General features: G+C 33.0%; 7 protein-coding genes across 7 annotated transcripts; 3 read left to right on the plus strand and 4 right to left on the minus strand.

Annotated features, from left to right (window-relative positions):
* Positions 1 to 15,616: 15,616 nt before the first annotated feature.
* Positions 15,617 to 17,260, minus strand: LOC111622431. Its single transcript, XM_023364807.1, has 2 exons — positions 16,119 to 17,260; positions 15,617 to 15,998 (listed from the first exon to the last, which is right to left on the minus strand). Exons 1-2 carry the CDS (start codon positions 17,258 to 17,260, stop codon positions 15,617 to 15,619), a joined length of 1,524 nt encoding a protein of 507 aa, XP_023220575.1.
* A 2,141-nt stretch (positions 17,261 to 19,401) lies between these two features.
* On the plus strand, positions 19,402 to 24,091 carry LOC111622417 (mediator of RNA polymerase II transcription subunit 8-like). Its single transcript, XM_023364796.1, has 7 exons — positions 19,402 to 19,556; positions 19,623 to 19,741; positions 19,810 to 19,954; positions 21,333 to 21,473; positions 21,613 to 21,697; positions 21,762 to 21,917; positions 23,957 to 24,091. The coding sequence occupies exons 1-7, from the start codon at positions 19,551 to 19,553 to the stop codon at positions 24,031 to 24,033; spliced, it is 729 nt and encodes a 242-aa protein (XP_023220564.1). The 5' UTR covers positions 19,402 to 19,550; the 3' UTR covers positions 24,034 to 24,091.
* Positions 24,092 to 24,441: 350 nt separating this feature from the next.
* LOC111622416 (leucine-rich repeat-containing protein 42-like) lies at positions 24,442 to 30,424 on the minus strand. Its single transcript, XM_023364795.1, has 5 exons — positions 29,608 to 30,424; positions 26,053 to 26,171; positions 25,897 to 25,985; positions 24,651 to 24,819; positions 24,442 to 24,582 (listed from the first exon to the last, which is right to left on the minus strand). The coding sequence occupies exons 1-5, from the start codon at positions 30,174 to 30,176 to the stop codon at positions 24,485 to 24,487; spliced, it is 1,044 nt and encodes a 347-aa protein (XP_023220563.1). The 5' UTR covers positions 30,177 to 30,424; the 3' UTR covers positions 24,442 to 24,484.
* A 271-nt stretch (positions 30,425 to 30,695) lies between these two features.
* LOC111622432 (intraflagellar transport protein 25 homolog) lies at positions 30,696 to 40,114 on the plus strand. The gene is made up of 4 exons (XM_023364808.1): positions 30,696 to 31,086; positions 34,696 to 34,802; positions 34,878 to 34,946; positions 39,888 to 40,114. Exons 1-4 carry the CDS (start codon positions 30,917 to 30,919, stop codon positions 40,112 to 40,114), a joined length of 573 nt encoding a protein of 190 aa, XP_023220576.1. The 5' UTR covers positions 30,696 to 30,916.
* Positions 40,115 to 42,205: 2,091 nt separating this feature from the next.
* LOC111622405 (phenylalanine--tRNA ligase alpha subunit-like) lies at positions 42,206 to 49,035 on the minus strand. Its single transcript, XM_023364781.1, has 8 exons — positions 48,960 to 49,035; positions 48,667 to 48,842; positions 44,532 to 44,669; positions 44,368 to 44,469; positions 44,002 to 44,120; positions 42,960 to 43,052; positions 42,763 to 42,891; positions 42,206 to 42,691 (listed from the first exon to the last, which is right to left on the minus strand). Exons 2-8 carry the CDS (start codon positions 48,802 to 48,804, stop codon positions 42,502 to 42,504), a joined length of 909 nt encoding a protein of 302 aa, XP_023220549.1. The 5' UTR covers positions 48,805 to 48,842; positions 48,960 to 49,035; the 3' UTR covers positions 42,206 to 42,501.
* Positions 49,036 to 49,210: 175 nt separating this feature from the next.
* On the plus strand, positions 49,211 to 59,575 carry LOC111622418 (aminopeptidase O-like). The gene is made up of 16 exons (XM_023364798.1): positions 49,211 to 49,886; positions 49,958 to 50,124; positions 50,210 to 50,306; positions 50,409 to 50,463; positions 50,993 to 51,114; positions 51,174 to 51,360; positions 53,445 to 53,551; positions 53,621 to 53,729; positions 53,802 to 53,909; positions 54,882 to 54,922; positions 55,000 to 55,060; positions 55,199 to 55,258; positions 55,328 to 55,414; positions 56,172 to 56,288; positions 58,816 to 58,902; positions 58,976 to 59,575. Exons 1-16 carry the CDS (start codon positions 49,351 to 49,353, stop codon positions 59,126 to 59,128), a joined length of 2,094 nt encoding a protein of 697 aa, XP_023220566.1. The 5' UTR covers positions 49,211 to 49,350; the 3' UTR covers positions 59,129 to 59,575.
* Positions 59,576 to 62,109: 2,534 nt separating this feature from the next.
* LOC111622419 (alpha-ketoglutarate-dependent taurine dioxygenase-like) lies at positions 62,110 to 70,794 on the minus strand. The gene is made up of 6 exons (XM_023364799.1): positions 70,638 to 70,794; positions 67,139 to 67,268; positions 66,901 to 67,067; positions 66,288 to 66,427; positions 62,958 to 63,113; positions 62,110 to 62,489 (listed from the first exon to the last, which is right to left on the minus strand). Exons 1-6 carry the CDS (start codon positions 70,762 to 70,764, stop codon positions 62,301 to 62,303), a joined length of 909 nt encoding a protein of 302 aa, XP_023220567.1. The 5' UTR covers positions 70,765 to 70,794; the 3' UTR covers positions 62,110 to 62,300.
* Between the last annotated feature and the right edge of the window lie 1,295 nt (positions 70,795 to 72,089).

Below are 72,089 nucleotides of genomic sequence, written 5' to 3' on the forward strand. Positions count from 1 at the left end.
TTGTTATAATATTCAATTATGGTTTATTAAGTATAAAAACATAAAAATAAGGTGTAAATGCTTTCACTGTATGTCCACTGTATGATAAACAGACAGTGAAAGCATTCACAACTTTTTTACCATATTTATGTAAAGTGAAGTCGACACAAGAATTCTCCAATGGTTCCATCCATTTCTGGCGGCAAAATGAAAGGTTATTTAATTATTATAGATTTATTGTACTGGAAACTCTGCAGCAGCCATTCTACATACTAACACTAAATAAATTAATATAAAAAAAGAAGAATTAAATATATTTTTTCTGAAATTAAATGCATATACTAGTCCATGCATGCATTGCTTAAGAGAATTTTTGCTGGAAATATTATAAACTGTACCTCTTGAGTAATTAATATAGATTTTAATAACTTTATTCAGAGTTTCTGAGATCAAGAAACATCGGTAAATGGGTATACGATATGTAGCATACATCTTCAACTTAATTAGAGAGGCTTGCAATGTTTTTTTTTTTTTCAAAATATTGTGGAAAAATGTGCGTCTTTTGAAATAAAATGTTTTCCAGTATAAATTACAAATTCATCTCACTTTACAGAACAGTGGTTGCACCTAATCAGTCGAGTAGCAGCCGGGTGATTTTCAGCTTTGAATGAATTCAGACCCTTACAAATCGAACTAAACCATTGTTTTCATTTTGTTCCTGCAACCAATCCAAAGTCATGTTTTTTCCTAACGATTTCTGCTGTGCAGTTATTAAGAACGAAAGCAACTCCTTCACATATAATATTAATTATTAATCTTGAACAATCGGAACAATAAATATCATGTTAATTGTACTGTATATATCTTTATACATACTGTAGTGTCAAGAAAATTATTCTTTTTACGCTAAAAAGTTATGTAATAACATAGTATGAATTTCAATCTTCGTTAAAACTTAATAATATATTACTTTTTAATGGGCAAAAAATTGCATTAAAAGTAATGCGCAACTATACACATAAGTATATGCATATTAAGTGTAATTCACATTAAGTAAACACAATAATTAATTTTGATTTTGCTTCACTCATTTTGTCGTTTTCCTCTCCGGCTGACATGCTGTATGCCATTAAAAATTGCTTGGCATGCCACGCTTGCTAGGCGTGCCATACATAATTGGGAATGCCTAACTATGATCTATAGGAATAAATAACTTTTAATTACTACATTTTCCAAATTATTTGCTTATATATTTATTTATTAGTTATCATTTTATACTTTTTGTATCGATTTATTCAATTTCTACAATTTACCAATCTGATATCAATGAACAGAAACATTTGAGCATTGTTACACGAACATTTATAGAGAAATTTTTCAAGTATTCATTTACAGTTGCGACAGTAAAGAATAACGAAACGAAAACCTGTAAAGATTTCATATGCAGTATTTAATTGCGAAAAAATATATAACACAATTGTCAATATAATTACAACAGAAATAAAACTACTTGAAATATGATAATTGCATTTTTTTATGAAATTTTAAGCTAAACTTTCCATCAAGATTTGTTGAATTACATTCTGGAATGTAAGATCTTAAAATATATAATTTGTTCTAATACATTTCAAGTATTTTGTGTGTCTACCACAATGCATTCTATTGCTGTCGATATATTGAATCTGCAATTGTTAGTGAATCATTAGACGTCGTGTTGTTTATTAAATAATTCGTATTAAAATAATCAAAATTCCGCGTTTTTCTGTGGTAAAACGTTTCGAATGAATTAATAGTTCTTGAAAGTAAGTTTATTTAATATTTATTATTGTATTTTAAGTTAACTTTTAAATAAATGAAAAAATATCTTTATTCTAATAATTTATCTTTCTATCAATTTCAGATATTTGTAAATTAAATACAGAAATGATACGCCATTCCGAAAATCACTCTGAAACATGTTGTTGTCTCTTATGAAGAATCAAACAGAACAGATTCATTTATTTGCTATTTGGTGTTCATCATTCTTTTAAAATTCCGAAAAGAAAGCTTGCTGGTTCACTTTATACAGTATTTTTGTAAGTTTGTTGTTCCTATTACTTAATGTTGTTGATATTTTATTATTCATGGTTCTACCAGAAGAAGAAGTAAATCGATATACAGGAGGAATCAACAAACTATTTGGCAAAGATTTCATTCTTTACTGTTTAATGGTTCTGTCATTTTTTATTTTTACCATATGTTGTAATCCAAAGCGAAAATTTTACTTATTATTTTAACCGTGTTGTTGAACAATGCGGTAATTACATAGATATCTGCAATGGGCGACCTTGCACATTTGCGTAATAGCTTAAGTAAAATTGCTCTATATGGTTACCTGCTTTTAACAATTGTTTTTGATATCGTTATTACATCCTGGTTCTTTTTGTTATTATGCATAGACATTGGCTATGCTGTGCAAAGTCAGTTATTACTTCTATGAAAACATGTAGTGGAAGCTATCGAAGATAATCAAGATGTAAGCATTAATAGTGTAATAAGAAAGCATGCCCAAATCTATGACATCGTTCTGGATATTGACAATATAATCAATTGCCATATTGAATTAGCTTATATATTACAATTATTACTTTTACAATAAGTTTCTATGTTGAACTATTCGAAGAAGTGATGTTCATGAAATATGTAATGATACTTCTTGGTATATATTGTAATGCTCTTTTCTTTTTTTGCAACTGTTTTAACAACGACGTTGCCAAAGACAGTAAGTATATTCAATTCTTTGTTCTTACCTATTTCCATCCAAACTACTATTAAATATATCTAATTTTATACATGCCAAAATATTTAAAGCAATATTAGAGTTTTAAAAATATTCCATTCGTAAAGTAATCAAATTTCTTCATACTTTATACATGTATTATTTGAGTTTAACAGTTATAGAAACTAATTGAAAACTAAACAGAAAGATAGTATATTTTTACGCATATTCTGTGGTTTCAATTTGGTGAATTTGCATCCATGTCTGCACCATCTCAGAAGCCATAGAGGGATGTCCTGTAATTACTATCATAATTCTTTGCAATTCAGCCTACGATCAGTCATTTTCATAGTAGAAGACAAACTTGCCAGTCATGGACAAACGGGTGACTTGAGCGACTATGAGTGTAGACAGATCATTGGGGTTCACAGAGGTGCCACTATTTCCGTAACAGCTGCACTCGTTTGTTGTTCTCGTAACACCATATTCAGAGTGTACCATGAGTGGATGAATCACGTACAAAACATTCACCAGATCACACAGCGGCTGGCCACGTGTAATTGATCGCAGAGGTAACATCGTATATCAGGACTGGTATCAGAAGAAAGATGTACCACAGCGGAACCGCTTACCTACCAGTACAACAATAAACAAAACAGACTTGTTTTGACAATGACCAGATGATGTGCCTTACATCGACTGGGGTTCAATAGCAGTCGACCTCTACTTCCTATTCCTATTGACCACGCGTCATCGCAAACGACGCTTCGCATGGGTGACAGAAAGGCATCATTGGACCTTGAACATGAGGAAGAAAATTGAATTTAAAGCGACGAATCCTGTTTCATGCTGAACCACACTGATGGCAGGGTACGAGTATGATATAAACAATATGAAGCCGCATCCACTGGTTGCACAATTGGGCGGTGGCGGTGTGACGATCTATGGAGCATTCTCTTGGCAAGTTTTAGGGTCATTGGTTATCATCCCACAATCCTCTAATGGTAAAAAATACAGGACCTTTTAGGTAATTATTCGCACCCGTATCACCAGGCTATGTTTTCTGAAAATAATACTATATTTCAATATAATAATTCACCGTGTCACCGGACGAAGCTCACTCAGGAAAAATACAATAATGCACTCCACAAACAGCTTTGGTTCCTAAACTCGCCAGAAAGCAACCCCATTGAACATGTTTGGGATTTACTGGAAGGTATGGTGAGGTGGTCACATATTGCTGTGCGAAATGTCAACCAACTCACAAAACTGCTCGAGATGTGTTCGACACTTCTCGAGCAGTTCAAACTTGCAAATGCCGAGGCATAGACTCGGCATTTGCAAGCTTTCATCTTCCAGAAAGATGGACCAACCCATTATTAAGCAGGTGTTCCTAATGGAATGATCGTTCAGTGTAAAACTAACAATAAAGTAAAAAATATGATATACAGTAAAACGTGTCAACAACGGCATCTGAATTAAGCGGAAATCTGTCTAAACATAAAAAAGTTTTTCAGAACTTTTTTGTTTTTTATGTTACTGTCCACAACAAAAAAACTTGAAAAATCAGAAAAAGTATTTTGTACCGTGCGATTCCTTTTTACACAAGTTTCATTGTATTTTGTAATATCAAACACTGATTTTCTGATAAGAAATACGAAATTACAAATATTACTACTGTAATTTTTACTTTTGTTTTTATACTTTCATGGAAAATAAGTAATATACATATTTAAGCAATGGAACTAATATTTATAAATAATATAAGTGATAAGATTTTCATAAATAAATACTAAAATTTTATAAAAGTTTGGCTGAATGGTAATATCCAAAATTAATTTATCGCAGATCTATGGATTTCATCCCTTCTGGAAAGACTTTCTTTTGACCAAACAAATATAAACCAACAGCGTATAGAAGCTAACTATGTAACCATCGACGCTTCTTACAACGCCGGCTGGGGACACATTCAGTGCCCACGTCCTACATCCAATAAGGCACTCAACCGGCCATCGCAAGCCCCGGCAAGGCGTAATATATACAAACAGTTGAAGTATAAACCAACAGTTGAAAATATCTCTCTCAGAAACAATTCTATTGTCTTTGCTCCTGTTCTTTAGTTTATAATTACTTGTATTTATGCCAACTTACAGGCCCGCCGTAAGCGGGAGTGCAGGGTGTGCACCACACGCGGGCGGCACGTCCAGGGGGGCGGCAAATCGAGCGATCGGTCACGTAATATTCAAAGTCATTGTCATAATACCCACCCTACTTATACCATAAGAAATGTCTTCGCATGGAGAAAAAAATCCGACCGGCGCGCAATTACTATACTGTATTCTTATTTATATTATAGCGTTAACAGCGTCTCTATTGGCATTTATCAGAATTAAGATGCAATGCGAAACGTCTGTCGGCAGATTGAACCATCCGGCGGCGCCCGAAAGCCAAGTACCCATAGTCATGCTCTATGACAGAAGTGACAAGACTGGCGAAAATAGGAAATCCCCACAGAGCTTCTTTCTCAATTTGTACTTGTACGCATTCGAACAGTTCTATCGCATATCAAATTGCAATTATTTTGTTAATAATTCTTCTGATATGAGTCTAAGTATAATTAATGATATTTTAAGTTGGTTAGGATTTAAATCTGAAGGTTAAAGACGATTCAAGTAGTGAAACAGACATTGACGGCATTGATTTGTTTAATAAAATCAATACTTTAAAGTTGCATTTTCCAGAAAACCAGTCTAATGATCCACAAACCCTATTACAATATCTTTTTACTAATGACTTAATTTCAACATTTCCGAATACAGCAATAGCACTAAGAATATTACTTACATTGCCGGTTTCAGTTGCATTTGTTGAAAGGTCCTTTTCAAAGTTAAAAATTATAAAAAACTATTTAAGATCAACAACGCACCAGCAAAGGCTAAGTAATTTAGCTATAGTTTCAATTGAACATGAAATCTTAGACAGCTTGGGTACAACAAAATTGATAGCAGATTTCGCAAACATAAAGGCAAGAAGAGTTCAATTTCTGTAGATAAATATTTATATGGTTTTTACACTTAAGTAAACAAAAATAACTTAGTAATAATAAATAGTTTTTCTTTGTAAAGTACAGTATTTATTTTTTCACACCCTTATGAGACAACACTAAAGAGCCTTTCTGGTAAGCTCAGCGTAGGTAGTCGTAGTTAAACAGGGAGCAAAATAATCGGTATTGCATACGGGCGTTCAAACAGCTAGCGGCGCCCCTGATAACTTACAAAAACATTCTGAATTTACAACTATTTCCATGCATTTTACAAATTATTTCATATAGAAAAAGACTAAGAAAATTACACTTAGGCGTAGGTGTTGCGAAGATAGTTGTATCAAGAAGAAGCATACCTAAGGTTATGTTTTTAGTTTTTTCGTTAGTTAAATGGTTGAAGAGTTTGTAAATATTATTGCAATATTTCTATTAAATTCCAAATGAAATTATTACTTATTTTTCAGATTCTTCAATCGATGTATTCGTATTTTTCCAACTTAAAGAACATCAAGAACAGAATTGATGCATGCAAATGGTTGTTAAAAACATGGGAATATAGCAGGTAATGTGCGTTGTGAAATTTAGTGAAGTTATATTTCAAATGAGTGTATAAATATTATCATTTATGCAAGAATTATTAAGATATGCAAATATATTTTACTACTTATTCACATACTATACATCTCATCTCATCGACGATAGTGGAGTGTTATTGCTCTTCGCTTATCACTCCGGAAGGAACAGGATGGTTGGTCGCACAGCGACCGAAGACGTGGTCTTATCGAAGACGACCAATCCGAGGAAGATAGAAGAGAGGTCACAAAGTACCAAATCTGGCCTTATAGGAGACGACCCCCGCGAGAAAGGGAGACAGAATGCCTTCCGGGAGGACTTGGAGGGGAAGCTGGCCACTATTCAGGCGTCATTGGCAAGGAGGAAAACCTGGAAAAACTCCTGCTGCCAGCTCGTTCGAGTGAGGCGCGAACCGCCGATCGAACTCCGGTGTTTAGGGTCTGGTCACCACTATCAAGCGGAGACGTACTATACATATTTTATTTTCGCCGATATTACAGTCACCATGACGCAATAGATACATGTGTGTTAATTAAATGATTGTTTATGTTCTTATTAAGCATGTTTATGTCAAAAAGTGCACAGAATACAATTGCGACAGTTGGCATTTCAAAAACACATAATAAAAAATTAAAAATATACTGCAATTTGATAAATATATATTTCGTACGTTTTGCTGTTTCTTCTTCTGTTCCTATGGTCTATATTTACCGGAGACTCCGTACAGCTGTGCTACCACTAACACCGAATAATTAAAATACAAAGAAAACGAAATAAGTAGCGCTAAACTGAAATTAAATATATGTATGTATAGTAGATGCTTTGTTAAACTAAAGTCTCTTTGAAAGTATTTTTTTATCTTCAGTAATTATTGTACTGTAAATTGTAGTAATTATATTGTATTCATAGTTTCTGCAGCCGAAGAACTTGTGGCAATCACAGTTAATGGTTACAATATGTGAAAGCCTGAACTAAATTAGAAATGTTGTCAGGAAGTCCTTATGTGTTTTCGAAAATGATTTGATTAAAAAAATTTACATTTTTTCCAATGTAATATACAGTAGACCCCTATAACGCGAGTTCCTATAACGTAGATTCCTATAACACGGCGAAAAAATTGCGACAATATTCGTATAAAGACGCTAAAATGGACGCGTAAAACGTCATCGCTAACTCGTGATCGCAGACGAGCAGCCGAACTACTTTCCGCCGTCTAGCGCCACGCTATGGAGAGTTTAGGCGAGTAAGTTGTTTACTATCGTCTTTACAGTATGTAAATTATGTACCGTAAGTCTGATACAGTACTGTAATTTTATACATTTCTTGTGAAAGAAACATTTCTTATTCAATGACCATAAAAATTATTTATATTAATGATGTCTCCAAAGTTCAACGAAGTTTTCGCAGAAAAATAACATCAGAAATCGCGGCCGCAGTTTGGTACGCTGGTCCGCGACGAAAACAAGCTTAAGTAATGGCGACGTCGAACGGTGCACACTCGGTAAGTAATCCTACAATTTTTTGTTTATAGCATAGTTTATACGGATTATTCCCAAAATATTATACGTGTTTTGGAAATGTTAAGTCGAATTAGTCTAGAATCGATTAATTTTATGGAAGAAAACCTTTCAAACAGCCGTAGTCCGTAAACTTCACACGTGTTGTTTGGACTGTGATTGGCTCACGTATTTAAGGATCCCTACAACGCGAAATTCGTATAACGAGGAACGTATCTCCGCGTTATAGGGGGTCTACTGTACAAACTCAGTTCCCTTCACAGAGCGGTGGTTGTACCTAAAATTCCATCAGCAGATGAGTATTTTTCAGCTTTGAATGAAACTAATCCTTACAAAACCAAGATCTCGAACAAAAACCATATTTTCTGCTTTTAATTAATAGCGATTGAACTGTGAATATCAATTAATCAATCGATTAGAAATTCTTATCAGTTAGTTTTTATATAATGTGCAATTTGTAAAAGGAAAATTTTTTGTGCTAAAGTTAGAACTGTATTATATTAATATGCATCTGCACCTGATCAAATGCCATGTTCCCTCTTATCGATTGTTCGGTAATCAAACAATAATTACAGTATATGAAACCTCTGTCGGCATGTTTTAGAGATTTGTCAAAATATCTCTACAGAGAACTCATTTTTGATTTAACTGAAACATCACAGTCTAATTTCCACAGAGAATTTGATCGAATAGAACGTGGATTAAATATTTTAGCTTAATTAATAAACTATCCACTGTTTCTGCCATTTACTAATAAGCACTAATGTTTTCAACTATAGACGTGTCTAATACTTAAATAAAAGACAATTTCGCAGAGAATGTCAAATCGCCATTTTGTTGCATGCCGTATTCTACCAAATGAAAACATTGGATACACTTCATTGCGATGTGAGGAAAATTAATTTGCACAATATTTTCTCTAGTTTATTGTTTTTCATTTAGTACTTTCGAAGAAAGCAAGGTTTAAATAAATTCAGAAATTAAATAAAATAATATAGTTCATTATACGAGTATGATACAAAATATTACTTATCGATATATATAACTTTTAAAATTTAATATGAATTGAAACACTATAAAAATATCAATAAAAAATTTATGCAGTGAATGTATTTCATGTATAATAATAATAATAATAATAATAAATTTTTATTTTCGTAATATGGGATATTCCCGTTACAAGGGGGAACATAAATTAACACATTTGATGGTTAACATTAATAACAGTATTTATCTTGAATTACAAAAAGATATTTTTAATTAAGTCTCATTATCAGATTTGTTACTGGCCTTCCCGGACAATTTAACATATTTAGTAAAAAAATTGTATAATCTTGTTATTATAGTTGGGCTCATTTGAAACAACTTTTTATAAAATTCACTAGTTGATTTACTCTCAGATAAAGTAGAAATACCGTATTTTTGCCTAATCTCTGTACAACCTCTACATGTACATATTATATGGAAGATCGAAATTTGCTCCTGACATAATTTACATGTTTCTCTGCTGATCCTTATATAATTCTGATCCACTAATATATAAAAACTGTTTAGTCGGAGCTGCATATAAAATTTTTTAATTATAAACGGTAGGTGAAAATTGATGTATTCGTTTGAAGGAGGAAAGTTTAAATTCTCCATATACCAGGGATGGAATTTTGAACTCTGTAATTTAAGTATTTCTTGATGAATAGAATTGTTAAACACATTTTCTATTAACGTACGGTTACCAAATTGCCAGTCTTCTTCTGTATTTCCAAATAAAATAGGAGAAATTCCATATTTAGCCAGCATTTGACTATATTTAGTAAACCAATTGTTGACATAATTTTTCTTTGTTTCTGTTAGACTTTTCAGATTATTTAATATGGTCTTAATCCAAGGATGATCACTGTTAATCATTCTTTTATAAAATTTTTGTATTCTTGATACCAAATAGGGCTCCAATTGTAGTCGGTTTGTGTCATGTCGTATGGCATATCCAGGGACTGTTCTATCTATCCCATATATTTTCCTTATATATTGTAATTGTATTATTTCAAATCGAGTAATCCATTCAATTCCCCATATTGGGAAAGCATAACATATCGAGTTCATCACTATTGCCGAAAAAAGTTGCATTTGTTTTTGAATTGAACTAATTTTTATTTTGACCAATAGATATATAAGGTTATTAATTAGTTTATTAGCTTTATTTCTCATATTTTTAAAGTGGGCTTCGAAAGATAAAGTTGAAGTTATATTAAGCCCCAAGTAAGAGGTCTCCTCTGTAAGCTTCAATTTCACATTTAAAAGGTAAAAATTATGGTCTTGTTTCGCCAGTCTTCCTCCTCTCCTGAAAATTTGAATATATGTTTTGCTTGGATTAATTTTCATCCCAAGTTGTGTAAAGTACTTCTGCATTAAATTAATTTTTCTCTGTAGACCAATTTTTGTATTTGAAAGTAAAACAATATCATCTGCATATTGTATTGAGTGGATTACACAATTTCCAATTCTTATTCCATCCTCTGCTTTATCAAATTGTTTATTTATATCAAATATGAAAAAGTTAAACAAAAATGGCGATAATGGGTCACCTTGTAACAGACCCCCAAAAATATCTATGGGGGAGAAGACAGTTTTGCCAGATTTTATAGTAACATGATAATGACCAAATAAAAATTTTATGGCATTTATGAATAAGATATCTGCTCCATTTTTTCCTAGTTTTTCACTTATTAATTCTATTGAAACTGAGTCAAAGGCCTTCTCCAGATCTAAAAAAGCAGCGTAAACTTTATGCCTTTTCCTAGATAACTGAATTTGAATAATTGATACCAATATAAAAATGGCTATTTCTGTACCACCGTTTTTAGCGAAAGCAAATTGAGTATCGGACGTCAACTGTTTTTCTTCTAGCCATTGATTAAATCTTTTTGCGAGAATAGCTGTAAAAACCTTCCTTAAAGTTGATAGTATTGCAATGGGTCTATAATTGCTTGGGTCTGTGCAGTCTCCTTTTTTATATATCATTCTAAAGTATGCTGAACGCCATGAATCTGGATATTTATTATTTTCATACATGTAATTAAAGCTAAGCGCTATTAAGTCAATTGCTTCAGGTGGTAGTCTTTTTAATAAACAATTGGGAATTGAGTCAGGACCTGTGGCCGTGGTTTCTTTTAGTTTGTTAATAGTTTTTATTATTTCTGAGGCCAGAATTGGTATATTTATTATCCTCTCCTCCCTGTACAAACCTATCTGTTCTTGATCTGGGTAAAAATTAATATTAGTTAATTGTCTTTTTCCAAAAAACTTGATCCATTTATCAAATCCAATAGGGTCTTGTTTTTCGTTACCTTTCCTCAAACGGTATTTTTTCACAGTCAACCAAAAAAATTTGTTGCTTTTGTCAGTCAATAGTTTTTGATTGATTAAATTGAAGTATTTCTTTTTCTTCGCTTTAATAAGATTTATATAGCTCTTCTTGGTATTTATATATTCAATTAATTGATCTCTTGTTCTAAACCTGCGAAAAGTTGCTAATTTAGTTTCCTTTCTTCTCTTTGCTCTGTAGCATTCCATATCAAACCAGTCTTGCTTAAATTTGGATTTTATTTTATCTAAATATCTATTCTTATGATGATTTGGTTCTATCTTATATTCATTAAATATTTTTATTAAACTATCATATAGTTCATTAGTCTCCATTTTTTCAATTAACTTAATTCTTCCTCCTATTTCAGTTTCAAACTTTCTTAATTTGAATCTGTCTCTCGCAACCTGCTCTTTCTCTTTAATTCTTGCCTTTTCATATTTTGATTTGATTGAATCATCTCTAATAATCAAGTGTACAGGGAAATGGTCAGATAGGTCGTGGTCTAATACTTTAAATTCTTCACAATAATCTAGTATGGCTTCAGAGCACATTATGTAATCAATTACCGATGCTCCTCTTGATGACATAAAAGTATGCCTACCGGGATAGTCTTCTTTTGTACGACCATTAAGAATGTATAAATCATAATTTTTAACAAAATTTAATAATAGATTCCCTTTAGGATTACTACCAGTGTCATGACTATTTCTTAAGTTATAAATTGTTTGATTATTACCCTTATAATAGGAGTCATTATTGTTACCAATTCTTGCATTAAAATCACCCATGATTATCCAATAAGAGGTAAAATGCATCCAATCCATCAAAACCTTCTCCATTTCTTGATATAGATTTTGTAATGTTTGGTAAGGTGGAAAATAACTTACTATTATTGCCAAAATATTATCTGATTGATTATTAAATTTAGGAGACTCCAATTTAATTAATGAGAATATAAAGTAAGTTGTTGAAAAACTATAAATCATTTCACCCAGAGATTTTTTTATTATTAACATTATTCCTCCTTTTGGTCGACCTACACCTATATTTTTTTCTGCTGGAACTTGTAAATATTCAAAGGCCTGGAGAAGATATTCCTCATTTGTATTTAGTTTATTGACCCACGTTTCCTCCAATCCTATAATATCATACTTCGTTAAGATTTTATCAAAATAGCAGGGGGGAAACTTATTTCTAAGACCTTGTACGTTCCAAGATAAAATTCTAATATCCGAATCTTTAAATTCCTCTATATTAACTTTGTCAGTTTCTCTATTTAGATTACTCAACATCTTAATACCATTATTATTAGAGGAGCTTTAATATTGATAGTTAACTCTAAAAAAGTTTTAGTATCAACTAAACAATTATTTACGAAACTATATGTTATTTGCTTATTCTTATATATTAGATAGTCATTTCTAAGAAATATCTGTTCACCTTTTTTCTTGACTTCTTTATAGTATGGGAGGATTTTTGCTCTACGGTTTCTGGATTCCTGTGTCAGGTCGGATGACATACGTATATTTTTAAATGGCTCTTCTAAGGATACTTCTTTATTTTTATAAAAATTTGAAAGTATTTGATTTTTTCTCTGGACCTTGTTCAGTGTAACTTTCAATATTGATGGATCTTCTTTTTTTATTATGTGAATGTCCAGAATTTCCTCTTTTTTGAATTCTGTTATCTTAATATTCTCTCGGAATAATTGTGTAAGACATTCTTTCAAGTTTGTATTTTCTGTTATCGCTAATCCAAATAACATTAGATTACATTGATTAGTTATATTTAAAATGGTATTTACCAAGTATTGTTGGGCTTCTATTTTTCTATCTAAGTCTGGCACTTTTGTTTCCAATAGGTTAAAATTTTGCTCTAACATACCAAGTTTAGCTTTAAATTCGCTTATTTCCTGGTGAATTAAATTTATTTCGGCTTTAAGATCTAATATTTGTGCTGTGATAGAGTTATGAGAATCTTGTATCAACTTTGAAAGTTGTTGTAGAGTAGTACATGACGAACTGTCTTCTGTCTCTACCAATTCAAAAAAATTTTCTAACCTTGTTTCTTCATCCTTCTCCCTCTCTATTTCAGTTATTTTCCTCAGCTTTTCCGTCTCCTTAAGTATAGTTGGTTGACGATGGAGCATTGTATCTATACATACATCTTTGGACACCTTAACGGCACTTGAACTTCGTGTCATTGGAGGTCGTCCTCTCCTTGTCGGTGAATGAGATAACGGCCCTGGATTTTGTTCTACTCCTGCCATTATTAATTTTAATCTAATTACTAACCATAAACAGTTCAACAATAACCACCAAGTTAACAATTGATTTAATTTTTTGACAGACCAAAGATACTCCAACGCAATTTGCGCCATCTTGGTCGAAGGTCTGAAGCGCCCCCCCGAATGTATTTCATGTATTTATAGACAGTTAATTTATAATATGCACAGTAGAAAATAATAAAATCAGTAATGAGTTGTGTAACTATTCTGGCAAAAAGTTTCAAGTTGCATTTTCCATTTCCCCAACTAACTATGTGGCTGCGGCTAAATAAGCAGTTTGGAAAAACATGGCGACGCTTATCTGTATCACAGAGTAAAGAATCTGTATGACCACTCTTTCATTAAAGTCTCTCTAGGCCTGACTTGCTAGCAGTGCTGCATGGTGGCAAAATTTGACTCTAGACGCATTTTCAATTAATTAATTAAAATGAAGTTTGTGCAAAGCTATAAAAAAGTTAATTACTGTCAATAAAATCTGCTTTATTAATTATTATAATCTATATCTATCTATATCTATATCTATATATAAAAATGGACATGTATGTTCCTATATTTCACTTTTCCGCCAAAACTACACATCGCACGTGAATGGTGTTTGTATGTGGTGGTAGCCCCAAATCTCCATTCGTGNTTTAGTCGGAGCTGCATATAAAATTTTTTGATTATAAACGGTAGATGAAAATTGATGTATTCGTTTGAAGGAGGAAAGTTTAAATTTTCCATATACCAGGGATGGAATTTTGAACTCTGTAATTTAAGTATTTCTTGATGAATAGAATTGTTAAACATATTTTCTATTAACGTATGGTTACCAAATTGCCAGTCTTCTTCTGTATTTCCAAATAAAATAGGAGAAATTCCATATTTAGCCAGCATTTGACTATATTTAGTGAACCAATTGTTGATATAATTTTTCTTTGTTTCTGTTAGACTTTTCAGATTATTTAATATGGTCTTAATCCAAGGATGATCACTGTTAATCATTCTTTTATAAAATTTTTGTATTCTTGATACCAAATATGGCTCCAATTGTAGTCGGTTTGTGTCATGTCGTATAGCGTATCCAGGGACTGTTCGATCTATCCCATATATTTTCCTTATATATTGTAATTGTATTATTTCAAATCGAGTAATCCATTCAATTCCCCATATTGGGAAAGCATAACATATCGAGTTCATCACTATTGCCGAAAAAAGTTGCATTTGTTTTTGAATTGAACTAATTTTTATTTTAACCAATAGATATATAAGGTTATTAATTAGTTTATTAGCTTTATTTCTCATATTTTTAAAGTGGGCTTCGAAAGATAAAGTTGAAGTTATATTAAGCCCCAAGTAAGAGGTCTCCTCTGTAAGCTTCAATTTCTCGTTTAAAAGGTAAAAATTATGGTCTTGTTTCGCCAGTCTTCCTCCTCTCCTGAAAATTTGAATATAAGTTTTGCTTGGGTTGATTTTCATCGCAAGATGTGTAAAGTACTTCTGCATTAAATTAATTTTTCTCTGTAGACCAATTTTTGTATTTGAAAGTAAAACAATATCATCAGCATATTGAATTGAGTGGATTACACAAGTTCCAATTCTTATTCCATCCTCTACTTTATCAAATTGTTTGTTTATATCGAATATGAAAAAGTTAAACAAATATGGCGATAGTGGGTCACCTTGTAACAGAGCCCCATAAATATCTATGGGGGAGAAGACAGTTTTGCCAGATTTTATAATAACATGATAATGACCAAATAAAAATTTTATGGCATTTATGAATAAGCTATCTGCTCCATTTTTTCCTAGTTTTTCACTTATTAATTCTATTGAAACTGAGTCAAAGGCCTTCTCCAGATCTAAAAAAGCAGCGTAAACTTTATGCCTTTTCCTAGATAACTGAATTTGAATAATTGATACCAATATAAAAATGGCTATTTCTGTCCCACCGTTTTTAGCGAAAGCAAATTGAGTGTCGGACGTCAACTGTTTTTCTTCTAGCCATTGATTAAATCTTTTTGCGAGAATAGCTGTAAAAACCTTCCTTAAAGTTGATAGTATTGCAATGGGTCTATAATTACTTGGATCTGTGCGGTCTCCTTTTTTATATATCATTTTAAAGTATGCGTTCAGCATACTTCCATGAATCTGGATATTTATTATTTTCATACATGTAATTAAAGCTAAGCGCTATTAAGTCAATTGCTTCAGGTGGTAGTCTTTTTAATAAACAATTGGGAATTGAGTCAGGACCTGTGGCCGTGGTTTCTTTTAGTTTGTTAATAGTTTTTATCATTTCTGAGGCCTGAATTGGTATATTTATTATCCTCTCCTCCCTGTCCAAACCTATCTGTTCTTGATCTGTATAAAAATTAATATTAGTTAATTGTCTTTTTCCAAAAAACTTGATCCATTTATCAAACCCAATAGTATCTTGTTTTTCATAACCTTTCCTCAAACGGTAGTTTTTCACAGTCAACCAAAAAAATTTGTTGCTTCTGTCAGTCAATAGTTTTTGATTAATTAAATTGAAGTATTTCTTTTTCTTCGCTTTAATAAGATTTATATAACTCATCTTGGTATTTATATAATCAATTAATTGATCTCTTGTTCTAAACCTGCGGAAAGTTGTTAATTTAGTTTCCTTTCTTCTCTTTGCTCTGTAGCATTCCATATCAAACCAATCCTGCTTAAATTTGGATTTTATTTTATTTGAATATCTATTCTTATAATGATTTGGTTCTATCTTATATTCATTAAATATTTTTATTAAACTATCATATAGTTCATTAGTCTCCATTTTTTCAATTAACTTGATTCTTCCTCCTATTTCAGTTTCAAACTTTCTTAATTTAAATCTGTCTTTCGCAACCTGCTCTTTCTCTTTAATTCTTGCCTTTTCATATTTTGATTTGATTGAATCATCTCTAATAATCAAGTGTACAGGGAAATGGTCAGATAGGTCGTGGTCTAATACTTTAAATTCTTCACAATAATCTAGTATGGCTTCAGAGCACATTATGTAATCAATTACCGATGCTCCTCTTGATGACATAAAAGTATGCCTACCGGGATAGTCTTCTTTTGTACGACCATTAAGAATGTATAAATCATAATTTTTAACGAAATTTAATAATAGATTCCCTTTAGGATTACTACCAGAGTCATGACTATTTCTTAAGTTATAAATTGTTTGATTATTACCCTTATAATAGGAATCATTATAGTTACCAATTCTTGCATTAAAATCACCCATGATTATCCAACAAGAGGTAAAATGCATCCAATCCATTATAACCTTTTCCATTTCTTGATATAGATTTTGTAGCGTTTGATAAGGTGGAAAATAACTTACTATTATTGCCAGAATATTATCTGATTGATTATTAAATTTAGGAGACTCCAATTTAATTAATGAGAATATAAAGTAAGTTGTTGAAAAACTATAAATCATTTCACCCAGAGATTTTTTCATTATTAACATTATTCCTCCTTTTGGTCGACCTACACCTAGATTTTTTTCTGCTGGAACTTGTAAATATTCAAAGGCCTGGAGAAGATATTCCTCATTTGTATTTAGTTTATTGACCCACGTTTCCTCCAATCCTATAATATCATACTTCGTTAAGATTTTATCAAAATAGCAGGCGGAAAACTTATTTCTAAGTCCTTGAACGTTCCAAGATAAAATTCTAATATCCGAATCTTTAAATTCCTCTATATTAACTTTGTCAGGTTCTCTATTTAGATTACTCAACATCTTAATACCATTATTATTAGAGGAGCTTAAATATTGATAGTTAACTCTAAAAAAGTTTTAGTATCAACTAAACAATTATTTATGAAACTATATGTTATTTGCTTATTCTTATATATTAGATAGTCATTTCTAAGAAATATCTGTTCACCTTTTTTCTTGACTTCTTTATAGTATGGGAGGATTTTTGCTCTACGGTTTCTGGATTCCTGTGTCAGGTCGGATGACATACGTATATTTTTAAATGGCTCTTCTAAGGATACTTCTTTATTTTTATAAAAATTTGAAAGTATTTGATTTTTTCTCTGGACCTTGTTCAGTGTAACTTTCAATATTGATGGATCTTCTTTTTTTATTATGTGAATGTCCAGAATTTCCTCTTTTTTGAATTCTGTTATCTTAATATTCTCTCGGAATAATTGTGTAAGACATTCTTTCAAGTTTGTATTTTCTGTTATCGCTAATCCAAATAACATTAGATTACATTGGTTAGTTATATTTAAAATGGTATTTACCAAGTATTGTTGGGCTTCTATTTTTCTATCTAAGTCTGGCACTTTTGTTTCCAATAGGTTTAAATTATGCTCTAACGTACCAAGTTTAGCTTTAAATTCGCTTATTTCCTGGTGAATTAAATTTATTTCGGCTTTAAGGTCCAATATTTGTACTGTGATAGAGTTATGAGAGTCTTGTATCAACTTTGAAAGTTGTTGTAGAGTAGTACATGACGAACTGTCTTCTGTCTCTACCAATTCGGAAAAATTTTCTAACCTTGTTTCTTCATCCTTCTCCCTCTCTATTTCAGCTATTTTCCTCAGCTTTTCCGTCTCCTTAAGTGTAGTTGGTTGACGACGGAGCATTGTATCTACACATGCATCCTTGGACACCTTAACGGCACTTGAACTTCGTGTCAATGGAGGTCGTCCTCTCTTTGTCGGTGAATGAGATAACGGCCCTGGATTTTGTTCTACTCCTGCCATTATTAATTTTAATCTAATTACTAACCATAAACAGTTCAACAATAACCACCAAGTTAACAATTGATTTAATTTTTTGGCACACCAAAGATACTCCAACGCAATTTGCGCCATCTTGGTCGAAGGTCTGAAGCGCCCCCCCATATGTATTTCATGTATTTATAGACAGTTAATTTATAATATGCACAGTAGAAAATAATAAAATCAGTAATGAGTTGTGTAACTATTCTGGCAAAAAGTTTCAAGTTGCATTTTCCATTTCCCCAACTAACTATGTGGCTGCGGCTAAATAAGCAGTTTGGAAAAACATGGCGACGCTTATCTGTATCACAGAGTAAAGAATCTGTATGACCACTCTTTCATTAAAGTCTCTCTAGGCCTGACTTGCTAGCAGTGCTGCATGGTGGCAAAATTTGACTCTAGACGCATTTTCAATTAATTAATTAAAATGAAGTTTGTGCAAAGCTATAAAAAAGTTAATTACTGTCAATAAAATCTGCTTTATTAATTATTATAATCTATATCTATCTATATCTATATCTATATATAAAAATGGACATGTATGTTCCTATATTTCACTTTTCCGCCAAAACTACACATCGCACGTGAATGGTGTTTGTATGTGGTGGTAGCCCCAAATCTCCATTCGTGCATAGGGGTGGTTGCGTCTCGATAGCTATAAGGGTGCGGGAGATATGAGGCTGAAAGTGGTTGAAAGTGGCTTTCTATTTCGAATGTTTTGTTCGAATTTGTTCGAATTAAATTCGAACATAAAATTCGAATATTGGTTCGATTATAGAACGATTGTAAACGTTCCAGAAACGTTGAAAATAGTTCGTTTGACTTGACGTGAACAAGAGACGTTCAGAAATAGAATCGGGACCAGATCTCTAATCAGAAACGGGGGACCTAATTCTTGCATTCTGTGAAAACGAGTAAGATTGGCTATAATGTTATTTTCTTAATCTTCACTATCGTTACTTTTTAAAAACCCAGCGAAGCGGGTCCTTGCAGCTAGTATTACTATAAATTTACTAAAAATGAAAATATTATCAATGTTTAAAATGTTTAAAAACAAAATTCAAAAAATTTTACAAACGTATCACTGTACTTCAATTGTCGAGGAACTGGCAACGTGTACTCTATATTTTCGAATATAATTTACATTTTATCTACAACATGAAATAATTTTATAATTTAACACATTAAATTATTTGCAATAAAAAATATTTATAACGTGCTAAATTTTGACTAAAAAAAAAAAAATTGAGAAATGTCTTCGACAATATACTCACCAGGTAGCATAAAGTTCCAAGATGGAGGTTAGTATAAGATTCACGTTTTTTTGATGTTTTTTACAAAAAATTTAACTAAATTTATTTTTACAGAAAGAGGAAAAAGCTTTAGATGCAGCAGTCGATGCTCTCATTAGCCGAACTCAAGATTTAAAGACTTCTCTGTCAGCCTTTTTAATAAAACTCGAGGCCGAATACGAAACTCTCAGCTGGTAAGATGGATTGACGTTTCTTAAGTTATTATTAATACGAAAATATATTAAAAATTTATAAATTTTAGGCCTTCGGTACTGGATAGCTTCGCTTTATTGTCTGGTCAAGTGAATACTCTCTTAAAAGTATTAAAAAATGATAAAACTCCTCCACTCAGGAACCGTGTCTTGCTTCCTATTCATTTGTCACCTGAACGTGATGATGAACTTGCGGTACGTATAAAGCCTTAAATATCACCTTTGTATTTATATAACAGGCTGATTCAATAATAATAATTACATTAAAACAACTCAGTGATCCAATGTAAGTTGTTGCTAGTTAACACACATCTAATTGAAACTATGGGAAAGGCAGAACAATTCACAGCAATACAAAGATACAGTTACACCTCAGAATGAGACGGTCGTCGGGACTTTTTCAGATTTTCAGAGCTATAGATTGTACCCGTACAAGAAATCATACCTCTACGTGTGACCCTTGGTGAGATACAGCTCCCAAAAATGGCCTACTTTTGGGTTGCATGCAGTTGAGAGACATGTTGGTTTCCAGTAGCGTACTTGACTGTTTGTGGAGTACTTGATGTTATATAGTTTTAGGGGAGTTGCTTGCACATGTAGGGACTAAGGTGCAAGCGAAAGTGAACACCAAAGTGCACGACTACGTGCAGATTGACTCAGAATGTGGAGAATAGACAGTATACTAGTTCATGGTAAAAAGAAAGGTCTTTGGAGAGTAATATTTCGTGGGGTTGCATATGCATATGCAGTTATGGTTAACTCTGAGGGGTGGCAAATCCCTTATTAAGAGTTCACTTCTTACTGATATGGATGCATTTTTTTTGAATGAGGCTGTTTGAATCTTATCAGAGTTGTAGATCATGCCCATGGGAGTAAAAAAGTCAATGGAACCAATGGTGTATGTATAACTCTGCAAGATATAGCCCTCCCAAAACTAGCCAGTCAGTTTGAGGACCTCAAAAATGATGGTAAAATTTAAAAATGAAAAAAAAAATCAAGATCTACTTCCAGTACTACTACTAAAGGCTCACAAGATACAAGCATGGTTAGTAGTATGGGCTAGTGAGGCTCTAGGTGCAATTTTGTTATAAGGACCTTTATATAAATGTGTTTTTAATATAAAAAACAATAAAACCTTTAAATAATAAATAATTATAAATAAAGAAAAACTTTTGTAATACTGACTAGACAAATTAAATGTTATGTTAGCTTTCATGCTTTTAAATCTAAATAGATTTATAATGTTATCACAATTTAAAAATAAATTTCTAGAGCCAAATTTTCTTTTTCTATGCAATTTTTGAAGCCCCTTGAGACAAAATGGACCTAAGCATGCACATGGTGCATCTATTGGGTAATTGCTGCTGCTGGTCAGATATTCTACTCAAAACCTAACAAATTTGATTTATATAATACTTCCCTCTTTTAACAAAAAAATTTAAATTTTGCAGTACTGTAACTAAACAGTTCACTTGACTTTCAATATATATGTAAGAAGCTTATTTGGAAAAGAAATTTGCAAAATTTTATTGAAGTTTTCATTTGAAATTAATTTAGAAACATTTCTAAACAGCGTCTGACAGAGAATAGAGTTCAGGCATTCAATCATGAAGTTGTCCCAGATTATCTGCGTACGAAGACTGATCCAGAAATCGAAAACAGAGAGCTTCAGCTGATGAGTAAACTGAATCAGATGTCTGTGGATGCCGCACAGGTAATTATGTACTCTAATTCTAACAAATCATGTATTCGTTAGAATCTTTGTCGACTGACTTTATTCTTGATATATTTTATCTACAACCATTTGCTGCTGCTGACATTAATTATTAATACCATCATTTTCTTTTTACTAGAAACAAATAGCAAGTATGAACAAAATAGCTAATAATATCATAGACTTCATAAAAACCAACAGAGAGGACTGGGAAACAGAATCAGGTCTGTGTGAATATTATTTTTTAAATGAAATAATAAAATTAATAACTTCTATCAAATTTAACAGGTCAACGAGCCAGCGCCACCCAAACATCTTCTTTAACGGACACGAATGCCTTAATTAGTGCCATCAGTCTGGGAAAGGGATTGAAACCCGCGACAGGATCACCGAAAGGTCAGCCCACAAATCCCCAGCCGACTCCACAACAACAAATAAGACCAAGTAAGAAAAAATTGGTTTTCATGATTATTGCTTTCTAGTTCTACTAACTTTAGATACAGTGGTTCCTCATAATTTGTTCCAACTTTGAATTGGTTTTCTTCATTAGAAATAATGGAAAGTGAATTAATCCATTCCCAGCCCCTTAATAATACCTATTTTGATAAATTTAAACTGCAAACGCACATAATTTAAGGTGAAAATAACACAATTAAATATCCTAAACATTAAATAAAATACTGTATAACTAAAAAATTGTATTACTGTACCATAGTGATGAGTGGTGATGCAACATGTCTGGTGGAGAGGAAAGAAAGGTTATTGTTTGGAAGGGGAGTTGCTTTCCATAAACACACCAAATAACTGTACTTCTGGTATTCTCTCTCTCATCTATCCCTTAGCACTACTTATAAAGGATTTAGGCTCACTTTTCCTTTTTTCTACAGAGAAGAATCTTTCCAATGTAGTTGGGTATTGGTAACATTATGGCTTACTTTAGGAACATCCAGAAAAGTCGTTGAACATGTTGATGCTCCTATTCACCATTGCTGTAGCCACATCATCTACTTTTATTATTTGCATTTTCTTAATAATGGTGCACACCATCATCTTCTGCATCTTAAACATGGCCACTGGATCTGCCCCACATATATTGCTTTCATGCTTTTTGACATTGACATTTGAGATGAAAAAGGAACTTAAAACCTTCTTTGACTTTGTAAGCAAAAAAGAACAAATGGCATTTACACAGTGAGCACAATTTTTCACTGTGCATGCAGTTCAAACTCCTCTAAAGCAGTGTTCAACAAAACTCTGGAATGTTAAATGACTTCAAATGATGAACATAGTCATATATTGATTATGATGAAGAATTTTGTTATATCTAAATGTTACAAATGACTTCTCTCACCATTAATTTTTTCCTGTAAAGAACTAATGACATTACAATATTTGACAGAAAACTTGAAAGTATTTCAATCATTTCCTCATCTTCACTATTGTAGATCACCATTTGAAATTGAGTGTGCTATTATACAAGCATCAACTGTCGATTTTAACTCTAAACCACCACTCTTCTTGAGCGAGAGTTAACTCTCACTCAAGAAGAGTGGTGGTTTAGAGTTCTGAATCTGTTTGGCATTCACAAAGTTGAGTAATCCTATTTCTTGCAAACTCTAGATTTAACCCATTCAAGATTGGTAGGCATGGTATAACAGTGTTTGTTTAAGCGAAGTGCAACATACTGCTAACATATGATAAATTATAGTTTCTTTTACAAGATGCCGTTTTTAAAAATACTCTCATATACTAGTGTTCATTTATGACAATTTATGCTCACCAAGCAGGCGCATAAAAGTTCTGAACATTGTGCTTGAGACTAGAATAAGTGAAGAGTCATATAACATTGTTGGATCATTCAAATTTATAACAGGAATATTGCCGTCTCATTTTTAAAAATATATTAAATGATTGGTTAAACCTATTCAAGGTTGTGCCCTAGTTGATTTATAGAGGGCACTCTTAACTTGTAATTGTCAAGGTTAGTTAATTTGCAATTGTTTAAGAGGTTTTTGCTATCCCAGGATACTGCTTTAATCTGCAAATTGTGGAATCAGTAGAATCACTGCTGGTTCAGTAGCAAACAGCCATGTTTTGTGCAATCCTTTATCAATCTGTTTACCACTATTAATAATCTTACTGTCATCACATATTGGCGATTTGTTACTTTCTTATGTCGTGTTACAACAGCCGGAAAAGTATTGTAATCATGTTAAATTTGAACTCTAGGTTCTTTGCAAATTTCAATGTTTTTCCTGAATCCAAAAAAGACATCCCCAAACACAATGTTTACCCCATCCTGAAATATTAAACAAAGCAGGGAGAAAACTTAAGTAAAAAATTGTAGAATATCACCAGATTTAAACGACTACAAAATATATATTTTTACATTGAATTTGTACATTATTCTGAAATTTTTACAGAAAATTTATAGAATTTTAGAATATCATTTACTAAAAGTAAATTTATTCCATTTTTTTCAGCCTCAACGGCCAAGGCACCAAGTGCAATTAAAACAAACATCAAGTCTGCAAGTACCATGCATCCATATCAGCGATGAAGAAAGCAAGAAAGTAAATTAATCGCTAGCACAAATATATTATCCTTAGCTGTGTATTCTTTCTCTTATAATTAACAATTGTTTAATAAATTTGATAATACACTTTTCTAAAAAATACTTTTATTTATTTGACTTACATTGATTAATAGATTGTTTATTTGTTTATTGCTATTTGTACTTTATGACAACGTTCAACTGTACATTACTTTTAACTTGTCAGAAATGTAGAATTTGCAGTAAACGCAAAGCCCGGAAGCCCGATTTCCGAAACAGGTAATGGATAAAAATTAAAATACTGTGACTAAAATATCACGCAGAAAGCTCTGCGTTGCAGGAAGCTTAAAAATTACATAAGGTAAATTTTATTGAAGACGACGTTTGGAGTTTCTTTTCACGTACAGCGGATACCCGTATTGTTTTGGCCACGGTTTTCTTCTTCTCCGACCAGCACCTAAAACGGTCCAGGCCGAACAATGACAAGTTGCTTGGCATGATCGGAGGTATGGTGAGAACAGTATGGAAAACTAGAAGGCCGTCTCCTAACCGAAACTATAGAAATTCTCACAATTAGTTTAAATAAATGACAATATTTAATTTGACTTTAAAAAAATACTCACAAAAACCACTCAGCATTGGCGGATCTTCTCGGCTTCTCGGGGACTTCTGCGTCTCCTCGATCCAGTGTGATATTAGACTGTCGGCCCAGCCAACAGTCTTTATGGGATTGAAAATAACGTGCATCTTGGTAAATCCATATTTATCTCTTATTAATTTCAAGTTTTCCTCCTGAAATTTAATTGACATGAGTATACACACAAATAATTGGATGACAAATTATGTTATCATAATTAAACCAAGTCACAGATGAACCACAGACCATCTATGCCCGTCCACTTATCCTGTGGAGATATTTACAGGATTATCCTGCAAATTAGATTCCTGATTGGACAAAGTATTAAGAAAATTTGCATCATTTTTCTAAAGAGCAGAGAGATGCATTTTGGACAAGTGACTTTGTCAGTCAGGAAACCACAAAGGCTGTGTACACATTAGGTGTTTTTAAATGCGCGTTACCAAAACACGCGTTTTAAAGAACCAAGAGTTCTGCATAGATATACACATTCAAATGCACTTTGATAGATTTTTGTTAAAATGCGCGTTTCGCGGGCATCAGCCGTGCGTTTTGAGATACATGTGCTGCCATGTTATTGTACATTCGATCGCGCGTTTTCGGGTAGAGTGGACACACGTTGGCCAAAATGGAGAACGATCATTTCGATACTGATCTATTTATTGATGAAATCTAAAAGAGACCAGTCACTGTCAAATGATTTTATAGATATTCTAAAAGAATTAAAAAACTTGGGTTCACATTGTCTTAGTTTTGGATACAACGTCACAAACATTCCATGCGTCAGTCTATCTCATAATATTGGGTGCACCCAAAATTCTCTTTGACTCTGCCATTGTCTTTTATAGTGACGATGGAGGAGGCACACACAACACAATTACTTTCACGTTCATTTCCAAACTGTGCCAGTGCGCACGCTCCTCTAAACGGTCATGAAACGCTGAGCTAATGCGGTGTGTGTACGCTGCTAACGCTCTTTTAACGCAATGCAATATGCTTAATGTGTACACAGCCTAACAGTCCGCAGATTAAACTTATGTATGCAAAGGAAAACAATTCCACATTGATTATGAAGTAGAACTTATATTTATAGTAAATTATATTAATGTACTAATCAAAATAAAATAATAATCATAAATCCTATTTGTGACAATTTAATTTAATCTAAAATTTCACACGACATGCTGAGAAGCAGAACGAAAGTGTAAGTTTATTAAAAAATGAAAACTCACATTAATTCCCGTACAGGCAATATTTATCATCTTTAAATTTATAAACAGTGACAGCCAAAAGACTGCTTTCTTGGTTATCAAAGGATTACCTGAAAACATAAGAAAATATATATAGAACGAGCACACAGATATGTAGAAGTTGAAGACAAGACTTACAAGAAATATCGATCTCCTGCAGATTTGATGTTCCCTTGCCCATGACTCTAAATGGAAGACTTAATTTACGAATTGCTTCATTGGTGAGACAATTGTCCTTTAATCCTAATCTCCTCAAACTGAAAAATGAAACAGTGTAAAAGAGCTTCAAATTTATTTGTCATAAGTTAAATTATTAATTTTTAAAGGGATTTAGCTCTAATAAATGACCATCTTTATGTTAGCATAGCAGCTACAGTTGAATGTTTACAAAAGGAAAGCAGTAGTGAGGGTTGAGGGAAACTAGAAGATTAATAATTAACAGAGAAGTTACGGCTGAGGTTTTCATCTCTAAAATGTAAATGTTGAATGTTGAGCGCTGCCATCTTGTAAGTCTATAAGTTTGACAATGGCATTTGAAACATCATTGGAATCATGCTCAACGTTCCAAACACCATTGTCAAACTTCTAGGCTTACAAGATGATGGCACTCGATGTTCATGTTTTAGAGATGAAAACTTCAGCCACAACCTCTCTCATAAGAATGAGTTTGTGACTATGTTAGGACCATCAAAACAGGCAAATATTAGCCTTTACGATCTAAAATTTCATGAGACATGCTGAACAGGTCATATTTGCAGGATAACATAGTTATTACAGGATAGTAAAAGTAATGGCAAACTAAAGGGTTCTGATTAGTTATAAAAAATTTTATAGAATAGTGGGAAAGTATGCATTTGGGACATGCAAACAGTTGTGATAAGAACACTTACACAAGTGAGAAAACATTGAAGGATAGGAATTAGAGAAGATCTAAGATACTGGTAACAAACTGAAGGAACCTTTAGGCTTCTATGATTATGCTGTTATATTTCAGGAATTAACAGAATATTGAGGATTTAGATGAAGTTTAGAATAGCATTGGCCAAACCTTGATATAACAGAAGCCAGTAACAGTAGACAACCATGTTCTCTACTGAAACTGTACTAAAACTGTGTTTTCATATAATCTATATGTAACACAAATATCACTATTTACAATAAATATTACTGTTAGGTTAAGAATGCATACATTTAGATATGTATTAAAACAACCTTTCTTACATACCTACTAATGTTAGGATACTAACCGTTTAAAATTTGATTCATCCAAATATACGCTTAGTTCAAAGTTGCTTATTCAAGTTACAGGTTATGCTTAAATATATGTACTATTTTTGTATGCATCAAATTTATAAAAAGAAATTATATAACACTGAATTAAACTGAACTTATAATAGGCCTACTGCCTGAAGCAGACAGTTATATACTGTCAAAAGATAAATCTAAATAAATCTGTTCTGTAACAATAATAGACAGCTGTGTTGCTAATTCAGTATGTGGAGAGTCTTGACATTTTACATCTATCTATCTATATTATCAGTAATTCCCTAAAGGGGTGGCCAAGAAAAAAAAGTGGCTTTCCCATTCCCCCCCAAAAAACTGCAATCTTCAATTCTCTGAAGATCATATGGACAGGACAGCATACTAGGAACGCTTGCCCAAACTTTCACTATGTGACCTGCTGAACTCATGCATTTGGGACATGCAAACAGTTGTGATAAGAACACTTATACAACTATTTGCATGATTTCATGATTTGCATGTTTGCACTACACCCATACATGACAATCTTTCACCATTCCTGTCTATCCATACATACCTCTTTTGCTTCTTCTGCACTCTCAACAACTTGTTTCTCTTTCAGGCAGTCTTCCAGTTGCTCATTTACAGAAATTGTATAAATATATGAAAGCTGCAACAAAGGTTTAGAAGAGCTGTGTGGCATGTGTTCCACAGTTTGGCCAATGTGAGTTTCGTAGTAGTAAAAGTAGCAATAGAGATTACAGTGGACTTCTGTCCAACATGGGGATACATTCTGTGTATAGGAAATCATGTTATCAAGACATGCATTATCAGACAATTTTATGTAAGTTTAAATCTAAGCATAGAAGTGGAAGAAGAAAATGTATAAGTTTGGACAACAAAATTAGAATTTTGTATGAGTACTAGTCATAATTTTTTCATCAATACTTTATTGTATATATTTCTTAATAACTATGAAATATCTTATTAGACATCAAGGAAATGTTAACAAGGAGAAGAATAGATTGCAAACCCAGCACAACATAACTTATTCCTGTTTAAATAGAGCATAGAGTGAAAATAAGAATGATCATGATCTGTGCCAACTTAAAAGACAAAGCCAAATCTGGAAAACTCATTTGGTCTATTATGAAAGGGCATAATCAAAGTATTCAATTTATTCTACCCATACAATAATAGAGAATCAATTGAATAGAATGAATTTGTTCTTTTCACTTGTTCTGTATGACAAACTATACAATTTTTATATTAAACAAGAACATTTTTTACTATTCTCATCTATTGCCATTCAGAGAACCAAACTAAATATCAACACTGAATCCTTCGGTTAAATAATTACAATTATATTTTCATTTGTTTAATAACCATAACAAAGAATTAAATTCTAATATTACATGCAGTTTGTAAGGAAAACAGGTGATGGCATTTAAGTAGGATTAGGACTCATTAAAGATTATGCATCCATTATAAATTTTGATTTCTTGATAGGTGCTTCACTAGTCTTTGGATAAAACACCCTTTAAGGATAAACAAAAATTAAATTTCTCAGGTTATTAATTAACATTTTGATAAATTTTAATACAGTATATTAAGCAGAATGAAAAGTGGAGCATAAAATATTTCACAAGTGACCTACTCTCACACACTTAATCATAATTATAGAAACTAATTATACAGTCAAATTGCATAATTTTTAAAATGGAATACTTTAACACCCACTAGCACAAACTGGAATTTTATAGACAATCCGGCAGACACAGTAACGTACGGCATTTGACGCGAAAACCAGAGAAACTGGTCATTTCTAGTTTGGTTTCTTCAATGTCAACAAACATCCTGCAGCAATAAAAATATTTTGAATTCCATCGGTTTAAATTGCTCCCATTAATGACGACATAAAGGCCACAAACTAATTAAAATACATAGTAGCCATTCAACATACATAAATAAAATTAATTTTTATGTGATATACAATTAAATTATGTTAAACAATTGCTCAATGCAGGCCTGTACAATATATTCAGAATCATGTGCAAGTTCTTATTATTAAGTTGTTGTTTTTTATACTGGATAAATATATTGTTAAGTGTGTGCAGTAAATAGTGGGTAGTATTTTTGTTTAACTGATTATATAATTTACTTAAAGTTGTAATAAAATCTTAATTTTGCATCTGTATGTACTGATTGACCTTTACTGTACAAGGCTACAATAATAATACATACCCTTTGCTAACACAGTTTGTGTAGGACATAGATTGTGTAAAGATATGCTTGTTGTAAGCAAACAATCACATGTGTATAATCCTTAGTTCTGTAGCTCATGTGCACATGATTAAGCAAAAAGACAAACCAAAGTTTGGCGTCAAAGAGACCAAAAAGCTCAGACATCTTTGGCATCATAGACTACTGGTAACTTAAATAATTACCTACCTTTTCAACTGCTTTATGTGATCGATGAGATCATGGTTGTCGCCCAAATGGCATCCGGTCAGCTGCAGCTCGGTGACAAACCGAGTGAGCAGCATGAGAGGCATCAGATACTCGTTGATGGTGAGGAGACCGTTGCAGATACTCAGACTGGATAGCACTTGCTCTTTGTAAGCAGACATGAAGAGCTGTAAATTGTAACTAATACTCTTAGACTGCGGGGTAGTGTAGTAAGAAATGGTGAATTTCTTGAGGAGAATGGCAGCCTGAAAGAGGATCTTCCCAAAATACTCTGGATAACCTTTTAATGACTCCACGTGTTGTATATTCTTACTTATAAAGCTTAAAACTATAATAAAGAGGGAAGATGGCGTATTACTCGATGGCAATTCCCTTTGTTTACGTGCCACTATCCTCTTGACTGATGTGCCCTTGCCTTCGTTATCCGATAATCTCTTCCCTGAAGGTATCATGAGCCTTTCTGTGCTGAAGTCCATCCTCTGAAGCGATCCTTTGACAATTTTCTTCCTGCAAACATCGCTTTCTGGCCTCGAATTCCTTCCCGAGCTCATGGCGTATGAATTTCGCGGGAAACGACTTTTAAAATGTCTTACCACTTCTTATTGGTGTATTTAAACTTAATTAATATTCTAATTCGATTAATACGTTCCGTCATTGGTCGATTTTGCATTTAACAATTGGTTAGTTTAAATCGTTTTATTTTCTAGCCTATCGGGATCGGTAGGGTTAAGTTACGTCATTGCATTTGTTTGGACTGCCAGATAGATTTTATTTATTTATTTTTCTTGTTTTTATTTGAATTCCTAAAATTCCACGTAAAATTAATGAAGATAATGAGTTAATTAATAATGAAATCGTTAAATAATAACTACAATTAACTAAATTATAACTAATCGGCTTAAATGTTACTTAATGTTTCATTTTTTTAAGACATGAAATTATAAAGTTTAATACGCAGGTTATTGCAATTATTATTAAAATAAAAAGTACATAAAATTGGATTAAAATCCTTCTACTATTTTAAAATTAAAAAAAAAAAAAATTACATTACAAAATGACTTGGCAACATTGAAATAACCATGGCAAAATCGATGTAAACATTAACTTTAAAAATCTACGCGCACGTATAAAACTCACGTTACACCGCACTTCATAATGCGTAGTTGGTAAAACAGTACGGAGGAGGACAGATTGCAAGCGACACGTCAATTTACGCACTCGTTTAATCTATAATCGGTCAGTAAATACGATGCGCGTATGATCGTTGGAAGCCTTGTTTTTCATCGTTGCCATGGTAACTAGAGACGAAGAGAAGGAAGGTTTGGTGGGTTGGGCCGGGCCGTTTTCTCAAGAGTTGGTTGTCGTCAGAATGCAAGACATCGCCTTGTCCGCTAATGGCGCTCAAATCGTTATGGTGAGCTCACAACACGAGAATTTCCCCGCAAATAACATGATAGACGGGTAAGTCAAAGATAAAGAAGTTGGCGTGACTCATTAATTCAATAGTGATCGATAAAAGGATATAATTTGAAAAGAAATAATAGTCTGTTATATAAAATAATGTTGACATAACTTGGTGGAGGTGGGAAGTTGTTCAGAAGAGGAAATTAAACAAACACGCTGTTGTCAGCGCTGACTCAACACACTCAGCACTCAACAGATGTGTTGACTGCTACTTTTCAATGAATTGTGGGTAATTGGTAAGATATTTGAATGGAATCCATCTTGCTGAGAATAGAATTATGGGAACTAAGCACTTCGTACTCGAGTTGGAACGTCATTGATGACGTCAAATTGTTGACTTCAACACTCAACACTCGCGTTGAAAATTGGAATGTCCCAAATACGACGTACGGAAATGTACATAATCTCCGTCAAGGTGGGACCCTTTGGCATGCACACACTTGCTGTTGTCGGAAGCACCATTGGAAGGCTTCTTTTGAAATGTTCGGGAGTTCTGGGTGATATGAAATGTGAGTTAGTACCACCTGGATGGCGTTACTGGCTGTTGCTTGATTGTGAGATGCATGTGGCAATGAGGCAATTTCTACACAAGTGAGGCACAAGTGGCAATGAGGGTGATTTCTACATAGTGATAATGCATTGGGTCACTTGTGTGGCAGCTCCTTGCCAATGAGTGACTTCCTTTAGCTGTACTTGCTCCATCTCTATGTGGGGGAATTTTGGCTGTTCTGTACGGTAAAAATGGGCCTCAAGGACACATTTTGCAATTGTGGAAGGCATCAGATCGAGTATGATAGCTGAACTTCCAAATAGTCCAAAAGAAGCCTTCAAATGGTGCTTCCGACAAATGGCAGAGTCAATGGGTGAGTGTGTGCACCAAAGGATCCTACTTTGAAAGTAAGTGTTTCTGTATGTCCTACCATTACTGTGCTATAAGAAACAGTTACTACAATTCTGGGAAGTTTTTGACTCCCATGTATTTAAGTGTTAATGATTTAACAAGTGACAAACAAAATGGCTACGAAATTCATTATTGGCTCTTGTTTTATCTTTACTCCGTGCTAGAAGTTTTTGGTGTGCTAAGCTTGATAATCAATGTATAAATAGTGTAAGTTTTGCACCCATTTTCTCTTGGCATGCAGTGCAATCACACAGTTTGATAACATGTAGAGTAGGTACTGTATTCTAGTTAGCAGTTATCTATATAAGCCTTTCCATTCTCTGTACAAATTTTTCTTTTTCTTTGCATTCCTGTGTTGATTTAGAATTCGTTAAAGCAATTTCTAGCAGTTACAACTGTTAAAACAATGGACTAGGATGATGATACATGAAAAATGCATAGGTGATGAACTGACAGGTTAGTCTCCAGGAAATTTATTCATGAATATACCCTTCCTAAGGAAGTTGTTCCCAAAACAGGAGGCTTCGTATGGTGAAGACATTGTAAGAAATTTCCTCACCACTATGTGAATCATCAGGCTACTTTTTAGATTTACAACCTATACTTTAGTATTTTTTATTGTAGTACAGAGCAGAAAATCCTTTTAATTTATATCCTTGCACAATAGACTAAATATTTATATTCACAGAGGGACCCAGATGATAACAGACCACCTAAAATTCATATCAAACTAATGATAAAGACAATATTAATGAAAATAACACTAATTATTTAGAGGCTCCAATACTATAATTAATCTTTTAGTGATGCCAGAGTGGAGGTCATTCATTTTCAATTTAAATATTGATAGGACTCCTATATATGATATCACTCCATCAAACAATATCATCTCATCCATAGGGAATTAGTAATCATTCTTATTATTAATTAACTGGCCCATAAAGGAATGCTAAACTTTTCTTCCTGTTTGATTATTTGCCAGTTTATATATTGTTTAAGTGATGAGTTATTAGACAAGTTTTTCCTAAATTTATATAAAATGATTTAATTTAAATGATGTATTTACAAAACCAAATTGAATAAATTTATGAATTAGCACATAGTTTGTGATAAATTTTGTTTTTATACATCAGTCTTGAGTTAATACAGAACAATACTCAAATCCAAAATGGTGAAAACTCATAAGTATCCATTCTCTTACAAGAGTAGATCAAAGTTTCTGCTGCAAACTGGAAAAATTGCTGTTTTGGAAGAAGCTCCAAGTTACTTTTGCATAATAAAAGCAATAAATTTCTCAACCAAATTATGGTAAAAAATATCTTTTTCAATAATCTATATAATGCATTAACTATGAGATATTTAGTACTAACAGAACATTTAATAAAGAAATTACTAGCTTTAGACCTAGTATTATCCATTAGTTTCCTTCATTGGGTGTGAATATTACTGCAGAAGCTTATTTCTAAAAATTGGCTGTCACATAAAGGAAATTACATGTAAAGTTCAGGATTAAAAGAATGGGACTGCTGGCAATATTGTGTTTTAAGAATACTTGAGTCTATGTCATTTCATAGGCTCACAAAGCTGAGAGATACTAAACATTGTCTATCCACTTGATTCTCCAAACTTGTTCTATGTTGAACTACTGTTTCAAGCATGCATATCAAACCTTTATACTTTTCTATAGAAAAAGATTAAATAGAAAACAGCAATAAATAATAAAGTTTCTTGTTTGCAAGGCATGTAAATGAATAGGTTTGTATTTTTACTAACAAGATTATATCAAAAATGATACTATTTGATATCAATGACTCATTTTAAATTGTCTTATTTACTTCTGAATATATCAATAATTCCATCTACACTGTGAACACAGAACAAGTACAGGCAATCCATAAGTAAATAGACACCCTTATTTTCAGACACTGTCTTTTATTTCACAAAATCCACAAGATACAAATACATTATATGCATATTAAAATTACAAAGCCTTAATCTGGGAAGACACGGAAATAACGAGTTCTGTTATGTTGACTCAATCAGCATACAAACAATCTAAAAGTTCTCCATGGGAGTGAGTTTTCTTGAACATCATTGTACTGCACAACCCAGTACATTCCAGATGTGTTTGATGAGATTCATGTAAGCTTGCAGATGCCTTGGGTTGCCGGTCAATTCTGGATCTTTTTGGCAGGAAACAAGGAGCTCCATCATCTGTGAAGGCCCAACAAAGAATATTGAAAGAATCTTCTTCTCCAATATGGAAATGTATTTTTCAGAGTTAATATTGTATCATGCATCTGTGTACTTCAGTGGTTTATTTGCTTAATGGTTTTCTCTGTACATAGATATAGGTAATTATATTCATCCACTAAAAGCACTCATTTCTGGATGAACAAGTAAATTCAAATATAATAAATGTTACTCTCTTTATTGTATTCAGAGTCATAAAACATTAATAGTAGTGATTTATTAATAATGTACACAAAGAATACTGAATGTTGACTTATGGTATTTATTAATGAATTAGGACTATGACCCTCATGCCATATAGACAGAAAAGTTCAAAAGCAATATTAAGGTGTTATCTTCTGAAATGTTACATTTCTAAAACTTGGCCGTAATTTACTAATAAAATTTCATAGGAATTTTTTGTGACTATATAGAAAATATTATGCATGGTATTAATATGAAATATAATTTAGGAAGCTCAATACTTTCTGGAGTACAACTGGCCTATATCCACAAAGCTTTGTTCTGGCTCTACCTAACATTACAACAGTTGAAAATATAACTTTCTACAGTTATAATGGTAAGTTTTACTTTAATATAGTAATTCTAACTGGTAAAAAGAAATATTTATAGATTTTTTTAATATTTATTTCAGTAAAGAGGCTGACGACAGAGAAGTCATCGGAATCTGAGCCCATGGAGTTCAAACCTTATGCTGAAATAGGTTAGTTTGATCTCTTATGATTAGTATTGTATTACATATGTAAATAGCACTTATTTCTCAAAAGTTTGCAAAAACTGCAGCAAGTTTGGTTCTAGCACAATTGGCAAGCGCGAAATCCGACAGAGGTCACTGTTTTTCAACCAAGATTGCTGCCGAAACAGGTAAGGAACTGACCATGTGTTTGTTCAGTGCCTGAACTGATTCAGTTTCCATCAGTGACAACTACTGTGAGGACCAAATGGAGAACAAATCATTGAATTTATGTCAAATTCTAGACTATATCAGCAACAGGAAATGTTGTCTTGTAGAAGGTGAAGCCATTTTGGATGCTGGACACTTCGTATTTTGTGGATTAAACTCTAACAAGAACACTGAATTTCATGTTGCAATCTCAGTTATTGTCATTTTAATACATCTCAATTACAGGGAGAATGCAATTGCAAAGCAGGGCTGTCTGGTTTTTGTAAACATGTGATAGCATGTTTATTATACGTTAACAGGTGACAAGTGTTTAAATATTTTAAACAGTATACACCATGTTCCAATATAAAAACATAGTTTTATTTATCATAATAGTTAAAATTAGTGCCAATCTGAAGGTTGCCCTGCTGAGTCATTCTGCACTTATACAACATAGGCCAGTCAAAAGTTTGTAGCACACATTATGTTTTTTGTGTGTGTGTATACATATATCTGTAATCTTTTAATAATGCAAGTTTATGGTGTACAAGTAGGGTTGCTATGTTGTCACCAGTCAAAATCTAACATTTATTAAACAATTAAAGCAATAATAAGTAAATAATGATATGTGAGACACACACTCACACACAAAAAACATAATGTGGGCTACAAACTTTTGACTGGCATATGTTGTATAAGTGCAGAATGACTCAGCAGGGCAGCCTTCAGATTGGCACTAATTTTAACTATTATGATAAATAAAACTGTTTTTATATTGGAACATGGTGTATACTGCTTAAAATATTTAAACACTTGTCACCTGTTAACGTGTAATAAACATGCTATCACATGTTTACAAAAACCAGACAGCCCTGCTTTGCAATTGCATTCTCCCTGTAATTGAGATGTATTAAAATGACAATAACTGAGATTGCAACATGAACTTCAGTGTTCTTGTTAGAGTTTAATTCACAAAATACAACGTGTCCAGCATCCAAAATCGCTTCACTTTCTACGAGACAATGTTTCCTGCTGCCGATATAGTCTAGAATTTGACATAAATCCAATGATTTGTTCTCCATTTGGTCCTCGCAGTAGTCGTCACCGATGGAAACTGAATCGGCTCAAGCACTTAACAAACACATGGTTGGTTCCTTACCTGTTTCGGCAGCCATCTTGGCTGAAAAACAGTGACCTCTGTTGGATTTGGTACTTGCCAATAGCATTTCCCCTTTTCTTTGTTCAGCGTTTGGGCTTCTCAAGCCTCTAAAAAATTAGTTTTTCGGTATTGTATTAATCATTTAAAGACACACAAACATTAAAATCACGTTTATCTTACACAACAAGTTCTTCATTAACTAGAAATATATTACAGCCACTCTTTCTAGCCCAAATCCCTGTTTGGGGTTGTGCTTCTTAAACTATTAAAAACAAATTTTTGGTAGAGCACTAACCACTTTCATAGATGCATAAACATTAACATTGTGCTAATCTTCCACAACAAGCACTCTATTAAATGGTTTACACTACAGTCTGTCTTCTTCTCCTTTTCTTTGCCTTCTCTGTTTGGGGTTGGCATTGCCGTGAGCTAGGTTATTGGCTCACACCAATATTAACTTCAAACATTTTCTTTTCAGTATGCAGTTAATCTGTCAGGTCCTCTTACCACTGCCTGGTGGTAAGCTCTATCTCCACAAATATATCAAAGTACACCAAACTTTTTGTTCCTCCAAATAATCACTCCTCCACCCTAATACCCATATCCCACTACAACATTATTGTCAAGGTTTTTGCTTCACCACACATTCTATCTCATCTCATCTCGCCTTGCCTTTGCCTGGAAGTATGCTTAGATAATAAATGTTTAAATATAACAAATAATTTTCTTTCACCAAATAAGTAGCATAGGCATACCCTATACTGTTGTTGTTCCTCTGATCTGCAGCCCTTGCCTCCTTCACTGCTCATCACATTCTTCCCTTCAGACCATTTAGGCCGCCTGTCCCTCTGCATTCAATACTAACAGACATCAATCTCACCCTTATGCTTAATTTATCCAGTATAATTTAATTAGTTTTTACTTAAACTTAATAATTCATAAATTGTTCCTCTAGACATTATATATTATTTATATACTAGAATTTTAAACATAGTTTACTTTCAGTATCCCATTTCACACTANTTTATAAATAATATAATTTCATTTCACTATTTTATTGGTACCTGAAACTTGTTGAAGAAAAGCGCTTATATTTTTTATTGTCAAATAAATTTCTTTCAATTTGGCAACTCCAAGTTTGTGCACCATGCAACTCTGGAGACAGAAATGAATCATTTTATTACCCAATAGTGGAGATACTATCATTGCATCCCAACCCAACCAATATATGCATTATGTAATTTGTGGACAACCCCTTTGTTTATATATATATATATATATATATAAAAGAACAATTTAAAAATGCTTCAAAACAATAATATCAACATATATTAAAAGATTTGTGTAGACAAGAATAGAAATGCACAAAGTACTATTTCCTGCTAATTTAAAATACTAATTTCTAAAAACATTAGACAATTCCTGGAATGGTTATGGCAAGCAGAACTTACTACCCTTGTGTTCAAAGTTAAGCATTGCACACAAAAGTATATGGCAAACACAATGAATCATCTGAATGCTTGCTCCAAGGTATGCCCAATAAGCTACTGACATATCAGGAATACCTCACAATTAGTGGTCCTAATAGATGATTGTTTACAGATATATATATATATATACACACACAGTATATTACATTCTGTCGCATGGATATACCACTATTGTGCCTCATTTATGTGACACTTTACCAATTTACATATGGCGCAAGTTTCAGTTACTTATGTTTCATGATGTTGTTTTACATAGGTTTTGTGTTTGTTGTTTTAATTTTGGTCACTGGTATAGTAATACACTTCATAGAAGATTTTATTTGCACTTCATTTATTGATGTTTCATTCAAACCTTGGGATAAAGCTCCTATGATATCACATTTTAACACGACAGTGAAGTGTTGTGTTAAAATGTGATATCATAGGAGCTTTATCCCAATTTACTGACAAATACTGCTGAACTGAACATTCCAAAAGAAGCTTTCCAGTGGAACTTCCAACAATGGCAAGATTGACAAGGCAACTGTGTGCTGAAGGGTCCTACTGTGAATGTGATTATTGTAAGCATTTCCATATGTCCTACCATTACAATACTATACCAGAATTTTCAGAACTTTTTGACTGTCCACATATCTTAACATTATGTAGCTAAAAAAATTTCATGATGCAATATTATAAGCATGACAACATCCAAGACAGGTGATTAAAATACTTTCATAGGAAAATTCAAGCATAATATTGTTCATGTACAAAGAATTAATAATCAAATATTGTTGAATACTGCAAATGTACTGTACCTAATTCACTCTAGCATTATTTCTATAATGGTAGTAATGACACAAAATATCCAAAATCCATCTCATAATTTCTAATGACTACTACAAACAAAGGATGTTTGAGATTGAGAATTTCTATTATAATAATTTGGTGAAGTACTTCACATTATACATGTTAAGTTAATTAAAGACTAGATCTATTCAAATACAATTGAATTAAATTAACTTAATTAGCAGGCATGTGGTGCAATCATGCTGCTAACTTATAATCTACACTGAAACAAAGAATTTAATTCAGATTATATTTGTTTTCATTGCAGTTCAATAATTATAAGGATCTTTAATCCCATATATTGATTCCTGCAGATTCCTTTCCATGTTATATAACACTATTTTTATATCTTTTAACTATCATTCCACTTCCCTGTAATGCTCCATAACATCTTGCGTTCTCTTCATCTTTAAACCATTAAGCACAATGCACATTAGAGATACAAATTGTGAGGTCTGTATAAAAGCTTTTCTAAGAATATTTCCAAGTTTTTCTCATACAAGGGAAAACAAATTGGGGCATTAGATATAAAATTAGATATTAAATTGGGGCATTGGATATAAGTTTATGAAACTAAGGGGACAGTGGCTTGAAAAAGTTTGGGAATTATTGGTCTACATCTTTGTATTGTCACTGAAGGCTGTCGTTTTGAACATGTTTTATAACAAAATAAAGCTCACTTTTTGTATCTCTTTTCGTGAAGTTGGTATTTAAACAATTTTCTTCGGAAGATATTCAGACATTTTCAATTGTCTTAAATGAAATTTTTACTGCATTAAATGGCTGTAGAATTGGTATTTGTACAAGTGCAATTCCTATAGGAGTAACAAGTTTCTTTGTTTATTTTAGCACCAGAATAAACATGCATCTATGCAATACTGGGAAGATCTCTCTAGACAGATATTTAAGTGGATATCCTGTACATGCTTCTTATCTTAGATGAACAGGGTCGAAAACACTGCTACAGATAAAATTTAATCTTAAATTAACACATCCTACCATTAATGTCGATCCCAGAATAAATAATTGCAGAGCTAATTTGTTAATTCATGAGGATTGAAACAGGTATTTTAGACAAGTGCTGTTATACCTAATCCACACTGATAAGTGTTCTCTGTACTTGCTGATAATGCAACTATTGATATTATACATATAGTCTTACTACATTAGAAAGGCATAGATTGTGCCAAAGATACCTATCTTTGGCACGATCTACCTCACTGCATTTTCTCTATCTAAGTTGAAATGAATAATCTTTTGATTTTAATTATATACATTTTTCAGATTTACAGGCCACCGATGGCAGTCTACAGAAAGTGACATTTGGAAATGAGAGAAACGAAGCAAGATATTTACGTTTCATTATAGAAACTGGTCACGATCACTTTTGTGCAGTGTACAAAGTTCAAGTAAAATCACGTTTATCTTACACAACAAGTTCTTCATTAACTAGAAATATATTACAGCCACTCTTTCTAGCCCAAATCCCTGTTTGGGGTTGTGCTTCTTAAACTATTAAAAACAAATTTTTGGTAGAGCACTAACCACTTTCATAGATGCATAAACATTANGAACACACTGTGCGCGAATGCTCGTGTAAACGCGCGCCATCTATCGTAGGATAAATATACTTTGCGGGAGTGTATTAAAAAATTAAAAAAACTTTCCAAAGTTTCATGGCAATCGTACTATGCCACAAACCTTTGCCGGAGTATATTAAACAACTTCCCAAAGTTTCATGGCAATCGGATAAACGGTGTGGTAATGCATGAAGAACAGACAGACCCACAGACATACATTCATTTTTATATATATAGATTAATGAATGCCATCCTTTCTAGAAACCTGCATTAACAAGACTTTATTAATCTACAATGAGCAATTATTTATTGTGATATCATCACAATGCCAGGCCGCAATTTTTACTCATGTTTTTTGTTTATTTAATTTAAAATATATGCTCTCCATGTCAAATTAGTAGTGGCTTGCCTCTGTAAAACATACTTTTCCTTTAAAAATACATTCTTGCTGATCATCTATCTAACACTTTTTGGGAAAAAAATTTTTGAATTGAAATAACATGACATCCAGTTAACATTGGAAGTTCATATACAGTTAATTGGGGCTTCTTGCCCCTAAGGCTTTCATATCTTTTATCTATATAACTCTGTTCTCAGGATTAAGGAACAACAATGGGAATTTATAGGTATATAATTTTTTCAAACTGCAGCCCAATTAGTGGAGGAAACCATCTGTGGGATACTTAGTATCAAGTTACATGAATAACAATATGAATACATTGAGTGTATCTTGTAGTATGAACTCATTTGGTGAGAGTTTGTATCATGTGACCCTCTTAATGTGTTTGGTTTGGGTGTCAAGTTTTAACCTGCAATCATATGTCATACTGGCAATTTTCCAATCTGATGATTTTTGGTGGCTTGACATTGTGGATATCTCTTGGGATTATCACAAGAGATAGGCATTATAATGGATGTTTGTTGGCTATGTACAATAATAAGATGGTGGTCTGCAAGGTGCTACAACCTCAAATTCTTGTCTTGATAGGATAGCCAGGGCCCTACAGCCTTCAACAATTACAGTGGGTGATCAGTTAACGAACACTTTTGCAAAAGTGTTCATTTTTGTGTTTGTTCTGTGAGGTGTTCAGATAACAAACACAAGAAGAAGCAAGGTAAAATAACTGGTCTTTCCTTGTCTTCAGGCAACAATTTGAAACTTTCGGAGCGCAGGAGATGTCAACATCGACGCTCAACCTAGTATTTACTGATCGGATAGTATTCCTTCAAACTTTGAAACTCTCCCTTGTAATTCCAGCCTTTTATTTTTCTGACAGAAACAATTCTTTTATTGTATTCACGAGACTGTCAGCCAGGCACATGTTAAGTTTTGTGTGGTTTTTATTTTCGAAAGGTGAGAGTATAATAGCAAAGGGAGAGAGTGAGCAGAAGATATCTGATGTTGCTGGTCGTATGGCTTGAACAGGTCTACAGTAGGCCGCAGTTCAATCTTATCTAAGAAAGATACTGTATAATCAAAAAGACTCAAGCAGATAAAGGAGTAACAAAAATCATAGAAATAAAGAACATTGAAGAGATCATAATGGAACCTGAAACAGACTGACAACAGAAGAACACCAAGAAACTCGGCAAGATATGTTTTCTTTTGAAAAAGAGGATTAATGCCAATATCTGCTATTAAACATCTTTTGCAAAAGTGGGAAGATGTCAGAACAATGGTCTTACAATGGCATCCAAACCAGGTTGAGGTTAACAGGCTCGGGGATCTCTACAATTACAATGCTATTAATTATTTCTGAAAAATTCTGAAGAAGAGAGAAAAGCAATCGACATTAGACAAGTTCTTTAACCCCCACAAACGGAAAAAAAACATGACTAATAAAAATGCAAGACTGTATATGTATGTATTTTTATTATTACATATAAATAAATGTAGTAAGAAAGTATATATTTTTTATTTTTTTGGATCTCCAGAAAGAATTAATTAAATTTCCATAAAAACCTATGGTAAATCAATAATCGGTTAACGAACAAAGTCTTGGAATGGATTATGTTTGTTAACCGATTACCCACTGTATAATGGTTTCACAGCATTATTTTATGCCCAAAAAATACAGAAAACTCCTGTAAGGAGCCCTTCAAACTTTGTCAACATGTCATCATTTCAGAACAACATTGTTCTGTAATTACATGAAATATTGTTTTGTTTACAGAATAGCATTGCTCTGTTAACAAAACAATATAGTATGCATACAGGAAACTTTGCAGGATGTTTTGGAATTATTAAATTTTAGGAATGGCAATTAAGGTGAATGCACGAAAGAACAGTGGCAAATCCCAGCCAAGCCATTATAAAATTAATAAAAGATATTTTTCATACAAGTTTTATGTTTTACAGTTAAAAACTTAACTAAAGTAAAGCTACAGTTACCAGATAGAAAGAATGTGTCATGTTCGTCCCTTGCAGGATGCTGCTGTGGCTGAAAGAGGGCATCAAAATTCCAGAATGAGCTCTCAACAAAATTATTGGTGGGCATTTCTGCAAAACTATTCAAAATGAATTATTAAATTATCTTTTCAGGACAAGCAAAATTCACTCAAACTGTATTTCTTATTACCCCATTTCCAAGAAGATCTGGCGAAACTCCGAGCGAACCTTCATCAGTGGGTGGAGGTGTCCACAGTCAGGTGGCAGGCCCAGGGCATCAAAGTTGTATGGCTTGAAGGATTTTTCTTTCCATGATCCACTTTAAAAGAAATCATAAAAATGCCATACTTCTGTAATGCTTGTAATTTTAACGCATTAGAAACTTACCTGGAGATCATTTCAGAGGTGAGATCCGTTTCCTGTTTCATGATGGAAGTGCTGAATGAGCTTCCTTTGTCTATTTGGTAACTTTTTATGGTGCTAAAATTGAAAAATTATTCATATGATTCAATTCTAAATGAAATGGAACTACGAATAGTAGAAAAGTTACAATACAGAGGGTATTTCAGTAACTAATCCTCATGCAAGTTTTCTTATTTGCTTTGCTAAATATGTAAATTTTTAACCTTGTTCTTTCAATCTAGCATATTCCCATAATGTTTCAAGTTGAATAAAGATATCCTTTCCATTAAAATATTTACATTTTCTGTATGAAACCTTTACAGATAAGTTATGCATGGAAAAATGTTTGTCATTACACAGTACTTGCATACAGTAGAGCGTCATTTATCCGAATCAATTGGGGACTGAGGTTGTTCGGATAACCGATTATTTACAAAAAAATATATTAACCTATCCGCTTTGCGTTGATTTTTCGTCGATGTTAACCCTAATGTAAACTTTTTAAAATAATAATCGTGGCTATTGTATTGTTAAAAATTATTTCTTTATTTTTTACAAACAAAATAAAAATATAAAAACAAAAAAATTATACTTTAGAAGTTAATCTAGTATCAAAAAAGTTCGATTCAGCACGAGACACAGTCCTCAGAAAAACACTACACGAAAGTGCCAGTGCTGCCAGCTAAAACACACACACACCAACAAAAATATATTGGAATAGCCCAAGATATAGCTAAAGATTGCAGCACCACAGCACTAGCGAAAATTTAAACTTGCCGACTGGAATGCTTTCGGTTAACTGACGTTTCAGATAACCGGCTTTCGGATAAATGACATCCTACTGTATATGTTTTTTACAGCTTGTGAACAAGTACTGTGTGACAGATAAGAGTGACTAAATGTAGAAAATGAGGATAATGATAAACTTTTCTGAATAAATTTATACTACCAAAAGAAAAACTTAAGTGTAAAGTGACAACAATTTAAAACAGAGATTCATCCATTCTAAAAATTAAAAAACACTTACATTTCTTGTAGAAGTTTTCTTTTCTTTAAATCTTGTTTCAGGTTATCGGAAACATCATCAAACTTCATTTCTTTGATTTTAATTAACAGCTGTTGTACTTCATCCTCTATGTCATTGACCTATTGCCACAACAATAAAAGTCATCACAAAGAAGAATGCAGAGTTAATTGTTGAATTTTAAATGGTAGCTGTATTACGTATTATATAGGTAAATGTCTCTTCAATCCGAACAAAATTTCAGTAGACTTTCTCACAGCTCTATGTAGAGCTGTGAGAAAGTCTACCGAAATTTTGTTCGGATTGAAGAGACATTTACCTATATAATGCAGAGTTAATTTTCTTTAACAGCACACATGAGAAACTTACTTTACGAAACACCTTCGGACCATTGTCTACTTTTTTGTCGAGACGAATCCAACCCGCGGACATAGCTTTACTAAAACCCACTTTTGCATTTGGAACTTTTTGCTTTAAAAATTTTATAAATAAATAAGCATTTTCGGATACTTTCATAATTTAAAAAAACCTACCATAAGTTCCTTCTGTGATATTCCATCTTCGGGTACTGTATGATAAAGTAGAGCTTCGTGACTCCCTCTGGAAATCACTTCCTGCCCTTCTTCTGTCACCTCCCAGTACTTATGATTCTGTTGCTGAGCGGATATCACCTTATGTCAAATATAAAAACTGTTAATGATACTTACGAAGATGACAAAATTACAATTATTAAAATGAGAATGTTTAAGTTGCAATACCGCTTCCCATTTAAAACACATTTTGACTGTAAGAATTTTAAAGTGTGAGGATTGACACATAAATCAAATCAATTAATTTAATTTACGTGTCAATCCTCACACTTCGTCACCAACCCACCTCCAGTGCTAGATGACCAGGAACAAGATTTACTCTGACCTTACACAGATGCTATATAAATTCCTTCCAGTAGCATAAGATAAAGCAGATAGCAGATGTCCGAAGTTGTGAAGTAGTCAATCCATTGCTACAGAAAGTTCAGGTTCTGGTCTGGAACCTTGGCATTTTCACAAATAGTTTACAGTTTTACAAATTTCCAGATAAAATTTCAAATTTGTTTAGTACTATCAAAAACTTTTCTAGTTTTATATACCCTGCTGTAACAATTACATAAATTGCAATATATAAACAAGTATTATTGGATAATCATATATCAGAGTAATTGCTGAATTGATGATACTTATATTAATCAAGCAGACTGTAAGACAATATTTATCCACAACATATGCCATTAGCAAACATTGTGAATTGCAATGATAATCGTTATTTTCCTAGTGTTTGCCTCTCAATAAGCAGGGTGCACTTTTTGTTAGTGCAAGTCTACTTTAGTAAGTTATGTTAAAAAGTATTATGTTAAAAAGATATGCGGTAAGTTTTGGATGTGATGATATCGCTCATACAGGCAAGGACTGATTAACTTTTGATAAATTTTATCTGTGTACATTCACTCAGCACTTGTATGTAAATTAAAAACACAACACCTTAATTTGCTGAGAAAAACTTTTAATGAAAAGCTAACGTTTTCAGCCAAATCTATTGGCCATCATCAGGCTAAGTTTATCGAATACAAACAAAATAGAACTAAAATTTTAAATACAAAAAATAAAATAACGAATGAAAATATGCACCGAAAAGATTGAAATATACAGAAGCAAATTGCATGATGCATGCATTAATTCTAGGGATGCTGAAGGGTTGCCTTCCGCCTGGAAGTACTTAATCAAGCAATTGGACAGATCTTAATGCCTTGTTTTTAGTGTTTTTTTTAGCATATCTTGCGTTTCATCGAATTAAGCATAATGTATTATTATGTTACGTTTTTAATGTTTAATTATCCTATGCTTATTTTTCATATACATATTTTATAATAAGAGTTTTTATTTTATTTTATTTTTCTTTATACATATATATATATATTTCGTTCGTTATTTTATTTTTTGTATTTAAAATTTTTGTTCTATTTTGTTTATATTCTAAAAACTTAGCCTGATGATGGCCAACAGATTTGGCTGAAAACGTTTGCTTTTCATTAAAAGTTTTTCTCAGCAAATTAAGGTGTTGTGTTTTTAATTTAGATAAATTTTATACTGGCTAGCCAGAACAATCAGAACTGCTTGTAGTAACCCTTTCTGTCTAGTTTATTTTCCACTTGTTCTAAGCACTTTTAAAAGTATGGAATGATTAGATGAATACAACCTTGTGCAATGACAAACAAATTACAATCCACACTTATAATAGATTAACAATGGTATAATTATTTTATATATATAATATATATAAATAAAATACAACATAAAATAATAAACTCTTTATTCTCTGACAATATGAGACGAGAAAGCTCCTTTGTTTTGCCATCTCCCAGGCAAATGCCAATAATAGTTCTACAACGACAAAAAGCCATGTTGATTTTTTTTGTAAACTTTCTTCTACAAAATAAAATGGATAATTTAAATTATAACAAGTAAAATGGCAAAACCATATTTGGAACAAGACTATGTCTCAGAGACTCACTACTAAGTGGAATCACTTTGATGCTCAAGGTGGATCTTGTTCACTTTGATATTGCTGCTTTTTCGCGTGATTATTCAATCTTTGCTGGCCATAACCACAAGGTCGTCCATGATGTATTTTCAATGAAATTAACCTATCCAATTTCAAAATTTCTCTCTGTTGCATGTCGGCACGGATTGAATTTCTGTTGATGTGTAACGAAAATTTCCTGTTTTTGAAAAAAATAAATGTGGCTATTGTATCGTCCGAAATTATTTTTTATTTTTATTTTGCACAAACAATATACAGTTTAACCCGATTATAACGTCATTGGATGTAACGACAACTCTAATATAACGTCAAATTTTTATCAGTCCCACGATTTTACTATACTAGATAATGTTAAAAAACCTACTTGTATGCACACCGGTCAACTGGTTAATGTGAGTTGCACTGTTTATATTGGAACTCCATACATCAATTCTCCAATCTTCATACAATTTAACTACTGATAAGCTACTGTCTGTATATCTTACTTGTCAATAATGACTTCTTACATAGATGGTAAGGCTATGAGCTATCATTTATGTAAGAAGCCATTTAAAACTGGGAAAAGCAGACAGTTTTACACCTGTCTGATCTTCCCAGTATGTTCATGCAGGCCAAGATGCTTTGGTATCCTATCCCAGTTTGGTATAAAAACATATTTATCTCCTGATCCAGCTTTTTAATGTTCACATCTCTTTCCTAACAAATTCACAATTGTCGATTGAACAACCTCTGCACTATTTCACAGCATTCAAAGCAATAATTATAGGCTATTTAAACAGTATTAACTGTCTAAACCTTTCTATTTAGCATGTAAAAATGAACCACCTACAAATGACGATACAATCCCTAGAAACATTGCTGACACTTCGTTAGCCAATGATGAGAGTTCTTGTGTTGACGTTGCAGATGATGCAACCTTGCAAACAAGAAAACTCTGAAGATATCTGAACACGAGATCAGTTTTGTGTGGGTGTGCAGCAAAATGAGACTTTAATTTAAAAACTACACACATTTTTATACAGTTTCCACAACTGATACTGAATGAGCATTGTTTTAATCTGTAAGATTTTATCTATGTGCACCATCATGGCCATACTTCTGTAATCTCGACAACAAGTCTTTTGAATTTCAGTGTAGGTGGTGCTGTTAGTAAATTCAAACAATTCTTTTGGTCTAACACGCTTTGTTCAAATGTCTTTGCATTTTACATTTTTGCAATTGATTTTCTCAAGTGGACCTCGGAGGATTTTTTTCCTATGAAAAAATTCTAGAATCAGATTTTCCTGAATTAGGTGTAGACAAGAGAATTTCATAAAGTTTGTGATTAAGTTCAGCTTAAACCCGAATAAAAGTTAAATGTTTTTTTTTTTTTTTAGAAATAAGTTCTTGCTAGCATTGCACTGTCATGGCATCGGTCACAACTGTTCGTGCTCCTGATGGACTCCTCCCAGAGGAGAGCCACTGGCAGGCAGCCGATTGTATAACATCACTAGTTATTGATTCGTGTGTTCAAGAACTATTATGAATCAATAACTAGTGACATTATACAATCAGAGGCCTGCCAGCGGCTCCCCTCCAGGAGGAGTCTGTCGGCAGCATGAACAGTTGCGACCAGAAGTGCCGCCATGACAGTGCACATAGGTAAAATCTTACCTCGTAATCGCTTCTGTAGAGGGAAATATTCAATTTAAACACTTTAAGGATGCTGTTCCTTTTATTTAAATCATTCACCACTGCAGCAAGCTTTAGAAGTTTTAAAGGAATATCATATTGAGGGTCATAGCTTGATCTAAAGTTCCTATTGGTATATTTATTAGTATAAAATGTGATATTACTCTAGCAGGGTGAAGATGTACCCGATAGAAGTAAAATCTTGCCCAATATGGGATGGATATGATATATAATAATAAACAGGAAGCTGTGTAATTTATATATAACATCAATTCATCGTAAGAATCGATTAAACGTGTAATATAGCTAAACCTGTAAATTACAAGAAAAACATGTGCCGAGCCATGACAACACGTTAGCACATGGCTACAACGAAAAAATCACGTGTTAATTGCTTTAAGAAAATGCCACATTACTTACATCTCCGAGAGCCTGCAAACTCTTGATAGCTCCGACGACTTTCTGATGATCTTCTCCTAATTTCTTAGCCAAATCTAACGAGTCTCCTCGTCCGTTTTCTTCCAAAAACTTCAATATAAACTCGGCAGTGTCTGCCATCTTGAATCATCCTATGCGAATCCTGCGTCTACTTCTTTCTTTAAAATATCAAAAATAACGAAAAAATTAATTTTATTTCAAATTTATATTTATAATTAAATTAATATTTCAAATTTAATTTCTATAATTAATAATTTAATGTAGTTATTTGATACTTAAATGTGTTTAGCGCTCATCGCAGTTTCATCCGATCGCCATAATCGAGAGGAAATTATTACGTAAATTGAAGGTTTTTTAATTAATTAATTTATTTATTTATTTTGTAGCAAAAATATGAATAATTTGCAAATTATTTTATGATTTATATTAATATTAATAATAATTTAGTTGTGATTTTTAAAATCTCAAGATTCATTATTGGTGTGGAATCGCGTTGGCCAAATATGACATCCAAAAGAGGGCGCTACGTGTCAAAGATGGCGACGCCCATTTAAAATAAAAGAGGACGTGGGGTTTGTTTTCCTATTTACTATGTTATTATAACGATAATTTTTATATAAAAATCGTCTTAATGAATAACTGATCTTCTGGAAACGTAATTTAATAATGGATGAAGACAAAGATTTGCCTTTAGTATCTAACGTTAACGATATATTGGTAGAGCATTATCAGTTTAGTTGGACATGTGACTTCGATCGTAAAGTTTTGGAAGGTCACGTGATACTACGTCTGAAACCAGTTACAGAAAGCTGCGAGAAATGTATTAAAGATAGTGATGCAGAATGCAGAGAACCGGCAGGAAACTGTGAAATGACATTACCTACAGAAATCGACATTGAAGAGTCTGTCTGTGGTAAAAATATATCAAAATCACAAGATTCTGATGTATTTAAGTGCATTTTAGACTGTCAAGATATAAATGTTCGTCAAGTAACAGGGATACAGAATTGCACTTCAAACATTAGCAAAGAATCAAACTATAAAGATGAGGAATACTTAAACTTCTATACAGATAAATGGTCCCTTCAGATTTGGAAGAATGAAGTATTTTGTGCTCATAATTTTCCCACTTTAATTAAAATATCTTACAGTACTCAGCCGAATGGACTGTCATTACTATGGGTCAAGACTCAAGACGGACGGTAAATTATATTTAACCAGCTAATTTATCTGGTTGTTACTTTTAATAATACATACTTGTATATTTTTACAGTAATTGTGTGTATACTTATGGAGCCTGGATCAATAACAGGTCTATTTTTCCATGTCAGGAACCTCCGATGGCAATGGCGACTTGGGAAGCTTGCTTATCAGTCGATGCAGATGCCATAGTATTAATGAGTGGCGATGCCATTCCTACAATAACTCAAGAGGACAATGGTTATATTCTAAAGCTCCTATACTAAAAATTGAATATTCATTATAGAAGATACATGAATATTAATACATAATTTTATAATTTTAGGATTGAAAAGTTATTATTATTATACTAAGATGATTTTGCCAATGTCTACCTTGGCACTAGCAGTTGGATATTGGAAAGAGCATATAATATTGGATTTGTAAGTGAACATTTTAAGTTCATTGAGTGGTTTTTATCTGGTACTAGATTAAAAGATTGATAAAATTTATTAATTTGTTTATCAAATCAAATTTAATTATAGGAAGCCACTCTGCCGAATTTTTGCTCCTGACATCTTGTTTGAGAAAGCTGTGAAAGTAAGAAATTATATCCTCACTTTGAAATTAAATAAATACAGTAAAATTGCAATTCTGAATGAAATGGTTGGGACCTTATCAGAACTGTAGACCATGCCCATAAGAACAAAATAAGTCAAAGAAACCAACAGTCTATGTGTGACAGTTTGAGAGAAATGATCCTCTAAAATCAACTTGTAAACACAATAGGTTAATGGAGCATGCAGCATGCCTCTAATTACACCCAGAAATGGTGTAGTGGCATTCTTATGAGCTTTTATCCATCTCTAGTGAAGTGGAAAACAGTTGAATTTTAGTGTTATTTTGAGAAATAGTTCTGGATTTTTTCACTTTTAAATTTTACCCCTTTTTTGAAACTTCAAAACTCCAGATGAGCCAATTTCATGAGTTATATCTTGCAAAGGGTTAAAAATAGATCATTGGTTACTTTGACTTTTTTCATACCTATGGGAATGGTCCACGGCTAAGGTCCCAACAGCCTTGAGCTGCAATTTTACCATAAATATTGCATATTACTAATTTCTCATAGCAATTTTCCAATTATCTACCTCATTGCTTAAATTCTGCTGAGCATTATTTGGATCGGTATCCATTCCCGAGAATCGACGTTCTTTTTGTTCCAAGAGGATTTGGAAGCTTAGGGATGGCAAGGTATGTCTATATATGCAACCATAACTTAGTTCTATTTGTAAACTTGTTCTTGATTTCAGTCCAAACATAATATTTCTCTCGCAATCACTCCTTGCACCTGATGAAAGTACCTGTGCCAGACTGGCTCACGAAATTGCCCACGGATGGTTTGGACTCCTCATAGGAGCCTTGGACTGGACAGAAGAATGGTTAAGTGAAGGATTTGCCACTTTTATGGAGGATATTTTTCACACACATGCTATGGATGTAAGATTATTTACAATTTTTTCATAAATAACTTTACCAACCTTTGTATTATGTGGATGCCCTTCCTATCATCAGTTTCATTTTTAATCCAATTTTGGATCATCCAGATCCACTAGTCTGTGTGTGGTAAGACAACAGCACCTGATAATTCTGTCATCTCCAATTAGCATAACTGTCTTGCCTCTTACTCTTAAACTTTAATGATCTCATTAAACAGTCAAAATAGCCAAGAAGGTAAAGCTACTGTGTTGGCTACTGCTGTGGAAGGCCCAGGATAAATTCTAGAGAACACCAGGCATTTTTCATGGGTGATCTATCCCAGATAAATTGTGCTTTCTCCCTCACCACTCAGCTGCCCAATTACAGGCCCAGCTGAATCTACAATGGGCATGAAAAACTTCTTAGTGCCTATGGTGTGGAATCAAAAATAAAATTTTAAAAAAATTCTGATGAAAACTGATATGTTCAGCTGGTGCTTATCATTTGTCTGTTTTCAAATATTCTTCTTAAAACTACTAAATTCTGATAATTACATTTTATCACTTTCTTTGTGAATCATGGCAAAATTATCAGTTATACATCAACCAAAGCTGAATATTCAGCTTTGGTTGATGTATAACTTTAAACATATCAGGTGTAGTAAGGATGTTTGATTAAATTATCAGCTACATCAGTGATTCTCAAACTTTTTCGATCCACCATCCCCTTTGTTCCATAAAGTTATACCCAACACCCCTAACCCATTTTCTCTTGTGTGAGAAAGGATTGGAAATATTCATAGGAAAACTTTTCTATGAATCTCACACTTTGTGCACTTACTGTACTGTACATTGTTCTCAATATCTTGAAACCATTAAACGCAATGTTTCCTCTTATCATTTTAACAGAGGAAAGGTAACGGCTTTCAGTGACCCCAATATTGTTTTTGGTCACCATTCAATACCCTGCCTCCAGCGCCCCCTAGATTTACTCATCGCCCACAAGGGGGCGTTTTTGCCCACTTTGAGAAACACTGAGCTACATGGATAAAACAACCAAACACTGGTTGTGGGTTCGGGCCTCGCCAAGCAGACTACTTTGAGTTTTCAAGATTTGCTTTGAATGCATAACACTTTAACAGGGACAGTTTTCCATTGAAATTAATCCCAGGAGGCATCTCCATTGGCAGAACAACCAAGTGTTGCATTTCCCAACCCCTCCAAATGATTTTCTTTGCAATAAAATTTTCAAAATACAGTAATACCTGTTTTCGTTGACTTTAGTTTTTGTCAGTGTCAGTTTTCATTGATTTTTTCTCTGAAAAATTTGTCTCACTTTTCATCAGCATGTGCATGTGACATCACTGCTAATTTTGCAAAAACAAAGGGCGACCCATGCATTTTCCTGCTCAATATGATGTTATTTCTCATTGTGTGAGCATTATTACCCCCTCTAGTCAAACAATTCCATTGCTTTCCTTTCCTTTTGGCTCCAAAAGGACCAAAGATAGTTTTCAGAGCCAGCAGCCCTTCGAAGAAGAAGACCAGGAACACGATCAAGTTGAAGAAGGAAATCAGTGAAAAATATGAATGACAACATTAAGATTTCAGCGATCAGCCGCTTTTATATTCATTTTATATTAATTTCTTATTGTTTTTAGTATTAAACACTATATTCTCTATGAAATGTATTTTTGGTATGTATTTTAGAGTTTCTAGAACAAATTAATTGGATTTACATTGATTCATATGGAAATAATTGCTTTGGTTTTCATTGGTTTTTGATTTCGCCAATTGTTTTCAGATGGATTATCAGGTTATCACTGTACTTTACATCACATTTGTCCACTTTGTCCAACCACGGCTTTAACATTACATTGTCCTAGCTTCAATTATGACAATTCATGATTTCTGATGGCTTAATATCAAGACAATCCTTTCATATTATCTGTCATTTATACAGAATTATGCAGAGATGAAAGATATATAATATATTATAATGTTAATTTATTTGTTAGACAAGAACTTTACATGATCATTTTTATGCCAGAATCCATTAATAATCAACTACTAATGCTTATATAATTTAAAATTATTCAATAACAGATGACATCTGAAGCAGAAAATGAATACTGTGAGGTCAAGTACACGTTACGGCTTAAAACGCTACAAGCCGAATTAGAACACACAGATAAAGATCTACAAATCTTAAGGTTAGCTAATTTAACATAATTTTTCATCATTATCATTACTTTAACTTAAAAATATATACTTATATGCAGACCGAATCAAGGCAAAATTCCAAAGGAAGATAAAAATGGCATAACTATCTCATACATTAAGAATGGACAGAACGTTCAGAAGGGTTTCATGCAAGTTCACTATCTAAAGGTAACGAACATAGACTGTGATTTAATTTCATATTTAATTGTAAAACAAGCTGATATAGTTTTTATTTCCAAGGGATATTTTCTTCTATCATATCTTTGTAAATTAATCGGAAAGGATCAGTTTATACAACTCCTTAAAGATTATATAGAGAATTATAAAGGACAATTGGTTGAGTCCAAGGTTAGATATGTCATATAAATATTATATAAAGTTCTGAATAATAAATTAGTATAATATTGAGTTGATGAAAAAGTTTATGAAATTTTCTAGACCACCTAGAATTTGAAATTGGCATCTAGAAGTTGTGGGGTTTGTAAATGGTGTTCAGGTGCACAATCATAAGTAAAAATGATATTCTGTGTGGCAATACCAATTTTTTTAATATGTCAAGTTTGCCAATGCCTTCTCACATTCAAATTTGCACATGTACATTTTACGATTATCAATTTGGTCTAAAAGCAGCTGAATGTTATTGCCATAAAGTGCAGTCATTTGGCAAGAATGTCATCTCCATGTCATTAATTTGGTAAATTTGAAGTTGGGCAATACAAAGTTGAAAATAAGACATGCTTGGGAAGGCCTTCCTACTGAACAAGCTGCAACAGCTGGTGGAAGCAACCTGTGCCTGCCCACATGAGAAATGAGCAAGACACTTGATTGTTACCAGTCCACCATAGTTTGTCACTTATCTGCCATTTGAAAGATCTGAAAAATCAACTTTTGGGTTCCTCACAATCCAAACACACTTCCGAACACAAGACCACATGGGTCAAGGTTGATCTGGCATAAATTGCTTGATCTCGATCAAGAGATTCTTCCTTCCCCATAGCCCAGACTTTGCGCCATCTGGCTGCCATCTTTTCAATGGAAAGCAGTTTGCCAACAGGGATGAAAATTGCATTTGCAGAGTTCTTTGAGTGAAAACGGCCCAAATTTATTTTGACATGAATCCATGACTATTGTACATAATGACAACTATTTTCTTGAATAAACTATTTTTCATTTTTTTTGAAATTGATGTTGTACTATAAAACTCTGGAAAATTCCAGAAACTTTTGCATCAGCCCAATAATAATAGATTGCCACAATTCTGACGTAAAAATCTCGTTCTCAAGGTATGACAATATTCATATAAAATTGTTTATATTTTAGGAGATATTTAATTTATATTTTACCAAATTCCCCTTTGCCAGGTAATTTTTTGAAATTTTATTGTCAAACGGTTGCAAATTCAAATATACTTATCCTCAGTTTATCTATTTTATCACAGAAACAGTATTGATGTAGAAACGATATATACCAAGTGGCTAAACTGTTCCAGTTTACCAAAAGTAAGTTATGTTCATTTAATACTAACAGTAGCTAAATGTGCAACAAATTACTGATATTGCAGTTGAGAAAGGTAGAATTTTGTGTTTAATTTCTCCACAAAATTAAATTATCATATATTTTTTTTTTTTTAAATATAGGAAATATTAAATTTTACACCATCACCAAACAATCTTCTATATAATGTATCCATAAGTGAGGTAAATTTTGCATTCTGATAATTACAAACATCCAAATTGTGAGAACTTATTTTATATTATATATTTTAGTTTAATAAATGGATGGCAGTAAATAGGTTATATTTAAAGACAAAATCAAGCAAGAGGAGGAAAGTGAGCTGGGATGAATTTTCTATGGTAAAATTTTACTCTTGAATCTCTAAGGTACAGTGTGTCTATAAAGAAAGTCTCACTTTCAGCAGTTTTCCCTTTGTTCAAACATGATATAGTACAATCAATTGACCACTTGGCATTTTTCATCATTAACTTTTATTTGGTTGATGATAATGATGAAAAATGCCAAATGGTTGAGTGATTGCACTGTATCATGTTTGAACAAAGGAAAAAATATCAACACAGTTTCAAGAATGTTAAATGTTTCAGCAGTTTATTAACCAAATACCATAGTAGTTGGTTAATACATTAGCTGCTATTTTATAACTTGTAATGATACACATGGTTTCAAGGTTTTGTTTCACAATGTTCACATTATGGTAATTCACTTGGAGTGCCCATGTGATGTGACAATCATCATCACAGTAATCAAACTCCTGCCATATTTTGGATAACATGTCAGACATCACTTTAGCTTCGGTTTCTTCAATCTTTATGTATAGTTTGTACCAGACATGGAAGATGTGATCCTGTCCTTTTCTTAACCCTATAAGGCAAAATCATGTGGGGTTGAATTGAGATTGTAAGAATCATTTTGTGATGATACTGTCATTGCAGTGTTTGCAGCCAACTAGAGTAACTACATTAGGAGATCGTCAAGCATGTTATTTGTCTTACACCCGATTTATCAGCCATGTATCGTGTTGTAAATCACTGAAAGTGGGAATTTCTTTATAGGTATTGTGTAATACCTGTATAACTAAATATAATTAACTTTAAGTTACAGTCCGACCAACTCTTAATTGTTCTGGAGAAGATTTTAGATGAGGAGAATGTATCCCCAGACTTGTTTATGGCATTAGATCGCATATATAACTTGAAGAAGAGAAATGCAGATGTAAGTCAAGATAAACACCTTCCATTTTTAAATTAATATGTTACTGTGAAAGACCGATATCTGGCAAATGTCAACATTCACACAATCATTTTGTATATGTACAAAATATTTGCTAAATATCATTATTTCTCACTTACACTGGCAAATGTCAACATTCAGCATGCACTAATGGTGAATGTTGAATAAAAATATTTTTATTACATTAAGACAAAAATGCAACTTTTTAATCTTTCAAAATAGGAGAAAGCTTAAGTAACAGCACATGTAAATAAATTGTTGAACCTAAAACGAACAGTACATTCTTAATCATTAAAGAAAATAATACAATAATAAACTTACACATAAATTATGTGATTAACATTATGCAATCTTATTTATTGCAACAACTTAAACTGTTATGGCACTTTGAATTGCACAAGTGTCCCTTGTTTTACAACTGCATTTATTTGTGGAACACTTCTTTTTGCAATGACAGTGTGTATAGCCTTGCCCTCCACTTTTCAAATTATCTGCAGCTGCTTCTTTCATTGATATTTCTTGAGAAGAAATCTCATCTATGGAAAGTAACTTTTCTTTACAAATTATGAACTGATTGCGAGTATAAAGCTGCTTGAGGGTACTTTTTTTGTTTGCTAATTTATAAAAGTCAGAGTCTTCTATTCCAACAACAACTGCCAACACATTTTAGGCATCTGTATGGACACAGTCAACATCAGGGACTTGTATTTGTATGGTATCACCAATTTGAGCAGGAGAAAATTTTCTTTTTGAGGTTTGTAACATTTTCGTTGCTTGCAGTAGAAGATTCTCTTTTGTGGCCACTCTTTTTATAGAAATAAATTTGTGTTGTTCTGTCAGGGCCTTGACATGAAGATGTGGTGGGTTGCAGCTCCTCTTCAATATTTTCCTTTGGAATATGCTATTCATTATGGCCACTGCTCAAATTTCCTTCAAAAGTATTAACAATTTCTTCGAGCTGTACTTCGGTTTCAATATTTGCAATTTGTTCGCCAGGCAAAGATGATGCTATGCCTCTTTTTGGTTTAATGCCAAACATGGCTTCATAAGGACTTTGACATATTTCTTCATGATATGTGTTCTTGGCAAATTGTACAAAGGGCAAATCATCTGACCATTTATTTGTATCATTATCGTTCATCCATGCAGTTAACATATTCTGTATATCCTGATTGGCCGTTTCAACTGAGCCATGTGTTTGACTATGATGAGGTTTTCCATGAAATATCTTAACATCTTTCCACATAGCACATAGTTTGGATATGACTTGATTACAGAATTTCCTACCATTATCTGAATGCAATATAGCTGGGGTGCCAAATGTTAAAAATATTTGAAGGAAGGTGATACACTACTTCTTCACCTGTCTTAGTTTTCAAAGGTAGTAGCTGGACAAATTTCATTAAATGATCTTGATATACCATTATGAACTTATATTAACCATCCTTGTGTGACTGCAGGTGTATCAGATTGACTTGAGTTTAACTCCGAACTGACCATTGGTTTCACAACAATATCTTTCTTAGGTGCACTATGTTTCATGTGACATTGTTTACATAAATTTAAATACGTTACAACTTCATACGTAACATTTTTGTATTTAAGTTGCAATTCTTTAAGCATACGTGTTCTTTCTCCATGGCCTGTTCTGCTGTGAGTTTCAGATAGTATATTGAACAATTTATCATTGGTAACATAATACTGTATATTCGTTTCTCCTGGTTTTAATGGTACAATTAATTTCTCTTCATCATTAATTTTTAAAATGTCAAAACATTTTCATCGTCTGTAATCGAAAGATGTGCTGCACTTAGTTTTAGCAGAAATCACTTGAGAAAGTATTTTTCTTGAGAAAAATAAAAACAATTGTCTTCTCGTTTACTTGCAATTAACCACTCAGCAGTGACCGATGGATATATCTGTCAAGGATGATCGTGTGGCACTGGTGACCGATGGCAATATCTGCAAAATTCTTTTGCAGATATCGCCAAAAACTACCGCAAAAAAAAATTCACATAAAAAAGAAATTATGTAACAATAAAAAAACTTTTCTTTACTAGACATAACTGTTTACAAAATCTTTTTCTGAAATGATAATGAGAGAAAACGCATAGGAAAATACTTAAAAAATTTCCCACGTTTATTCTCCACTACATAGGGATAGCACCATACCTGACTAACCCACCAGCAAACCTTGCACAAGACTGACAAACAACAGTGTTCCAGAGTATAACAAATAGATACCATGTGATTTCAATCACGGCAGAACAAAGGATTTGGCGACAGACTGTCACCTTTGACATCGGCTTCTCGGGTGTTGTTTTGACCTCCACCAAAGCTTATCTGTGCTTGTCAACATATACATTCAAACAATTGCCAGTGTAATATTATAACCAAATATTTGGTCTTTCACCAACATATTTTGTATGTGTCGACATTCTCTAATTTTGGTCTTTCACGGTAACAAATAAACACTTAGGACAATTAAAACTCTTCTTAATTATCTCAGGTGAGACACAGGTGGTGCGAACTCATAGTTAAATATCATTTGGATTGGGGTTACTCACAAGTCGAGCAATTTTTACAAGAGGACTTGGTATATATATATTTTGTGTAATTTATAATTTTATTAATTATATGTTTTATTAATTATTTTGTTTTTCAAGCAGGCTATGGGGGTATATTTGTATGGCGAACTTTTAAATTCTAGTTTAACTGCCGAAGAACGACTGGCAAGAAAATGTTTTCGTGATCTGTATAACGAAATGGAACCAAATTATCAAATTATAATTCAAAATATGATAGAAGATATAGACTCATAGTTCAAGATTCATCACTGCCAATATTTATATATTAAAATTGTATATGTTTATACAACTTTCACATAATTTTTATATTATACATTTTACTTAAACATGCATTAATGTAAGACAGGGTGAAATAAAATAAATTGAACTACTTTAAATTATAAACAGCAAAAGGTACATTTTAAATTGGTTAAAACAGATATAAAGTATGGAGCTTTCTAAGACAAGAAAATCCATATTTTTTTTTTATCTCTAACACCCAATCTGGGTATTTTTCTGGATCAACTGCTATATATACCACATATAAAACAATATTCTGGTATTGTGCAACAGTTGATCCAGAACAATACCCAAGGTATTAGTGTACTGTACATACGACAGTGTAAGATTCTAGTTTTACTATTATTATACAATACAGTAGAGCGTTGATTTTCCGAAAGTCAATTATCCGAAAGAATTCCAGTCGGCAAATTTAAATTTTTACCAGTGCTGTGGTGCTGCAATCTTTGGCTATGCCTTGGGCTACTCAAATATTTTACGTTTTTGATACTAAATTGACTTCTGAAGTATAATTTTTTATTGTTTTTATATTTTTCAATATATTTATTTTGTTTGTACAAAATAAAAAAATAACTTTTAATGATACAATAGTCTTTGTTAGGCTTAACATCAACGAAAATTCAACATGAAGCAACACGCAACGGAGAAAAATTTCAACATGGGATAGATTAATATATTTTTTCATACAAAATTGGTTATCCGAAATATCGATTTTCCGAACAAACCCAGTCCCCAATTGATTCGGATAATCGACGCTCTACTGTAGTTTTGAAAGCACATGAAATGCAACCTCTGTTCATGTCAGTTTGATATCCCCATTACAGACTATGCAACACTGTATATAAACTGTAAATAAATACTCATTTTAATAAATGTCATTTTTGTATAGAGTTCTATTTTCTTAATTGTTGGTTTGTTTAGAAAAGATATTGTCTATGATTATCTAATTACATTTTACTGCATCTTACTGGATATTTGGGCAACTGAAAATCTACATACAATACACTGGGTGCTTCTTCATTCCCAAAAATCACTATGTGGTGCAGATTTATAATAGCATATATTGTTGGCCTTTCTTTTTTGAGGAAGTCAGTCCTCAAGGCCCTGTCACCTGTTCTATCAATAGCCATCAATATGAATCTCTTTTGAAAACATTATACTAACACTGCAGCAGCATCAGTATCTGGATAACATTATTTTCCTGAAAAATGGTGCTCCACTGCATGCTGCAACACCAGTGAAGCAGCTCAGCTACTTTGCAGGCATTTTGGAAACAGAATAAATCAGCTGCCATTTTCTTCTAGCATATTCAGCAGACCTGAATCCATGTGATTTTTGGCTTTAGGATCATTAAAAAAATGTTGTGTTTAATTTGTAATGTGTCTACATTACAAATTTAATGAAACTGACATTTTGACATTTTGCAGAATACCTGTGAAGCAATGGAATTTTTTATTTATTGTGTGAACCGCCGGGGAGGGTGTAGGTCTCCCGATCCGGCAACAGGTCGTTAAACCCTTCTCACTGGTCAGGATGGATTAAAATTTTACCGTTCCCGCAGTAACGGGATTAAATGTTTCGGGTCGAGTGGCGGAGGGAGGAGTGCGTCGGTAAGATGACAGGCGATACACGAGCAAACGAGGACACCAATTTAACAAGATGATAACGATTTATTAGCTACATAGATACAATAACTAATTAATTACAATAGCTAATTTCAAAGGGAAAAATCTGAATCCCTGAACCGCGAAGGACTGAGAGAGAGTTCACAAAAATAAGTTCCATACCTCTTTATGTCTTTGAATATTCTTAAGGAAAAAGGTTTTGATATCCAACGATGTGGTAGGATTAGGATAATACTTTTTCTTCAGGACACAATATTCTTAGGACACAGTTGTAAAAGTGACGGCAAATGAATGACTCCCCCGAGAAGGGGAAGGAAGGGGTTTTATAAGTTCGGCGTGGGAGAATGGTCATGTGACCAATTGTTGTGAGGTAAAAGGTACGCAGATGGGTCAGAGTTGTTCCCGGGCTCATGCTAACTATCAACTTAGCAGTTGGAATGTGGGATTAGTTTCGAATTGAACGGATGTTTATGTCAAACATAAACGAAAAGTTGTTTTTTTCCCCGTTAGGTTTCACTTTAAGTTAAAGGAAAATTTAATTAGATTTTAAGCAAATATGGGACAATTAATCGACAAATAGTCGACAAAAATTCCAGATTTCACATTCGTATACTGGCATGATGAAGTGCCAGTATACAATTTTGTTTTGATATCCCCATTACAGACTATGCAACACTGTATATAAACTGTAAATAAATACTCATTTTAATAAATGTCATTTTTGTAGATAGTCCAAACCAAACGGCTCATGTATTTGTAAAATCTAAGTGACTTGTACAACATGGAATTCATATAACACGGAATTATCTACCATGTTATAGGAGGATCTACTGTATAATCACCGTTTACATTTTGTAAGAATTTATCGGGTTTCTAAAACGTGAATGTATATTGATTTCGTTTTAGTTGCTGAGAAGCAAGGTTAATACTGCACATGCAGAGTTTGTTTGTACAAATTTAGAATAAAAATGTGTATTTTAAATATCATTCAATCCTCAAAAATGGTCAGAAAGTTTGAATTTAGTTTTAAGTAATTGCTACTTATTAGGAAGCCGAAGCTGTCCTTTTTAAGGACAAAAATGTTCCTGAGATAAATTTGAACAGCTAGCTACCTGAAATAAGCATTTAATGTAGATAATGTTGATTATCTGAAAGATTGCCCACCCCTATACTAGATACTAATATATGTTAATAATATACAAGCTAGTAATATAACTTAATTTGTAGTTTATTCATTAGAATTTGTGTGATAAATAATTTCAGTTCATGCAAGAAAATACTAAAATACAAACTATTTTAAACAAATTATAGAACAAGCTTTCGATAGCTATAATTTATATATTAAGAATTACATAATTTCTTTCTATAATTAGCTTATTTTTGCTTTATATCTTCCATCAAAAGCATATGCTATGGAATTTGTAACTTTTTTAAATATCTGGTTACTATACAATGCATAAATCAATATTGCAAATTCTGAGCTTTTTTACACTTTAAGAACATTATCTACATTTCCCACATGTACAAACTACACTCTGGATAGAATATTCCTTTGTGGGTGTTGACTTCCCTTTCACTGTTGTTCGGTGCATCACCCTCAGTCCAACTTCGGATATGGGAAACTGAGTTTGTGGACTTGCCTCGTGTCCCACTGCCAGATTGTCAGATATGATGAAGTCTCCCTGTGTCCACTAAATCAAAATATAATGAAATTTAAATTATATATTGTTTTTACATAAATTCATAAATTTGAGTTTTGTTGATCACCTCTGTTTAGGTGATTTATAATTGTAAACAAACATCTAACAACTTCAGATTGATTTAAATAAGTTAGACCAGAATCTCACAAAAGTGGGAGAAAAAGGTCATATCAGAAATAAAGGGCATCATATTTTGTCAATGATGGTGACTATACACCCATGTGTGAGATATATTCCTGCACAAAGACGAAGTGTCACTTGTGTGAGCCAAAAACACACAGTTGGCTGCAGAGAGATTTTGGCATTTTCATGTGTCTAACATCAAAATAGAGGTCTGTTTCCCATTAAAAGTCCTCCCAAGAATGGGCATTTTGCCCATGTTTTACATTGCCTTATCCCATTCTCAAATCCATATTACAAGTAATATAAAAGATTATGAAATCATTAATAGTATCTCACTTTATGAGAATATTGAAGAGCTCCATCATTCTTCACACATTCTCTGTATATTTCTTTCAGTATCTGCACAGTTTCTTCTTCGCTCGTCATTGTGCATTTATCTGTTTTGTAATTCCAAACAAAACTTTCTGTCATTCCGAGATGAAAGCACAGTACCTAATAAAATTAAAATTATCTTAATTAATTGTTGATACCTATAATTAAAAACATAGAAGATGAGGCAGTTTTTGTCAACTCAACTCAATGTATAACTTATGTAATCAAATGAAACAAGACACGTGATTGCAGTACAGCATAATGCTTGACTCATTGCGTGTGACATTCATGAATACAAGAAATGGGTGGTCCTTTGTTCCATACTGGCAAATGTAAGTGTTTAGACATGAAATCAACACAGACGAAACTACTAGTCTTCTGATTACCATACATGCAGTTAAATGTTGCCAAATCAATGGCTGACTTGACAAAAACCACTCCATCTGTATTTAACCTTAGTTACACAAGGAGAAAGTCATGATGATGTATATGTGCACATTTTCAAGCTTTTCAAACATATAAACATCAGATTATATTACAATTTTAAATATAATAGTTTTGGATATGTTAAAAACTTAATTTATACTTTATAGCATATATAGTTTTCCTAATTTACAGTAATATAGTTTTGAATTTTCAGTTCTCTGATTCTGTTTCACTTCAAGACACAAAAATTCCCTAATACAATTATATATGGGCTTTCTGAACCATTCTCAGGAGTGACAGAAGCATGGATTTTTTTCATTATACCACTCTGAACTCTTGCTAGCTCCCAACCAATTAAAACTAAGTTGATTAAAATTAAATTATGTAAGATGTTAATAATAATTCAAGTATATATATTTACCTTTTAATAAATTCCAACTCCAATATGTACAGTACAGTACATTTTGGAGTAATACTAGATCTCATGATTGGAAAATGACTTGGAAAAGAGAATAGCAAAGTGTATTACTCCAACTGAAGAGGGGGAAAAAATACCTAAAACGTACATATTAGAGTTGAACTTTTTTCGTTTTATTTTTTAATAAATTCCAAGTCAAGTTTCCTAAAAAGTGTGGTGTGACAAGTCCTAAACTAATAGCCAAATACATAGTTATATAAGAATAAAATATATTATGTGCTAACAAACTAAACTTTTTCACATAATACAATTCAACTTTATATTAACTTTAAATAATTTTTAGCTTTTAAGTCAACTGTTTTTTAACATAATTAAGACATTGTGCTACTTTATCATATCGTGATAGAATTGAAGTGGAGCCAGAAGGAAGAAGTAATCCCTGCACCTGTTAGGCACAGAAAACATGATTCTTGTACAGTACCCAATGGACACAGAGAGGTGAATTTGGCACTTGCCTATGTAAAAGAGGCTAACTTCGTACCTGCAGGCATGGGAGATATGAACCTTGCACTGGACATGATCGAAGAACAAAGCATTCGATGGTGATTGCTTTGTTCTTGTTGTCTAATACTATTTTTATTTTTGACCTTTTATCTAATACTGTTTTTATTTTCTGTTTAAATTCTGTTAGGTGCACTCGTCACATCAGAGGCATGGACATTATCACTGTAATATCTTTGTATATCAAAAACAAAGTCATGGATTCATATTTCTATTTTCCTCTTTCCTGGCTCTGATATACAGTATATAACAGAGAGATTTTACTCACTATTAGAATTTACAATTTTTTATAAAATCCATCCCTATTCTCAAAATTAACCTTTTTCCCATTTTATAACAACAGACACACAAACAGATGTTCCATCTGTTTGTGTTAAAAATGTAAACAGTTTTTTTTAATGAACAAACAGATGTTCCATCTGTTTGTTCATTAAACAGATGTTCCATCTGTTTGTTCATTAAAAAAAACTCTCTACATTTTTAATGTAAGTAAAATATCATAACAAATAGCACTATCAGAATTTTAGATGTTTCTGGGAAAGTTAGGCAATTTGTTGCTGGATATTTTACTCTTTAAATAACAAAATTGGCCTTATCTGTTAAAAACGAAATTGGTCAATTGAAAAGTTGTTAACTAGTTTTGCTATACAAGTTCCCTAAGTAGTCTGAGGGGTAAAAACAATTTAGTCATCACCAAAAAGAGATGGAGTGAGTTTTCAGAACTTACAGTTAAATGGATCCACATTATATTTCTGGATTCCTCGTCTAAATTAATGGAAAATGGAGAAGTTTTATCAAAATCAATCCATTAAATTTTGAGAACAAACTCAATTTTATAAGCCCATACAAGATGTGCTAGTAACCATGAAAACATTGCACAACAAAGTCACACGATTCGTGCGATATTGCTTTCACGAGAGACCTCATCACAATCACGAGATGACCTCATATCTCAAAAACAAAGTCATGAATTTTTTCCATTTTTTTTATTGCATTTTTGGATTCCATATTGCAATTAATGGAAAATGGCAAAGTTTAATCTAAATATATCAAACAGATTTTGAGAACTATACAATTCTGTACGCCTCATAGAAGCTTTGCTAATGCTCTACTTATTGGATATATAAGCACTAAGTTTTGGCACTCTGTAGGACTTATCACACACTATAGAGGCAGTAGGAGAAATCACACATAGATCAATAGACACTTGATATTTATTGCAACAATGGTATACATTTGGACATTTATTCATGTACTTCAACCGAGAACTATTTTAAGATTCATTTTCATCAAATTCACTTAACTCACTACTATGTACCCCACTAAATATGCTCTTTGAATCTAAAATCCACTTACAGAAATAATAGCATTCATGTGATTCCATAATCCCCATATTAAGAAGCTTCATGAGTGTTTAGAAGATTCTTAATATTGACCTTTTTTATCCTCTTATATATGTGAAAATTGTGTCAATGAATTAACATTACTTGAAAGCCAATTTTTGTCCCACTTGAGTAATTGTGGAGGAAAAGTTAACTGAAAATACATATGAAATTTCAAACATTTTGGGTAAAATTCTAATCTTCCTAAGTTTTCCTAGCTTAAAGGGGTAAAGCATGTGATTTTCTTTCCTCCTTCATCATTGGTCATGTATATATCTCCATTTGAAACTACAGTAGAAAGGATACATGACAGTTTGTAAACAAAAAGCAAATTAGAGGCTATTTTTCATATTATATATGGGCCTGTTTGGTATACAAACTTATTACATAACGGTAGAGCTTGCAATGAGTAATATTATAGTGTTAGTTCAGTATCATAAATTTGAAGCATCCATTTAAAAATAAGCTCCTCATATATTCAAATAACTTAATAATATAAAGAATTACCTTCTTTTTAGTAATAGGATGAGAATAAATTAATGGATGAATTATTCCTTCTCTACGATCACTAACCATCCATAATCTTTCCCATCTCTGCCTCTGCGGACAGGTCAGACCTTCTATTAATTCAGTAAGGGGCAGAAATACTACATTATAAAACATTAAATATCAGTTAGCATAAAACACATTTGAACCACACATCAATTTAAAAAGTTATCATAAAAATAATGGATACATTCCGACGCATTAGTCTCATCCACAGCTGATGCACTGGTGAACAATTTAATAAGTTTTACCAGAATGTTAGACAATCTTACAAGATGGTGGAAGCAAATTGCACTATAATAACATTTGCCAGCTTATTTTATCAAAATAACTTTCAGTTAATACAGATAGACAGTTAAAATGGTGTTAATAATATATCTGTGGAAGCAGCATTGTTTCATCAGGGCTTGCCAAAGTGCATTGGTTTGTGCACTGATAAATATGTCAGTGAATATTAGAACACATTTCAGTACATCACAATTCACCAATGGACTGTTTGATGCATACTGGAACATATCCATTAATTAATTAACATGCAAAGAAAAACTTTAAATATTTATAAATTAAGACAAACCCGTATCTCCTGACTTCGGAACTGAAACTATATGATAAAGAGAATATGAAAATGGATTTCTCATGAAACTTCCATCAATATGCCAACCAGTACGTCCCACGTTAGTACAGCCTTCAGAAGGGACATTAGAGACGCGAAACACATCAGGATCTGGAGATTTTAAATGCCTGAAAGATTAACACAATTTAATTGATCATTCCGACTTCATAAAACAAACCTAAAAATTAAATTTATTTACTTATAAAATGTTGATTCCAACTCTCCAAACCACTTACTAATTTCCACTTGTCGTCTACCTTCGATGATTCCTTGATCTCGAAATACTAGTATGCGGTGCTTTGTTACATCATCTTTAATTTGTTTAATTACTACAAAGAAATTTTTATAAAGTTCAAAATAAAGTTAAGAATTTAATTATTTAAATCATTTTTTAATGGTTGATCATCTGCTTTCCAACTTCTTGGTTAAAACCTTCCAGAGTAATGATTTTGAAAGACTGGCATGTCAGTTGTAACTCTCCTGGATCACTAATTATATGCATCCTATGTCTTTAAGATACTGTGGACTGCTAGAAAATTAAGCATATACAGTGGAACCCCGGTTAACGAACGTCCTGGTTAACGACCAAATCGATTAACGAACTTTTATTTTGCAAAAATTTTGTCTCGGATAACGAATGTAACGGTATTTTGTGTCATATTTTAGTTGGTGTTAGGCATGCGCAAGTTAAGCATTGCTTTTCCGAGTGTTTATGCTATACTTCTTTTTTCAGTTTTGTGATTTATATATTTAATCAATATGGCATCAAAGAAAGAAAAAAGTCATAGTAGAAATAGAAAACGACAACGCAATATAAACGACAATGCGCTATCGCATTTGAGAAAAATTTTGATTAAAAGAGTAAGACAATCAACTTTAGATCAATTTCTTGTTGCTTACGGAAAGAGTTTGTTTCTTTGTTAAATTATGGCAACGCAACACTTGGGTGATCTGACTAGGGGGGATGCCTTCTGGGAGGTGTTTTTAAGGGAAACTGGCCCTATTTAGGCGTTACAGACGTGGAGAAATCCCGGAAAACTCCACGTGGCCAGCCCGTCTGAGCGAGGTGCGAACCCACAAACGAACTCCCCGTGTTCAAGGTACGAAGACCACTTAGCCACTGGTAGGTTTTTTTTACCGAAAGAGACTTCGACTTGAAGAATCTTCCGATGAAGTGCTACCTGTTATTTTTTTGGAGGGGATTCCTCTTCTAAGCATTAAGGTTCGTATATCTCTACTTTTCTGCCACCAACTACAACAAATGAAGGTATGTAGAGTGCTATTTTATTAAACAAAGTTTACATGTTTGTTGCTGTAATGATAGATACTATGTTTTTCTGGATTTTCATCAAAGAAAATTACTGTATATTACAAATAAAATGACAAAAATTTCAATGACTAGAACAGATTAATTGCATTTGCATTAATTTCTACGGGAAAAATTGCTTCGGTTAACGAACTATTCAGTTAACGAACGGAGTCGCGGAACGGATTAAGTTCGTTAACTGGGGTTCCACTGTATTATATATGAACTGATGTTCATGCATGATACTACTGACAATTGCATCTTTTATAGAAGCTGTGGCTATGTAAGCAATGAGCTAAACATCATCATAGAACAGATTGATCACCAACACTGCAAATGCAATGTATGCAATATGTGGTTATTCAATAAGACTAACAACTGCAGGAATTTTAAGTCCACTTTCATAATACTGTCCAACTTAAGTGATACTGAACCTTCAGGAACTGCAAAATCAATACATGTGCATCATTAATTCATCAGTTCTGAAATGTAAGATAATACAGTACCTTTACTACTATGGTGATCAATCAGTCACCATAGTAGTGAAGGTACTGTGGTAAGGGTGTCACAGCCTACCATTTTGAAGGTACTAAGGTCCAAGTCTTGTTAAGGTCAGATCTCCCATTTCATCCATGGATTAGGAGATCTGACTCAGATATGTTGGAATGTACCTCATTGCCTTGTAACTACTCTGTGGGTTTGGAAAAATTTATGATGTATATGAACAAAAAGACCCTCACAAATTGCTTATAAGCACTTGAAAGGGTCTTTTTAGGTACTAAGCTGCTCTTAGGTAACTAAAAGAGTAGCATTTTCACCACAAGCTAAAAGAGTAGCAACACCACAGCCTACTGTGCATCCTAACCTTGTGAGGATGCACTATAGGCTGTGGTGTTGAAAATGCTACTATAGGTCATGGCATCATCCCATTTAAGGTGGAATTTTACAATCCTACAACCTAGTCTACGTCATACATACTTCCACTCCTGTACAAGATCTTGTTCATGAAAAATATGTGTTGTTTTAAATTTGCATATACAGTCAACCCTCCTATAAGATATAGATACGTTCCAATTTATTAGGAATCCGATTTCTTACAAGTCGTTCCAATCACAGCCCGACATGTGTCAAGTTTACGGACTACGGCTGATTGAAAGGTTTTCTTCCATAAAATTAATCGATTCTACACTAATTCGATTCAACATTTCCAAAATACGTATATTTTTTCATAGTTTTATAGGAATCGTAATTATAGGGACTGTAATTATAGGGGGGTCGACTGTAGATGTGCTCAATTATATGGAGTTCATTACTGCACATGCATGGCAGTATAATTTGATTGCATTTTAATTAAATTTTTGTGGAGATTGTAGTTTTTATTCGTGATTTTTTTCAAGTAAATTACAATTATAGATATCTGTTGGCATATTTGCACAACTGTAGACCTTGTTATACTGTTGCATGGTGAATAAAAGGAATTAGGCTCAGACAAGAAGATTTCTTCTTGAAATTTGGTCTTTTGCTTTCCGGTAGTATTTGTGGGAAGTGTAATAGGAGGCAATCCTCGAAGCCTCAAGTGGATCCGAAACATCCTGTTTATCGTCGTCGTGAGTTACTTGCCTTTTTTTTACTTATTCACAGTTTTAAGTTTTGCCTGTTTGACTGTTTATGGAGTACTTGATGTTGTATAGTTTTAGGGAGGTGTGGAGGTTCGCTCCACTTGAGTGCTGAGGTGCGAGTGATAGCAAGCCTAGATAACACTGGACAATAGACAATAGTACTGGTACATGGAAGAAACTGGAGACAAATATCTTGTGAAGGGTTGCATATAAAACTATGGTTCCTTTTGACTTTTTTGCTTCTACAAAGAGGGTCTACAATTCTGGGATGGGAAACCCCTCATTCAGTTCACATGTACTGCATGGAGAGAGCTCGGAGGGTACTCTCATTCGTGTGCTTTACCTTCTTTTTTCCTAGGTCTCGTACGTAGACTGGAAGTAGTGATGTATGAGGTCGTATAGATTGTAAACTACAATCGTATTTCATAATTATAATTCCATATATTATAACTCTAATGCAATAGCTTTAGGTAGACAATTTATACAAAATATTTCACAAATTTCCGCTAGAGGGTGACGAGTAGTTTGTTTCGACCGCTCTATTTTCCCTTGCAGCAGCTAGTGATTATAGTTTTGGGCAATAATTTTACTTTTCCTGATCAAATTTGATTTTTTCATAGTTTATTACGCAAATCTAACCCGCAAAGGTAACTATTCATCGTTACATGCGATAAATAAGACTTGCTATTTCTAAAATAAGATCGCCTGACAATTACGACACCAGCTTACGAATCAACTTTAGAACCGCGCACAGAAATGACTTGAAAACGAACCTTCAGCAGGTGGATCAACGTTTAAATCTATTCCTCTTACTTCCGCGCCTAATTTTAAAGGAGACAACGAGTAGAAACTCATGGATTTTGTCAATCTTCTACTACTTATGGAACGAGCAGACTTCATTCACATATGGAGCAACTTAGATACTTCCTGGCGGAGATTTATGAGTTAAATAATTCATTTATAATTTTAAAATACAATTAAGTTTTATTAATACTTTTATAATTTTATATATTTGTATTTTCTGAATTAATTAGTGAAATAAACATGATAATAATATAAAATAATGCTCGTATACAAAAATTATATTAAAAAAGTACAATTATTTGCGCCATTGCTAATGAGTAAGAAATGCATACGGAACATTAAACATTATCGTTACTGATGCACAGAAACATAGAAAATGTAATTTTCTATTTTCTTATTTTGATTTTTTGTTTTTTATTGATTAAAATTACGTCATGTTTATAATTTTGAAACAGCTGATCACGTGATCTGAGTTTAAATCCAATCGGAGACAGCGGGATGGCCGAGCGGATAAAGTTGCAGTTTACCGTTCTGGGAACCCAGAATCGAATCCAAGAATTTTTGAAAATGGTCCTCCGGATATGTCGGGACCCGTCCCTCCACTCAGTCGATCCGTCGTGGCCCTAAACAAACCCATAATAGGCTTGCTAAAAATAGCATTCTAAGGTCCACAGAGCGGTTAAGAGTTGAAAAAATTTGCACGTATAAACATACTTATGATAGGCTGGCCATACTCACAATAGGGAGTAAGCCCGGATTACTTGTGGTTTTAAGTAAATCCATAGGTGTCTCTCGAAGGACGAGAAACTGGTACCTGTTATATATTATATTTGGATATACTGGTACCTAAACTGGTACCAATTAATATATTATATTTGAATATAATATATAATTGAAATAAGAAAACACGGAAAAGTCCACGTGACTAGCTAGTTAGTGAAGCGAGAACTCGTGACTGTATACTTGTTTTAAACTCTTTCCGCCCAGTGCGTACCAAGAGAGCCTCTTTTTTTGCAAGCCCATTATGGGTACGGCCAGGCCTATAATGGGGCGACCGGTTGGTGAGGGACGGGGCCGGACAGAACACCCCCGAAAAATTCCTGGGGATTATTCGACCCGTCCGGATTCGTCTGGATTCGATTCTGGGTCCCCCAGAGCGGTAGGCTGCCATCATGACCGTTCTGCCGTCCGTGACTGTCTACTATTGCTCACTGGTTTTATTCACTTGCAATGGGCTGAATTAGAGTGGTTCATAGAAGAGGTGGTTTTAGGGGGTTCACAGGTGCAGATGCATCCACTTTATGGGAGTTACCCGAGTAAAGTAAGATACCTGATGTAGTAAGAAATTTTGTAAGGCATATTGTTTCTTTTCTGCAACCTCTTCTAAATGTTTCCGGATTGAATATTAGTTCATAGTAATT

This window comes from Centruroides sculpturatus, unplaced genomic scaffold (assembly GCF_000671375.1).
Source record: "Centruroides sculpturatus isolate CEXI.00-Female unplaced genomic scaffold, Cexi_2.0 scaffold195, whole genome shotgun sequence".
NCBI lineage: Eukaryota > Metazoa > Arthropoda > Arachnida > Scorpiones > Buthidae > Centruroides > Centruroides sculpturatus.

Coding starts and splice junctions, on each gene's coding strand:
- LOC111622419 (XM_023364799.1), bottom strand. CDS start 70,764: ATGAAGTCTGCTCGTTCCATAAGTAGTAGAAGATTGACAAAATCCATG. Junction 66,428..66,900: donor TCCGAAGTCAGGAGATACGG/GTTTGTCTTAAT, acceptor TTTATAATGTAG/TATTTCTGCCCCTTACTGAA. Junction 62,490..62,957: donor CTCTTCAATATTCTCATAAA/GTGAGATACTAT, acceptor ATTTTGATTTAG/TGGACACAGGGAGACTTCAT.
- LOC111622416 (XM_023364795.1), bottom strand. CDS start 30,176: ATGAGCTCGGGAAGGAATTCGAGGCCAGAAAGCGATGTTTGCAGGAAG. Junction 24,820..25,896: donor TTGCCTGTACGGGAATTAAT/GTGAGTTTTCAT, acceptor ATTAAATTTCAG/GAGGAAAACTTGAAATTAAT. Junction 24,583..24,650: donor GCCAATGCTGAGTGGTTTTT/GTGAGTATTTTT, acceptor GAATTTCTATAG/TTTCGGTTAGGAGACGGCCT.
- LOC111622417 (XM_023364796.1), top strand. Junction 19,955..21,332: donor AACGTGATGATGAACTTGCG/GTACGTATAAAG, acceptor ATTTCTAAACAG/CGTCTGACAGAGAATAGAGT. Junction 21,474..21,612: donor TGTCTGTGGATGCCGCACAG/GTAATTATGTAC, acceptor TCTTTTTACTAG/AAACAAATAGCAAGTATGAA.
- LOC111622431 (XM_023364807.1), bottom strand. CDS start 17,260: ATGTTGAGTAATCTAAATAGAGAACCTGACAAAGTTAATATAGAGGAA. Junction 15,999..16,118: donor AAATTAACAACTTTCCGCAG/GTTTAGAACAAG, acceptor ATTGACTGACAG/AAGCAACAAATTTTTTTGGT.
- LOC111622432 (XM_023364808.1), top strand. CDS start 30,917: ATGGTAACTAGAGACGAAGAGAAGGAAGGTTTGGTGGGTTGGGCCGGG. Junction 31,087..34,695: donor GCAAATAACATGATAGACGG/GTAAGTCAAAGA, acceptor AATATAATTTAG/GAAGCTCAATACTTTCTGGA. Junction 34,947..39,887: donor CAAACCTTATGCTGAAATAG/GTTAGTTTGATC, acceptor TACATTTTTCAG/ATTTACAGGCCACCGATGGC.
- LOC111622418 (XM_023364798.1), top strand. CDS start 49,351: ATGGATGAAGACAAAGATTTGCCTTTAGTATCTAACGTTAACGATATA. Junction 50,125..50,209: donor AATAACTCAAGAGGACAATG/GTTATATTCTAA, acceptor TTATAATTTTAG/GATTGAAAAGTTATTATTAT. Junction 54,923..54,999: donor ACCAAATTCCCCTTTGCCAG/GTAATTTTTTGA, acceptor ATTTTATCACAG/AAACAGTATTGATGTAGAAA.
- LOC111622405 (XM_023364781.1), bottom strand. CDS start 48,804: ATGGCAGACACTGCCGAGTTTATATTGAAGTTTTTGGAAGAAAACGGA. Junction 44,470..44,531: donor TATCACAGAAGGAACTTATG/GTAGGTTTTTTT, acceptor AAATTTTTAAAG/CAAAAAGTTCCAAATGCAAA. Junction 42,892..42,959: donor ACCTCTGAAATGATCTCCAG/GTAAGTTTCTAA, acceptor TTTCTTTTAAAG/TGGATCATGGAAAGAAAAAT.